Source organism: Gavia stellata, unplaced genomic scaffold (assembly GCF_030936135.1).
Source record: "Gavia stellata isolate bGavSte3 unplaced genomic scaffold, bGavSte3.hap2 HAP2_SCAFFOLD_44, whole genome shotgun sequence".
Classification (NCBI taxonomy): Eukaryota; Metazoa; Chordata; class Aves; order Gaviiformes; family Gaviidae; genus Gavia; species Gavia stellata.
Window position 1 is genome coordinate 196,149 of NW_026777121.1, and position 72,089 is coordinate 268,237.

General features: G+C 48.4%; 1 protein-coding gene across 1 annotated transcript; it reads right to left on the reverse strand.

Annotated features, from left to right (window-relative positions):
- Positions 1 to 5,002: 5,002 nt before the first annotated feature.
- Positions 5,003 to 47,227, reverse strand: LOC132321747 (acrosin-like). The gene is given in 8 exon segments (XM_059835186.1): positions 5,003 to 5,260; positions 5,262 to 5,351; positions 6,200 to 6,345; positions 6,625 to 6,890; positions 44,389 to 44,393; positions 46,647 to 46,754; positions 46,756 to 46,846; positions 47,166 to 47,227. Coding segments are annotated over 8 exon segments (1,026 nt in total).
- Between the last annotated feature and the right edge of the window lie 24,862 nt (positions 47,228 to 72,089).

The following is a 72,089-nucleotide window of genomic DNA, read 5'->3' on the forward strand; positions in this document are numbered from 1 at the left end:
CGGAGGGCAGACTTTGCCCTGTTCAGGACACTGGTCGGGAGGGTCCCTTGGGAGACGGTCCTGAAGGGCAAAGGGGCCCAGGAAGGCTGGACCTTCTTCAAGAAGGAAATCTTGAAGGCGCAGGAGCAGGCAGTGCCCCTGTGCCGTAAGAAGAGCCGGCGGGGAAGACGGCCGGCCTGGCTGAACAAGGAGCTTATGCTGAGGCTCGGGGAAAAAAAGAGAACTTACCACCTCTGGAAAAAGGGGAAGGCAAGTGAAGAAGAATACAAGGACCTCGTTAGGTCATGCAGGGAGGGAATTAGGAAGGCGAAAGCCCAGCTAGAGCTCAACCTGGCCACGGTCGTGAGGGACAACAAAAAAAGCTTCTATAAATACATTAACAACAAAAAGGGGGCCAAGGAGGATCTCCATCCTCTACTGGATGCGGCGGGGAACATTGTCACGAAGGATGAGGAAAAGGCTGAGGTACTTAATGCCTTCTTCGCCTCAGTCTTTAACAGCCACACCAGGTATCCTCAGGGTATCCGTCTCCCTGAGCTGGATGACAGGGATGGAGAGCAAAATAGGCTCCCCATGATCCAGGAGGAAGGAGTTAACGACCTGCTATGCCACCTGGAGACTCATAAGTCTATGGGGCCTGATGGCATCCACCCAAGGGTGCTGAGGGAGCTGGCGGAGGAGCTTGCCAAGCCGCTCTCCATCATTTATCAACAGTCCTGGTCAACGGGGGAGGTCCCGGATGACTGGAGGCTTGCCAACGTGACGCCCATCTACAAGAAGGGTCGGAAGGAGGATCCGGGGAACTACAGGCCTGTCAGCCTGACCTCGGTGCCGGGGAAGGTTATGGAGAGGCTCATCTTGAGGGCGCTCACGGGACACGTGCAGAATACCCAAGGGATCAGGCCAAGCCAGCACGGGTTCATGAAAGGCAGGTCCTGCTTGACCAACCTGATCTCCTTCTATGACCAGGTGACCCGCCTAGTGGACGAGGGGAAGGCTGTTGATGTTGTCTACCTGGACTTCAGCAAAGCCTTTGACACTGTTCCCCACAGTATTCTCCTAGAGAAGCTGGCGGCCCGTGGTTTAGACAGGTACACTCTTCGCTGGGTAAAAAACTGGCTGGATGGCCGAGCCCAGAGAGTTGTAGTGAATGGGGTGAAATCCAGCTGGCGGCCGGTCACAAGCGGAGTCCCCCAGGGCTCAGTTTTGGGACCGGTCTTGTTTAATGTCTTCATTGATGATCTGGATGAGGGGATAGAGTGCTCCCTCAGCAAGTTTGCAGATGACACCAAGTTGGGAGGGAGTGTTGATCTGCTTGAGGGTAGGAAGGCTCTGCAGAGGGATCTGGACAGGCTGGATCGATGGGCTGAGACCAACCGGATGAAGTTCAATAAGGCCAAGTGCCGGGTTCTACACTTTGGCCACAACAACCCCAGGCAACGCTACAGACTTGGGGATGAGTGGCTGGAAAGCTCCCCCGCAGAAAAGGACCTGGGCGTGTTGATCGACACCCGGCTGAATATGAAATGAGCCAGCAGTGTGCCCAGGTGGCCAAGAAGGCCAACGGCATCCTGGCTTGTATCAGAAATGGTGCGGCCAGCAGGAGCAGGGAGGTGATCATGCCTCTGTACTCGGCTCTGGTAAGGCCGCACCTCGAATACTGTGTTCAGTTTTGGGCCCCTCACTACAAGAAAGACATGGAGGTGCTGGAGCGTGTCCAGAGAAGGGCGACGAAGCTGGTGAGGGGTCTGGAACACAAGTCTTATGAGGAGCGGCTGAGGGAGCTGGGGTTGTTTAGCCTGGAGAAGAGGAGGCTGAGGGGAGACCTTATCGCTCTCTACAACTACCTGAAGGGGGGTTGCAGAGAGGTGGGTGTTGGTCTCTTCTCCCAAGTGACTAGTGACAGGACTAGAGGAAATGGCCTCAAGTTGCACCAGGGGAGGTTCAGGCTGGATATTAGGAAAAATGTCTTTCCTGAGAGAGTGGTGAAACATTGGAATAGGCTGCCCAGGGAGGTGGTAGAGTCACCCTCCCTGGAGGTATTCAAGGAGCGTGTGGATGTGGCATTGTGGGATGTAGCTTGATGGACATGGTGCTGTGTGGTGTTGGGTGGGTTGGTTTTTGGTCTGTTGTGCCTTGTTGTTGTTGTGTGGTGGTTGGCTTGCGTGGGTTGTTTGTGTGGGTTTTTTTTTTGTTTTGTTTTTGGTTTGTTTTTTTTTTTTTCAGGTTGGACTTGATGATCTTACAGGTCTTTTCCAACCGTAGTGATTCTGTGATTCTGTGAGTACCGGACTACTGAGCGGCTTCTGCAAAAATACCCAACGGCAGAGACAGCACTACAGGATAGTTATTGTGTAGGGCACAAAGCATATGGAAAACCTGAGAGAGAGATACAGAGCAAAATATTTTAGAAGAGTTTAAAAGAGCTTGGTGAAGTTACCGAGAGGCGATTTTAGCAAACCCCAGGGGATGTTTAATTTCTGGCCAGATGCTACACGTCACTCAGCAAGTGCCTTCTTCCCCTTCCTGTTTTACAAACTTCATAACAAGATGCAGGATTGAAGTGGCATATTCTCTCAATTTCTTCTTCCCCGACTGTGCTGGTTTTGGCTGGGGTAGCGTTAGTTTTCTTCATAGTAGCTAGTATGGGGCTGTGTTTTGGATTTGTGCTGGAAACAGTGTTGATAAAGCAGGGATGTTTTCATTACTGCTGAGCAGTGCTTACACAGAGTCGAGGCCTTTTCTGCTTCTCACACCGCCCCACCAGCGAGTAGGCTGGGGGTGCACAAAAAGTTGGGAGGGGACATAGCTGGGACAGCTGACCCCAACTGACCAAAGGGATATGCCATACCATATGACGTCATGCTCAGCATATAAAGCTGGGGGAAGAAGAAGGAAGGGGGGGACATGCGGGGTGATGGCGTTTGTCTTCCCAAGTAACCGTTACGCGTGATGGAGCCCTGCTTTCCTGGAGATGGCTGAACACCTGCCTGCCGGTGGGAAGTAGTGAACGAATTCCTTGTTTTGCTTTGCTTGCCTGCGCAGCTTTTGCTTCACCTATTGAACTGTCTTTATCTCAAGCCGCGAGTTTTCTCACTTTACCCTTCCGATTCTCTCCCCCATCCCACCTGGGGGGAGTGAGCGAGTGGCTGGGTGGTGCTTAGTTGCCAGCTGGGGCTAAAGCACGACATCCATGGCTTTGGTAAATCCTGTATCAGCCTCATCTCCTCAGTCTACCTTCTAGAGCTGTATGGTGGAGCCTTGCTCCCATGCTGGAGGGCAGGGCAGTCACGGGAGGAAAGCAGGAGCCGGCCCCGTGCGTTGCATTTGCTGAGCGGGGCTAGGTCCCTGGAGGCTAGAGGGCATTGGCCGGTCCGGTTCCAGCAGGGCGATGTCGTTCCTCTGCGTGATGTTACTGTAGTGCTCGTGAACCAGTAGCCGCTTGATATTGCGCACTTGGGCCTCAGGGCCCAGCTGAGGCAACCGGGTGGCCCCGATCACCACGCGCCACATGGTGATGTGCCTGGAAGGCAGAGGGAGAGAGGGGTGAGAGGGAGCGGAGCCATGTGCTGCAGCAGCCCTGCAGTTCCCTGCCTTCTGCTCCACAAGGCAGAGAGGCAAGCAGCGCTAGGGAGGGGGCGAGTGCCCTGGCACGCCTTAGGCACAAGGAATGTCGAGCTGGAGGCTGCTAGGAAGCAGTGGCACAAGCCCAGCCTTCTCCCAGTGCCTTAAATATTAGCAAGGGAAGTTAAGTTCAACTAAAATCCGTGGCTGGATGTCAAACTACTTACCCAGTGGTTGGCACAGACCTTGGGGCTTTCCAGCTCTGTATCTCCTCTTGCTCGTGAACTAGTCCAGCTTCAAGCTCAAGAGCAACTTGCCCGCGCAGCCAGTGCTCCCACCAGTAGCTGGCCCTAGACACTTGGTGTCTCCAACCGCTGGGTCCCTGTGACCAGAGTTCCCTTCTGCCATTGCTAGCAGCCAGGCCCCCGGACCCACCCCCCGCACTGGGTACAGAGTGAGGCCACACAGAAAAGGATTTGGGAGCGCTCTCAGAAAGAAGGTAGGACGGACTGTGGGGATTAGGCGCTGGGCTGAGTCAAAGAAGCAAACAAGTTGGCTTAAGCGCGACTAGCTCCTGGATTCCCCACCCCCACCCCCTTCTCTCCATTTTCCGTGCTTATACAGCCCCCTCAGCTTCCTCAACTCCTCTTTCTCTGCCCTTGTCTCCTCCCAAACAAGGGACCTAGCCCCGCTTCTTTTCCCCCCCTTGCTCCCAGGTTTGCTACATCTGTGAATGGATTTGGTGTTGCAGGTGCTCTTAGCTAGGTCACCTTGGACTTCCACGCCATTACTGATGGGGTTTCCTGGGTACTGCTGGCCCTGCCAGATTCCTCTCCCCAAAATGAGCCCAACTCTCCCTTCAATTATCTGTGAAGTGGGGCCACCTCTCACATCAATCCCCCTCAACTACCCGTGAAATCTGGCTCTTCCTCATGGCACTGTAACTCCTGTCAGCTGCTCAGTCTGTTCTCTACGGTCAGCAATTTCTCTTGTCACGCTCAGGAGTTTTGCACAGGCCGTTCAGTGAGCTAAGGCTTACGCCAGGCCCTAATCGGCAGCTTGTGTGCCTTAATGCACACCCGCAAAGTCATCTGCATGTCCCATCATTTTTTCCCTATCCTCGTTCTAGCCACAGTGTGCCAGTCTTCTCCATCTCACGCTGGCTCTGAGAACCCTCCTCTCTGACCAGGCACGGTTTCAGCCCTTTTGAGTGGCTCTTTCCCTTTGTACCCTACTTGACTGCCTGCAGCCTCGTTTTGCAGGCGCCGGGCGTGGAAGTCCTTGCCTCGCACGGGAGACTGAATCGGACTGAAGCATGGTTAGCTGTGAAAATTGGCAATTTTATTGGAAGAACTGAGTCAGCTTCAGCCCTTCAGCACTGCCAAGGAAATGGCGGTGGTACGCTGCCGGCTGCACTGGATCCTGTCCATCCTGCTGCTCAGGCCTTTGTCCCCCTTAGGAACTGCAGGAGCTCCTGCAGCAGTTTAAAGAATTGCACCAGCCTCTGGAGTGGAAATGGGCAGGGTGTAAATGTGCCCGATTGAGTTGGTATCGGTCTTGGCCTCTGAAAGGGGCTTGAGGTGAAGCCTGGCTGTGGCGTTGGAGTAGCCGTTACTGCTGGGCGCAGTCCCATCTGTGCCATGATCCAGTCGTAAAAGTGCTGCGCGGAGGCGTAGACTCCGGGCCGTCTTGCTCTCGGCACAGCCTTTCCCCCAGCTGGTGACTCCAACGAGACAGAAGTAGTCTGCATCGTTATCTTTGCAGACGAGAGGACCACCGCCGTCGCCCTGCAGCGGAGGAGAGAGGACAAAGGTGTTGTTGGGTGGCCTCTGTCAGCACTACGGCTGGCTCCTTCTCTCTCACAGCACCGGCCAGAGCTGTGCTCTGAGGCACAGAAAGGCCCCGCTCAGGTGCCGGGGCCTACAGGAGCTTGTGGGAGGGGGTCGTGGGCCTGTAAGGTAGGGCTCTGTGGAGGAATGGCTTAGTAACAAGGGACACGATCTGATTCCCATGAGCAACCCAGTCTCTGATGAGGGGAAAGGCTCAGAGGAAACCGTTAACTGTCCTTGAAAGCCTGTTGTGATAAGAGACAGTGGAATGGTAAACAAGAAGGAGCTACATTCGCGAAGAGGAGAGGTAAGAGCACTGTACCAATCTCACTCGCCGCCTTGGCGCGTGAACAGAGGCTGTAAGCCAATCAGACAACTGTTGCGGACGCGTGTTCTTGGCATCTGTCTATATATACTCTGTAAGCTTGAATAAAGGGGAGAACGACTATACTCATATTGAGATTCCATCGTTACTCCGGGTCCGTCTCCCACTCCAACAGGGCTCTCTCTCATCTCTGCACAGCGATCCTGCGTGTGTGGAACGCACATGCTCCAGGCTTGGGATGTGGAGCTGCGTGCTGCCAAGAGCACTGGATGGGCTTTGTGGGCAGAGTCGCAGGCCTCTGGGGGAAGGGGGGCACTGGGCAAGGAGCTGCAGGTGGGGAAGGGGAGGTCAGCCCCAGCAGCGGTGGGGACCCAGCGGTGGGAGGGTGACTTGCCAGGCAAAGCACGCGCTGGGGTCTGCGTGGGACGGTTGTGAGAGGGCTGCCCATGCTGCTGGGGCTTGACTCGTAGCACGCTCCTACCTGGCAGGTGTCGATGCCACCCTGCGCATAGCCAGCACGCAGGTTGTGGGTGTGGATGGCCCCTCTGTACCACCCGCTGCTGTTACAGAGGTTGACATCAATGAGGCGGACCTTGGCCTCCTGCAGGACATCAGTTGATCCTCCAGCTGCGAGCACAGAAAGGAATTAACACCAGGCAGCTCGTTGCCATTTCTCCTCCCCTGTCTGGGTGAAGCCCTTCCCTAGGGCTTGGCTTTGCACCTTGAAGGCACTGTACCGGTGGTCCCCTTGTGCCTCCCTTTGGGGAATGGCTCAGGCCCATCTCTCTAGAGGCATGCGTCCCCGCAGCCTGACTCTGGCTTTCGCCTCTGCTCTCAGGAAGCCCAACCCGTCTCCCCTGCGTGCCAAGCTTGCGCTCAGGACACGAGTACTTTTTGGGAACTCACATCTTGCAGTCGTGGAACCCCAGCCGCTGGCGTAGCAGGTTGTCAGCTCTGACACTCTCAGCGAGGCGTCGGGCACACAGGCAAGCTGGATGGAGTAGCTGCACTGCACAGGCCGGTCCAGTTCCAGCAGGGCGATGTCGTTCCTCTGCGTGATGTTACTGTAGTGCTCGTGAACCAGTAGCCGCTTGATATTGCGCACTTGGGCCTCAGGGCCCAGCTGAGGCAACCGGGTGGCCCCGATCACCACGCGCCACATGGTGATGTGCCTGGAAGGCAGAGGGAGAGAGGGGTGAGAGGGAGCGGAGCCATGTGCTGCAGCAGCCCTGCAGTTGCCTGTCTTCTGCTTCATAATGGAAAGGGGAAAGCAGCGCTACGGAGGGCGTGACTGCCATAAAGGGCTCCTATAAAAAAAATGGTGAACCACTGCAAACAAGCCCAAGGGTGAAGAGCTCCGAAAGCCCCCCAGCGTGGAGCGCTCCCAAAATAATACCAAACACTGCAGGGATCCCCCACACACAAAAAAAAGAATGGTACAGGATTCCCCCAAAAAGGTAATGGTGACAAGCTCCCAAAAGCCACAATGGTGAGGCACTCCTGCGGGGCTGCACTCCAGAAATCCTAGGTATTGTAATGTTCCAAAAAACAGCAAAACCATAAAGAGCTCCCAAAAAGCAAGATCGTGAAGCCCTCCAGCAAGCCCCAGGGTGCTAAGTTCCAAAAAAGTACCAGGCTGCAGAGCTCCAAACAAGGCCCAGGATGCCCGACTCCCGAAAATACCAAACGCACACTGCAGAATCTCCCCCCAGAAAAACCCCAAATGGTGCAGGGACGCCTTCCAAAACACCACCAAACGGTGCAGGACTCCCCCCAAAAAACACCCAACAGCGAAGGACTCGCGCAAAAAAACACCCAAAGGTGCAGGACTCCCCCCCAAAAATTAACGGTGAACGGCTCCCAAAAATCCAAATGGTGCTGCACTCCCCCGGAGCAGTGACATGAAGGCCTCAAAAAATCCCGCGTTTTGTAATATTCCAAAACATAGCAAAACCATGAAGGCCTCCAAAACACACAATGGTGAAGCCCTCCAAACAAGCCCCAGGGTGCAGAGCTCAAAAAAAGTGCCGGGTTGGAGACTCCCAAACACCCCAAATGATGCAGGACTCCCCAGAAAAACATGCAAATGGTGCAGGAGTCCCCCCCCAAAAAAACCCTAAATGGTGCAAGACTTACCAGGAAAACAAAAAAGAAACGGTTTGCCCTCCTCTGGGGTGGAACAGTGAAGCACTCCAAGAATTCCCCGTTTTGTAATATTCCCCAAAATAGCAAAGCCATAAAGGGCTCCAAAAAACAAAATGGTGAACCACTGAAAACATGCCTGTCACGTTACAAGGACTGAGCAATTTGGCAGAAAATAAACCCCCGTGCGTTCCAGCTTGTCCTCAGATATCAGAGGGGCTGGGGGCGGCTAGGCTTAGATTCTGGGTGGTGCCCATTTCCTGTATTACAAGTCCGATCGTGTTCTATATAAACATATACACACACACACAGAGTCATGTATAGATAGATAGATATAATCTTAACGATTACGGATGCACTTGTAACTCCATACACTTTCAGTCTAGCCACGTTGCATGAACTAGCACGGCCACCCTTAAGGAATTTAACTGCGTTCAATGAGAACTCTTACTGCCCACAAAGGTGGTACAGATAGTTTGAATATGAGTAATACAGCCTGGCTACAAGCGCGCTAGATCACAAAACACGTGGTATAGCCAAGTGTTAGTATGCGAAAGATAGCCACCTACAAGCGCATTAAATCACAAAACAACTCTACAGAGGTTGCCAAATCTCCCGGGGGGGGACACACTTGGTATAGCCAAGTGTCCAAATCTTACTCAGAGGCATCCCTCTGGGGGGGAAGAGAGGTTCAGCCCGTCGACTGATCCCAGATGTCAGAGCAGGTCTGCGATGGTATCTTCCCTAACATCCCTCCTCTCTTAAGCTTTTATACTATTCTTACTTTACAGGTGGAGCTTGAGTGACTCTAGTCATATTTGTCTTTGTTGTAATTGGTGTAAAAGTTTCTCGCTTTGCTTTTAAAGGTAGAGACCAAGAAAAATTCAGAGCGCAGGCTCAGTGAGGGGTGGTCGCACCTTGGAGGTGGGTAGCTTTGGGATGGAGGTGCGTTTTTTAGTATTATAATGAGATTATAATGAGTATTTTGTCAAAAGGTGAGAGACTGTCGGCCCATTCCCAGGCACTCCGCTACACACCATTACACACACTAAATAGGTTATTGTATCTTTGTACAATAGCATTGTCTTTGACCAGGTACCTATCCTAGTTATCAGGGTGAGTCTCCATCGCATTGTTCCATAGCACCTTCCAGTTCCTGTCTTATCACAGAGCCTGGCCGCGGTGTCTCTACTCTGCTCCACCCTCTGTACAGTTTCTCTTAGAGTCAGCACACCAAGCTCCCCTGGCATTGCCAACACCTAAGGTTGCCTAGGGAACTTCTGCGGGATGGAACTCTTGCATGACCACCCCGAAAGTTTCTTCAGTGCTGTACCTTTCCTAAAAATGCAAATATAGATTTAATTTCCAAGTCACCTCCAGCAATAATTCCACAATGCCCAAGGGTGAAGAGCTCCGAAAACCCACCAGGGTGGAGTGCTCCTAAAACAATACCAAACACTGCAGGAGTCCCACCAAAAAAAAGATGCAGGAATCCCCCAAAAAGGTAACGGTGACCAGCTCCCAAAACCCAAAATGGTGAGGCACTCCTGCGGGGCAGCAGGCTGAGGCACTCCAGAAACCCCGGCTTTTGTAATGTTCCAAAAACCAGCAAAGCCCTAAAGGGCTCCAGAAAACAAAACAGTGAACCCTTCAAACAAGCCCCATGGTGCAGAGTCCCAAAAAAGTACCGGGCTGGAGAGCTTCAAAACAGACCCAGGGTGCAGGACTCCACAAAATACACCAAACAGTTCAGAAACTGCCCCCAAAGGGTGCAGGAGTCCCCCAGAAAAACACCAAACGGTGCAGGACTCCCCCAGAAAGATAAGTGAATGATTCCCAAAAAACAAATCGTCAGGCACTCCTGCCGGGTGGCGCGGTGAGGCACTCCAAACATCCCGGGTTTTGTAATATTCCAAAACATAGCAAAACCATAGAAGGCTCCAAAACCCAAAATGGTAAAGTCCTCCAAACAAGCCTCAGGGGGCAGAGCTCCAAAAAGGACCGGCTTGGAGAGCTCCAAAAAAGCCCCAGGTTGCAGGACTCCCAAAAAACCCACCAAACTGTGCAGAATTTCCCCCAAAATAACCTTAAAATGGTACAGTACTCCCTCCAAAAAAACACCAAACGCTGCAAGACTCCTCCAGAAAATACTAACTGGGAATGGCTCTGAAAGACCAAATGGTGAGGCACTCCTCCAGGGCGGCGTTGTGAAGGCCTTCAGAAATCTTGGGTCCTGCAATATTCCAAAAAATACCAAAACCACAAAAGGCCGCCGAAAAACAAAACTGTGAAGCACTCCAAACAAGCCCCAGGGTGCAGAGCCCCCAGACACACAGAGGGTGCAGGACTCCCCAAAAGAATACCAAATGGTGAACAGCTCCCAAAACACCAAATGGGGATGCACTCCTCCGGGGCAGCGCAGGGAGGTGAAGCACTCCAAAAAATCCCGGGTTTGGTAAAATTTCAAAAAATAGCAAAACTGTGAAGGGCTCCCTCCCAAAACAAATAAAATGGTGAAGCCCTTGAAAAAAGCCCCAGTGTGCAGGGCTCCCCCCTAAAAAAAACCCAAATTGTGAAGGACTCCCAAAAGCCCCAAACTGTGAAGGACGCCCAAAAAAACAAATGGTGATGCAGTCCTCCAGGACGGCGCGGTGAAGCACTCCAAAAAATGCCAGGTCTCCTACTATTCCACAGAATAGCAAAACTGTAAAGGGTTCCCAAAATACAAAATGGTGAAGCCCTCCAAACAAGCCACAGGGCGCAGAGCTCCAAAAAACCACCGGGTTGGACTGCTCCCAAAAAGCCCCAGGGTGGAGAGCTCCAAACACCACTACGAGGGAGGACTCTGAAAAAGCCCAGGATGGAGCACTCTTAAAAAGCACCGGGGTTAAGCGCTCCAAAATATCCAACTGGTGAAGCAAACCAAAAAAGCCCCGCAAAGAGGGCTCCCAAAAAGCCAAACAGTGACAGACTCCCAGAAAAACCAAATGGTGAAGCACTCCTCTGGGGTGGCGCAGTGATGCACTCCAGAAATGCCGGGTCCTGTAGCATTCCAGAAAATAGTGAAACCATGAAGGGCTTCCAAAAAAACGAAATGGTGAAGCATTCCAAAAAAGCCCCGGGGTGCAGAGCTCCAAAACACCCAAGTGATGGAGCGCTCCCAAAAAGCCCCATGGTGAAGCGCTCCCAAAAAGCCCCCGACAGAAAGCTCCAAAAGCGCCACACAGTGCAGGACTGCGAGAAAAGCCCCACGGTGCAGTAAAGCACTCCTCCAGAGCCATATGCTGATGTGCTCCTCACATGCTTCAAAACTAGCGTGGGCAATCCTAGATTGGGGGCAATCCTAGAAAACAGCAGTGGAATAGGTATTTTTATTCCCTTTCGGAAATTCCCAGCCAACAACTCTACAATGCTCCTGCCAATCTCCTAAAGACAGTCATTCCTAGCAAGTCCTGTCAAAGTCCTTGAATGCATCCCAATTCTTCATCTCCTAGGGGTTCCTGGGAAATTCCTCATTTCTCCCTCCTTTTGCTGTGCCAGAGAGCCACACTACACATTTCCACAACGGAAAGGCTGCCTGCGCAGAGCCAGACTGCACCTGATGGGGACACAAATGCCACACCTCTTCCCAGACCCCTGCTATTTATTGCACAGGGATTAGTCCATTCTGTGGCCAACTGCTCTTCATGCTTCCTAGAGAGCTTTCACCCTTCACAGGTGGCACCTCCACAGGGGCACAACCCACTTCTCTGCCTTTGAGGAAACCCGCAACCCACAGGCGGCCCTTTCTCGCTGAGATACAAGGTGGCCCCCAAAACATTCCCCTCAGCCCCTTCAAATGACCACCTGCAGAGCTCCCAGTTCACCTGGGAGCCACCTCTCTGCTCCTCTGGTCACTCTCACCTCGCCCTCGCTGTTCACCTGCTACCCAAGCAGCACAAAGTCCACGTCCGTGGCAATGCAGAAGGCTCAGCCGAGCTCCCCAGGCTGAAGCTAGAAGACATGCAGACAGCAGAGCCTCGGCGGATGGACAAAAGGGTTGGGACTATGTCCCTGCTTGCCATCTATAGCTTGACTAGAACTTGACAGTATGTTACCTGCCTACACTCAGAAGAGTCTGGCTCGACAGACTCTGTCGCCTACCTCGACATCGAATACCAACCATCTGCGTACACGCAACATACCTGCAACAAGGGGAAGCTTTTCTGTTGCTATACAGACTACATACTGTCTTCCTCACCACTGCGCATGGACAGGCAAAGCCAGGCTTGCTTTCTCAGCATGTATCAGGCTATACTCTGCCTATCAGAAAAGAGACAGGGAGGCTTTTCTCTCCAGATACAGACTGTATTTTGTCTGTAGATAGACTGTATGCAGGCAAAGCATGTCTAGTCATAGACTAGATACTGCCAAGGCAGGGCTTTTTGGTCTGCTTATACAGTGTACGCCGGCCGTATAGAGGACAGAAACCAACAGAAGGGTGAGGTGGGGCGATAGCTTTCTCTCACCGTACAGACTGTAAAAATGGCTGTACGGAGAATACACATGGAGAGCACCGCACTCCACTGCCCTGTCAGGACACAGACCGTATGCCGGTTACGGAGCAGAGACGGGCCAGGTGAGGCAGGGCTTGCCCACCCACCCGCACATGAAATCTGGGGAGGCTGGGGGTGGAGGGGGAGCGTCTCTGTACATCAGGCACGCTCTGCCTACAGAAGCACACAAACAGGGGAGGTGAGGCTTTTCTCTTTGCAGAGCAAACACTCGGTGCACACCGGTAGTAAGTACGGGTGCTCAGGGCCATGCTGCTCCAGGGAGGCTGATGAAGCTCATCAGGCCCTCATCCCCACAACATCCAGGGGGAAGAGCCCCTCACCCTGGCAGGGCTGTCCTCAGGAAGGCTCAAGTAGGAGCAAACACATCCTGCTGCTTAGCACCATCGGGCTGGTGGCACAGTCAGGACTTCGGCTCCTATGACCACAGGACCCTTCTTTGAGGAGCACAAGGAATAAGGACTGCTGGCCCAGGGACAGGGCTTCCTTGACTGAGCAGGCAAGAGAGTCTCTGCTAGCATATGCTTTGCCCAGCAATACCTCAGCGCAAAAGGCAGAGCTGACAGCCTTGACGAAGGCGTTAGAACTGAGCGAAGGAAAGAGAGTAAACATTTGGACTGACTCAAAGGATGCTTTTGGTGTAGTACGTGTCCATGGGATATTATGGAAAGAAAGAGGACTATTATCCTCTCAAAGGGGCAAACATCAAATACAAAGAGGAAATACTGGAATTGTTCCAAGCAGTCCAGAGACCGATCAAAGCGGCAATCGTGCACTGTAAAGCACATCAATCAGGAAACAGGAAAGAAGCTATAGGGAACAATTAGCTGATAGAACAGCTAAAGGAATAGCACAAAGGAATGCCTTACAAATGGCATTAATTCCTACAAAGAACATTACATTACCAAAAGAGAAACCTCAATATTCGGAGGAAGATGAGAAACTAGGGAAGTTATTAGACGCAAAAAGGAATTTAGCAGGATGGTGGGTCACAGTTCAGGGACAGGTAGTAATTCCCCCACTTCCGATGAGAGAAATATTATAAACAAAACATAAAGAGTGCCATTGGGGTCCAGAAGCATTAGTCACCTTTTTAAAGAGATATGTGGTGTCTCTAAGAATGTTAGAAGTGGCTCAAATGATTTCTGCCAAGTGTGAGATTTGTTTGCGAAACAATCCGGTGGTAAAGAGAAGACTTCCAATGGGAACCTTGAAATCGGGAGTACAACCTGGAGATTATTGGCAACTTGATTTTTCAAAATTACCCAGACAAAAAGGGTATCGATACATTCTGGTGGGGGTTGATACTTTTACAGAATGGCCTCAAGCTTTTCCTTGTCAGACCAATCAAGCAAAGAAAATCATTAAATGGTTGTTACAAAAAATAATTCCAAGATTTGGAGCACCTATTGGAATATCTTCTGATAGAGGCCCACATTTTGTTGCAGATGTAGTACAAAATCTTAGCAAAGTTCTGGGAATTACCTGAAATTTACGTACCCCCTGGAGGCCTCAATCGAGTGGAAAAGCAGAAAGAATGAATCAGACATTAAAAAGGCAAATTAGCAAAATACATCGGGAGACAAATTGGCTACTACAACTAGTGAACTGGCTAAATTGCAACAGCCTTTGCAATCTTCCCTATTGGCTTTAGAAACTAATCAGTGGCTGTTGTCAAACATAGTACCAAAATGGGAAAAGGTGAATGGAGACGACCATGAAATGATTGTAGATGGACTCGGGTGGTCCAAGATAACCTATCTTTGGCTCCCAGTTGTATCCAGGCTCAACTGTGGGCGCAATCAGTAGCTGCTTCAATCATAAGAGAGGGTGAAGAAGGCACTCTCCCCACCAAGATTCGAAAAATAATCTGCGAGAGTGCCACTAATTTAGAGAAAAAACTCCAGTCCTGGTGGAATTTGGTAAACTTTACCTACGATCCCGTCACAAGTACAGCCACAACTTTTGTATGAACTATGCACAATGCTTCAATATATTCGACTTACCCTGTTATTGCATTAGGATTGAATCACAATGGAACCATACTCTATCCATTTGAGCACAGAATATGAGCCCAAAAAGTGGGACAGAAATGACAAACTCTAGATTTTGAACAACAAGGGTTGTTGTACGAGAACAACAAGGGTTCATCTGTGAAGGTAATGCAATCACAGGTCGGGATATCTGTTTAGATACTGAACAAAATGTTTGCCATTTTGAGACTCGCCCTGACGAAAACCCTGAAACACTGCTTATATATATATATTGGTAAGGGCTGTGTATGTTTGAGAACAGCTTGTGATTTTATATCCGTAGATGATGTAGTTATAGATACTAGGAATCACTCAGATTTTTGCGTTTGTAATTTCACTGAAATCATGGGACGTGATTTTTTTTTCTTATTTGACTCCAGTCACACCTCACCAGCTCTTGCAATCTAATTATACATCAATTCAGGAACTGTTGCCTACACCCATTGGATTGAATCTCACTTTAGTGAAACAATTGCTACAACACCAGGATTTAATCAAAATTTTGAAAAAGGTCAAGGAAAATGGACAAAGAACTTGAATAACTCTTCATCACAATGTAGAAGAAATACACCGTGTTTTAGGGAGGGTGGAAAAGGATGCGGAACATAAATGGCGGGACACTCTTTTCGGGTGGTCACCTACTGCTACAGGCATCCTAAATAAGTTATGCCACCCTATCGTTGTTCTCCTGATATTGATTTTTAATCAGTCTTGTTTTATCAAGAATATATTATAAACTGGAGGATGATGAATCAATTAACTCGTTTGGCATCTATACTTGATGCACATAATCTACTTAACTGATTAAAATCAAACTATTGAAATCATTTTCAAAACTTTCAAAGGGGGGAATTGTTGTAAATACTCTGATTTTTAAAAAAATAATCACAATATGATCATATAGAAAGGTTAAATTTGATTAATAAATAAAATAAATAAAATAATAAAATACAAATGCATAAGTTAGGATTCTTAAGTTAGAAACAATAACCATAGGAACCTCACCAGGGAGTCGCTGTTCTGTACTAAGGAACCAACAGTGACGAGATGGAACGATGAAGAATCAAATAGAAAAGTCTTGTTTGAGTCCTGTGACAATGTGACCTGATACGCACCAGTGATGCGGCTTGGAAAATTCCTTACCTTTCCCATCTTGATTCGAATATCAAGAATGCCAATCAATAAATATTAATAGAAATAACCACTGATTAATTTAAGTATGGATATTGAGAGAATAGTATAATCCAGAGAGCGATTAATAAAAATTAAATTATATATATTCTGTATGAAGGTAACCAGGTATGATTTATCTGTGATTCAATCATAAACTAACTGTTGAACAATGTAGCATTGTGAATAGGTAGAATTTGCCTGTCAAGAGAACGATAAGTTACAGGCCTGGCCCCTAAACCGAGGAAAACTTAAGAAGATTCCAAGAATGGGATTTAGCATGCGCAAAGATGGGGTTCAACTAGAGGACACCATGAGGAAGACTATGGACGACCACCAGAGGACCTTAGACGACCACCTGCGTACCTGAAGGCGCATGCGTCACGAGCATTTACATAGACTAACGAGTTCTCGGAAACTCCATGAATATGTTAACTGTTTCTTGGAAATATGATGAATATGTATCCTTTGATTGTCTATAACTTTTGTAGCAGAGAAACTAAACATGCACGCTAGGTGGAGTGATGCCCTGTGCGTCCAGCGCTGCACTAAAGAAGTGCCTGCTCACCTACATACATTGTGTAGATGAGTTTTTATATTACAGATTTGTAACAGGCTGGCTAACCCAGGGAGGAACTGCAACCACATACACCAGCATAGGCTTCTCAGACTCTGCAGGCAGGGTGCCGGGGGCAGTGAGGAGGCGTCCAGGGGACAGCAGCATGGAGCAACATCATCTCACACCCCGTGTGTGAAAGCAGAATGACGGGGCACCCGTCTCCACCCTCCGCTGGACTCCTTGCCCACAGACATGGAAAAAACTGATCGAGGACGCAAAGTTCAAGGGCACGCTGGGCTGCAGCCACCATTCGGTCGTAGAATTTAAAAACCAGAGAGAAGCGAGCAAACCAGCAGAATCACAATGCTGGACTTCAGCAGAGCAGACTGCTGCTTCCTGAAGAGCTTCTAGGCAGGAGCCAACAGGAGACTGGCCTGGAGGGCAAAGGGGAGCAGGGCAACGGGTTGAACTTCAAGGACAACAGCCCCCACCTCCCCAGACACCAGAAGGGTCCATGCCAAGACACAGAGTTGGTCACAAGTAGCAGAAGGCCAGCACTGACAGACAGGAAACTCCTGACCCAGCTCAAACACCAAAAAGGAAGAACACCCAAGGCGCACGCAGAGATGGGACACCCAGGACGAACAGAGAGACACTGCGCAAGCATGCAGGGATGGACTGTGGAAAGCCACAGCTTAGCTGGAGACAAACCAGGAAGAGAGGAAGGACAACAGGAAGGGCTTCTGGAAGCAGAAGGAAGCCTAAGGGAAATGCAAGCCACTGCTCAACAGGAAGGGAACTTACTGGCAAAGGACAGGGGAAAAGCTAGAAAAGATGCTACCCGGGGCAGGGATGTGTGGGCAGGGGGGGTGTGGGGGTGTTTCTGGGTGGGATTCTGACTCAAGACAAGGAAAGGTGCTCACCACGAGGGTGCCCAAGCACTGGAACAAGTTGCCAGAGACGATGCTGAATCTGCCTCCTTGGAGATACCCCAAACAGGACTGCACGCAGCACGGAGCAACATGATCTGACTGGACCTGCTCTGAGCAGGAAATCAGACCAGATGGCAGCGGGAGGACCCCCCCAGCCTACCCCAGTCTATGAATCCCCAGTGATTTCTCATGTCACTCCAGTATTCCCCAAATTCATCACCAGCAACTGCTCATGTTAAGAGCTCTACAAAAGCGTTTGCAGAGCACTATACTTGCTCCTAGGACACCCGGGGACTTGCTGAAGACAGCAACCCTTGCCTTCCATCGCTTCTAGAGAACCAAAGCACAGCAAGCCTAGGGCACACTAAAGCCATTGCAGACAGGCAACAGAAACGAAGGCAGAGTTTAAAGGCTAGGTCTTCCCATCTGAAGCCATCTGAGGCCACACGGGGGCAAGTAAAACAGTTCTAGAAAGCACAGGGCTGGCAGGCACATGAGAAGACACAGCAGAGTTCCTCCTGGGGAAAGCTGGCCATGTTCAGCTCAAGTTCCTCCCCCCACCTTTCTCTCCCTGGGGAGGAAGAAGAAACCACATTCAGCTAACCTTGCTTTCACCCTGTTGTGGAGGGCACCCAGTAACTCAATGAACTGGTCAGACTCTTGGGCGGTATCTGATACAGAGACATCCCCCTTCGGGCTCAATAGAAAAGTCTTTATAGCTAGACAATAGAAATCTACATACAGGTATCAGTATTTACAGACTTCTAAACTATCAGTACTTTTACAGAAATAGCATCCATAAAAACATTCCCATTTAAGTACAACTGCGGGCAGGACTACGCTTCAAGCACAGAGAACCACACAGAGCAAAGGGAAAGCACGTTGACCCACGACAGCTATCTCAGGATGGCTCAGGAGCGATATTACTCTGCAAGGGTCCACAACAACTAGAAACCTTGCTACTGGCCTCCCCACAGGGAACAAGTGTTCCACGCTTGCTTTTCCCAAATGCAAGATGCTACCACAAGTGCCAGCCATGACGCCGTCTTTACCAAGCAGAAAGGGGAATCCCTCCACCCTACTAAGTGAATTCCCCTTGGGAAGGCAGAGAGGAAGGAACCAAGGAGATTGCCCTTCAGGAATGCAATAAGCCTTGGACAGAACAGGCTGATCTAAGAACAGACAGGAATTTTTATGAAATACGTCAAGTGGAAGGTGGTTTGGCCTTGGCCTTTTCCCACTTGCTAGCAAGAAGTAATGCATTTCAAAGCAAAGGCTATTCTAGAATAACCTGAGGTGCTGCTGCTAAACGTCCCCATTTCGCGTGGCTGGGTGCAAGCGGACCTGTCAGACAGACAGACAGGAGCTGTCAGGTACCGGTACTTGGAGGATACGCATATAGGAAAAGCTAGGAGAAGGCAGAACAGGCTACACGTGGCTTTCAGTCGGGTCAAAGCATTCCGCACCATCACTAAGCACGAGTGGGAACACGAGCTACCGCTACACTAGCTTGTGAAATCTGGATTAGGTGTCAGCTAAACAAGGCATTCCTTTCTACCAGGTTTTGCTTCCATTCAACTTCTCACCTCCAGAATACTCTTTCTTTGCAACTCGTGTTTCTTACCATCAAGCTTGAAAGACATCTAAGAGCGGATCCCTGCCCTGTATCGCAGAGAAGCCGACTTGGTGACCAGTCTGCTCTAGTCTCCTCACCTTAGTTTCAAGCTTGTCAGAAGATCCTGCAAGAGACGAGCGGCATTACTACACTGTGATACAGAAGAACAATAACACAGAGCGACTCACTTCTGGGTTGCCAAACGTAACGGTTCTTTGAATTAGAGGTGGATTTTTCTTTTTTAAAAGTACAGATACTCCTGCGACAGCTCTTTAGAATACAATACATCATCAACTAGCTGTCCCTACCTGTATTTCCTTGTTGTTAGTTTAGACAAGATCTTTCAAAACTCAGAGAAAAAAAAGGAAGATGAAAAAAACCAAACCCCAAACCCTAAAAAAACTCTCAAAATCCCAAACTACAAGCCCAAAGAATCTGTTTCTTCAAGTCATAATAAAGTATTGAAACAAAATGTTATCTTACCTTCCAAAGTCCTACTACGAGTCCTGGATTCAGACTGAAGAGCTGGACAAGCTCATCAGCACCAACGGCTACACTACTTTCAGTCAGGTTAGCAAGATGGTATTCAGCAATTAAGGAACGTCGACGAGGTCTTTGAAAAGAAGAGACAGAATGTAGCAACAAGACTATGTCTCCTTATTTATGTAAAAGTTCAGCCCAATTTCATTTTTCACTCTGAAGTCTGACCAACAGCACATGATGGAAACAGTTTGGAAAGCATTCAGCATGCACAGCCATAAAATCACTTTTAAACAACTGCAGCATACGAGCAGGATCTCAACACCTAACAACTGAAATGCACAACGGTGAACAACATTTCACAAAGGTGAACAACAATTCTCTCTTTTCAGAGCTCTACTGCTAGGGGTTTTGTGTAAGCAGCATGTAGCCAATACTGTATGTATTAAAATGACACGTAAGACAGAGACAAGTGGAAAACTCCTTGACAGCAACCTAATACGTACATACCTCAAATACACACTTTTAATTTAAACATCTTTGCTCAGAATATAATGCCAAAAGAATATAGTACACACTTAAGTTACAAAACAACAGCTATCCCACATTGTGCTGTGGGCTATTTTTTTTATATGCATATACTTATATTGTACACGCAGCCAAACACCAAGTTCCCTACATTCACATACACACCTCTCCAACAGAAAAAAATAAACCTTAGTAACAGAGATCACCCCATTGTAGCCATCAACAGTTCCACTCTCAATGTCTCACATTAAATTCTCCTAGATTTACATGTTTGTTTCATGCTCATTTCGAGCTATGCCTTAGATTCAGCTTGCCAAGGCAGGACCTATCAGTCTGTATCTTGCATGCCAGTAGCTACATTAACCTATGAATTCATGTCAGAGCTTGCTGCATTATACCTATCTCTTGCTAAAAAGCCCGAGCAATGAAGAGAAGGACACAGGCTTTGGAAGAAATATTACAGAGAAGCTTTCTAAGAAACAGTTAACTTGTTAAGTCAAACCAAGGCCAGATAGCTCCTACAGACACATTATCAACCAGTTACACCAAAACCCCCTCAAAAATCCTCTATTAACACTCGCCCATTCTTGCTGGGAGCTCTGCTTTGGTTCTGAGAACCCTCCTCTCTGACCAGGCACGGTTTCAGCCCTTTTGAGTGGCTCTTTCCCTTTGTACCCTACTTGACTGCCTGCAGCCTCGTTTTGCAGGCGCCGGGCGTGGAAGTCCTTGCCTCGCACGGGAGACTGAATTGGACTGAAGCATGGTTAGCTGTGAAAATTGGCAAGTTTATTGGAAGAACTGAGTCAGCTTCAGCCCTTCAGCACTGCCAAGGAAATGGCGGTGGTACGCTGCCGGCTGCACTGGATCCTCTCCATCCTGCTGCTCAGGCCTTTGTCCCCCTTAGGAACTGCAGGAGCTCCTGCAGCAGTTTAAAGAATTGCACCAGCCTCTGGAGTGGAAATGGGCAGGGTGTAAATGTGCCCGATTGAGTTGGTATCGGTCTTGGCCTCTGAAAGGGGCTTGAGGTGAAGCCTGGCTGTGGCGTTGGAGTAGCCGTTACTGCTGGGCGCAGTCCCATCTGTGCCAGGATCCAGTCGTAAAAGTGCTGCGCGGAGGCGTAGACTCCGGGCCGTCTTGCTCTCGGCACAGCCTTTCCCCCAGCTGGTGACTCCAACGAGACAGAAGTAGTCTGCATCGTTATCTTTGCAGACGAGAGGACCACCGCTGTCACCCTGCAGCGGAGGAGAGAGGACAAAGGTGGTGTTGGGTGGCCTCTGTCAGCACTACGGCTGGCTCCTTCTCTCTCACAGCACCGGCCAGAGCTGTGCTCTGAGGCACAGAAAGGCCCCGCTCGGGTGCCGGGGCCTACAGGAGCTTGTGTGGGAGGGGGTCGTGGGCCTGTAAGGTAGGGCTCTGTGGAGGAATGGCTTAGTAACAAGGGACACGATCTGATTCCCATGAGCAACCCAGTCTCTGATGAGGGGAAAGGCTCAGAGGAAACCGTTAACTGTCCTTGAAAGCCTGTTCTGATAAGAGACAGCGGAATGGTAAACAAGAAGAAGGAGCTACATTCGCGAAGAGGAGAGGTAAGAGCACTGTACCAATCTCACTCGCCGCCTTGGCGCGTGAACAGAGGCTGTAAGCCAATCAGACAACTGTTGCGGACGCGTGTTCTTGGCATCTGTCTATATATACTCTGTAAGCTTGAATAAAGGGGAGAACGACTATACTCATATTGAGATTCCATCGTTACTCCGGGTCCGTCTCCCACTCCAACAGGGCTCTCTCTCATCTCTGCACAGCGATCCTGCGTGTGTGGAACGCACATGCTCCAGGCTTGGGATGTGGAGCTGCGTGCTGCCAAGAGCACTGGATGGGCTTTGTGGGCAGAGTCGCAGGCCTCTGGGGCAAGGGGGGCACTGGGCAAGGAGCTGCAGGTGGGGAAGGGGAGGTCAGCCCCAGCAGCGGTGGGGACCCAGCGGTGGGAGGGTGACTTGCCAGGCAAAGCACGCGCTGGGGTCTGCGTGGGACGGTTGTGAGAGGGCTGCCTGTGCTGCTGGGGCTTGACTCGTAGCACGCTCCTACCTGGCAGGTGTCGATGCCACCCTGCGCATAGCCAGCACGCAGGTTGTGGGTGTGGATGGCCCCTCTGTACCACCCGCTGCTGTTACAGAGGTTGACATCAATGAGGCGGACCTTGGCCTCCTGCAGGACATCAGTTGATCCTCCAGCTGCGAGCACAGAAAGGAATTAACACCAGGCAGCTCGTTGCCATTTCTCCTCCCCTGTCTGGGTGAAGCCCTTCCCTAGGGCTTGGCTTTGCACCTTGAAGGCACTGTACCGGTGGTCCCCTTGTGCCTCCCTTTGGGGAATGGCTCAGGCCCATCTCTCTAGAGGCATGCGGCCCCGCAGCCTGACTCTGGCTTTCGCCTCTGCTCTCAGGAAGGCCAACCCGTCTCCCCTGCGTGCCAAGCTTGCGCTCAGGACACGAGTACTTTTTGGGAACTCACATCTTGCAGTCGTGGAACCCCAGCCGCTGGCGTAGCAGGCTGTCAGCTCCGACACTCTCAGCGAGGCGTCGGGCACACAGGCAAGCTGGATGGAGTAGCTGCACTGCACAGGCTGGTCCGGTTCCAGCAGGGCGATGTTGTTCCTCTGCGTGATGTTACTGTAGTGCTCGTGAACCAGTAGCCGCTTGATATTGCGCACTTGGGCCTCAGGGCCCAGCTGAGGCAACCGGGTGGCCCCGATCACCACGCGCCACATGGTGATGTGCCTGGAAGGCAGAGGGAGAGAGGGGTCAGAGGGAGCGGAGCCATGTGCTGCAGCAGCCCTGCAGTTGCCTGTCTTCTGCTTCATAATGGAAAGGGGAAAGCAGCGCTACGGAGGGCGTGACTGCCATAAAGGGCTCCTATAAAAAAAATGGTGAACCACTGCAAACAAGCCCAAGGGTGAAGCGCTCCAAAAGCCCCCCAGCGTGGAGCGCTCCCAAAATAATACCAAACACTGCAGGGATCCCCCACACACAAAAAAAAGAATGGTACAGGATTCCCCCAAAAAGGTAATGGTGACAAGCTCCCAAAAGCCACAATGGTGAGGCACTCCTGCGGGGCTGCACTCCAGAAATCCTAGGTATTGTAATGTTCCAAAAAACAGCAAAACCATAAAGAGCTCCCAAAAAGCAAGATCGTGAAGCCCTCCAGCAAGCCCCAGGGTGCTAAGTTCCAAAAAAGTACCAGGCTGCAGAGCTCCAAACAAGGCCCAGGATGCCCGACTCCCGAAAATACCAAACGCACACTGCAGAATCTCCCCCCAGAAAAACCCCAAATGGTGCAGGGACGCCTTCCAAAACACCACCAAACGGTGCAGGACTCCCCCCAAAAAACACCCAACAGTGAAGGACTCCCGCAAAAAAACACCCAAAGGTGCAGGACTCCCCCCCAAAAATTAACGGTGAACGGCTCCCAAAAATCCAAATGGTGCTGCACTCCCCCGGAGCAGTGACATGAAGGCCTCAAAAAATCCCGCGTTTTGTAATATTCCAAAACATAGCAAAACCATGAAGGCCTCCAAAACACACAATGGTGAAGCCCTCCAAACAAGCCCCAGGGTGCAGAGCTCAAAAAAAGTGCCGGGTTGGAGACTCCCAAACACCCCAAATGATGCAGGACTCCCTGAAAAACATGCAAATGGTGCAGGAGTCCCCCCCAAAAAAACCCTAAATGGTGCAAGACTTACCAGGAAAACAAAAAAGAAACGGTTTGCCCTCCTCTGGGGTGGAACAGTGAAGCACTCCAAGAATTCCCCGTTTTGTAATATTCCCCAAAATAGCAAAGCCATAAAGGGCTCCAAAAAACAAAATGGTGAACCACTGAAAACATGCCTGTCACGTTACAAGGACTGAGCAATTTGGCAGAAAATAAACCCCCGTGCGTTCCAGCTTGTCCTCAGATATCAGAGGGGCTGGGGGCGGCTAGGCTTAGATTCTGGGTGGTGCCCATTTCCTGTATTACAAGTCCGATCGTGTTCTATATAAACATATATACACACACAGTCATATATAGATAGATAGATATAATCTTAACGATTACGGATGCACTTGTAACTCCATACACTTTCAGTCTAGCCACGTTGCATGAACTAGCACGGCCACCCTTAAGGAATTTAACTGCGTTCAATGAGAACTCTTACTGCCCACAAAGGTGGTACAGATAGTTTGAATATGAGTAATACAGCCTGGCTACAAGCGCGCTAGATCACAAAACACGTGGTATAGCCAAGTGTTAGTATGCGAAAGATAGCCACCTACAAGCGCATTAAATCACAAAACAACTCTACAGAGGTTGCCAAATCTCCCGGGGGGGGACACACTTGGTATAGCCAAGTGTCCAAATCTTACTCAGAGGCATCCCTCTGGGGGGGAAGAGAGGTTCAGCCCGTCGACTGATCCCAGATGTCAGAGCAGGTCTGCGATGGTATCTTCCCTAACATCCCTCCTCTCTTAAGCTTAAGCACCAGGGTGGAGCGCTCCCAAAACAATACCAAACACTGCAGGAGTCCCACCAAAAAAAAGATGCAGGAATCCCCCAAAAAGGTAACGGTGACCAGCTCCCAAAACCCAAAATGGTGAGGCACTCCTGCGGGGCAGCAGGCTGAGGCACTCCAGAAACCCCGGCTTTTGTAATGTTCCAAAAACCAGCAAAGCCCTAAAGGGCTCCAGAAAACAAAACAGTGAACCCTTCAAACAAGCCCCATGGTGCAGAGTCCCAAAAAAGTACCGGGCTGGAGAGCTTCAAAACAGACCCAGGGTGCAGGACTCCACAAAATACACCAAACAGTTCGGAAACTGCCCCCAAAGGGTGCAGGAGTCCCCCAGAAAAACACCAAACGGTGCAGGACTCCCCCAGAAAGATAAGTGAATGATTCCCAAAAAACAAATCGTCAGGCACTCCTGCCGGGTGGCGCGGTGAGGCACTCCAAACATCCCGGGTTTTGTAATATTCCAAAACATAGCAAAACCATAGAAGGCTCCAAAACCCAAAATGGTAAAGTCCTCCAAACAAGCCTCAGGGGGCAGAGCTCCAAAAAGGACCGGCTTGGAGAGCTCCAAAAAAGCCCCAGGCTGCAGGACTCCCAAAAAACCCACCAAACTGTGCAGAATTTCCCCCAAAATAACCTTAAAATGGTACACTACTCCCTCCAAAAAAACACCAAACGCTGCAAGACTCCTCCAGAAAATACTAACTGGGAATGGCTCTGAAAAACCAAATGGCGAGGCACTCCTCCAGGGCGGCGTTGTGAAGGCCTTCAGAAATCTTGGGTCCTGCAATATTCCAAAAAATAACAAAACCGCAAAAGGCCGCCGAAAAACAAAACTGTGAAGCACTCCAAACAAGCCCCAGGGTGCAGAGCCCCCAGACACACAGAGGGTGCAGGACTCCCCAAAAGAATACCAAATGGTGAACAGCTCCCAAAACACCAAATGGGGATGCACTCCTCCGGGGCAGCGCAGGGAGGTGAAGCACTCCAAAAAATCCCGGGTTTGGTAAAATTTCAAAAAATAGCAAAACTGTAAAGGGCTCCCCCCAAAACAAATAAAATGGTGAAGCCCTTGAAAAAAGCCCCAGTGTGCAGGGCTCCCCCCTAAAAAAAACCCAAATTGTGAAGGACTCCCAAAAGCCCCAAACTGTGAAGGACGCCCAAAAAAACAAATGGTGATGCAGTCCTCCAGGACGGCGCGGTGAAGCACTCCAAAAAATGCCAGGTCTCCTACTATTCCATAGAATAGCAAAACTGTAAAGGGTTCCCAAAATACAAAATGGTGAAGCCCTCCAAACAAGCCACAGGGCGCAGAGCTCCAAAAAACCACCGGGTTGGACTGCTCCCAAAAAGCCCCAGGGTGGAGAGCTCCAAACACCACTACGAGGGAGGACTCTGAAAAAGCCCAGGATGGAGCACTCTTAAAAAGCACCGGGGTTAAGCGCTCCAAAATATCCAACTGGTGAAGCAAACCAAAAAAGCCCCGCAAAGAGGGCTCCCAAAAAGCCAAACAGTGACAGACTCCCAGAAAAACCAAATGGTGAAGCACTCCTCTGGGGTGGCGCAGTGATGCACTCCAGAAATGCCGGGTCCTGTAGCATTCCAGAAAATAGTGAAACCATAAAGGGCTTCCAAAAAAACGAAATGGTGAAGCATTCCAAAAAAGCCCCGGGGTGCAGAGCTCCAAAACACCCAAGTGATGGAGCGCTCCCAAAAAGCCCCATGGTGAAGCGCTCCCAAAAAGCCCCCAACAGAAAGCTCCAAAAGCGCCACACAGTGCAGGACTGCGAGAAAAGCCCCACGGTGCAGTAAAGCACTCCTCCAGAGCCATATGCTGATGTGCTCCTCACATGCTTCAAAACTAGCGTGGGCAATCCTAGATTGGGGGCAATCCTAGAAAACAGCAGTGGAATAGGTATTTTTATTCCCTTTCAGAAACTCCTAGCCAACAACTCTACAATGCTCCTGCCAATCTCCTAAAGACAGTCATTCCTAGCAAGTCCTGTCAAAAGTCCTTGAATGCATCCCAATTCTTCATCTCCTAGGGGTTCCTGGGAAATTCCTCATTTCTCCCTCCTTTTGCTGTGCCAGAGAGCCACACTACACATTTCCACAACGGAAAGGCTGCCTGCGCAGAGCCAGACTGCACCTGAGGGGGACACAAATGCCACACCTCTTCCCAGACCCCTGCTATTTATTGCACAGGGATTAGTCCATTCTGTGGCCAACTGCTCTTCATGCTTCCTAGAGAGCTTTCACCCTTCACAGGTGGCACCTCCGCAGGGGCACAACCCACTTCTCTGCCTTTGAGGAAACCCGCAACCCACAGGCGGCCCTTTCTCGCTGAGATACAAGGTGGCCCCCAAAACATTCCCCTCAGCCCCTTCAAATGACCACCTGCAGAGCTCCCAGTTCACCTGGGAGCCACCTCTCTGCTCCTCTGGTCACTCTCACCTCGCCCTCGCTGTTCACCTGCTACCCAAGCAGCACAAAGTCCACGTCCGTGGCAATGCAGAAGGCTCAGCCGAGCTCCCCAGGCTGAAGCTAGAAGACATGCAGACAGCAGAGCCTCGGCGGATGGACAAAAGCGTTTGGACTATGTCCCTGCTTGCCATCTATAGCTTGACTAGAACTTGACAGTATGTTACCTGCCTACACTCAGAAGAGTCTGGCTGAGGGGTTTGCATCTGTGAACGGGGCATAAACAAGACAGTGTGTGTTTTACACGGAAACAAAATAGCCTCACCTTGCTTAGCTGAAGCTTGCTTCATTTCCTTTACATTGTCTGTACATTGCATATATTCTACATATGGAACAAGTCCTGCATTGCCCAAGCGAGGCAACTTCTGCCTGCATGTAAAATACACACAGCTAGGACACCATCTAGGTACCTTCATACGCATAGAATATACACAGAAAACATGCAGCAAGTATAAACAGAATATAGACGGAGAGACACAGAGAGATGCATCCAAATACATGTCTTTCGTCAACATAGAGAAACACCCCCACCCCCAACCCCACCCCGCACGGTCTATACAGAACATCCACAGACATGATACACTATCTGCAGGAAGAGAAGCCTCAGCTGACCTCATCTCACTGAGGCTTTTTTCCTCTCTCTATTCAGAAGACAGAGTATCTACACATAAAAATAGTATACAGACACAGGAAGCACAACCATGTAGATGCACTCTCTGCACAGAACACACACATAGAACGTGCAGAATAGACGTACAGTGTGTCAGCTGCATACGGACTGCACAAAGCAGACAGACAGGTGAGGGGAAGTTACGCTTTATGTCCAGCATGAATGTTGATGTCTTTATGTGGAGTCAATACTGTCTCTACATGGAACGCAGCCATTTTCAAGGCCAACGGAGGAAGGGCATTTCTCTCTGTGTGTGGAGCGTATGCTGTCCTGACTTGGAACACATGCACATGGATACACATACTTTACGCATACACGGAATATACGCACACAAGGTGATGAGAGGCTTTTCTGTCTGCACAGAGACTATATGGGCTAAATGTAATACACGTACATAGAAAAGCAGTGCCTCGCCTACCTCGACATCGAATACCAACCATCTGCGTACACGCAACATACCTGCAACAAGGGGAAGCTTTTCTGTTGCTATACAGACTACATACTGTCTTCCTCACCACTGCGCATGGACAGGCAAAGCCAGGCTTGCTTTCTCAGCATGTATCAGGCTATACTCTGCCTATCAGAAAAGAGACAGGGAGGCTTTTCTCTCCAGATACAGACTGTATTTTGTCTGTAGATAGACTGTATGCAGGCAAAGCATGTCTAGTCATAGACTAGATACTGCCAAGGCAGGGCTTTTTGGTCTGCTTATACAGTGTACGCCGGCCGTATAGAGGACAGAAACCAACAGAAGGGTGAGGTGGGGCGATAGCTTTCTCTCACCGTACAGACTGTAAAAATGGCTGTACGGAGAATACACATGGAGAGCACCGCACTCCACTGCCCTGTCAGGACACAGACCGTATGCCGGTTACGGAGCAGAGACGGGCCAGGTGAGGCAGGGCTTGCCCACCCACCCGCACAGGAAATCTGGGGAGGCTGGGGGTGGAGGGGGAGCGTCTCTGTACATCAGGCACGCTCTGCCTACAGAAGCACACAAACAGGGGAGGTGAGGCTTTTCTCTTTGCAGAGCAAACACTCGGTGCACACCGGTAGTAAGTACGGGGCTCTCTGCCTGTATGGGGAATAGAGGCTGTTTATGGAGTAGAGACGCCTCTGTACTTAGAACATGCACTGCTCATCTGCACAACAGACCCAGAGAGGGAGGGGAAGGTGGGGGGCTCCTGCCCCTACACAGGTGATGCCCTCTTTGTAGAGCACAGGCAGAAGGGTGAGGCAAGGCGAGGCTGCAAGAGGGCTGTCAGTTATCAGAGCCCTCCTCTTGCAGCTACGGAGAGGCATCCTTCTGCCAACCTGACCTGAAGTCTCAAGTGGCTGCAGCTCACTGGGTGCTCAGGGCCATGCTGCTCCAGGGAGGCTGATGAAGCTCATCAGGCCCTCATCCCCACAACATCCAGGGGGAAGAGCCCCTCACCCTGGCAGGGCTGTCCTCAGGAAGGCTCAAGTAGGAGCAAACACATCCTGCTGCTTAGCACCATCGGGCTGGTGGCACAGTCAGGACTTCGGCTCCTATGACCACAGGACCCTTCTTTGAGGAGCACAAGGAATAAGGACTGCTGGCCCAGGGACAGGGCTTCCTTGACTGAGCAGGCAAGAGAGTCTCTGCTAGCATATGCTTTGCCCAGCAATACCTCAGCGCAAAAGGCAGAGCTGACAGCCTTGACGAAGGCGTTAGAACTGAGCGAAGGAAAGAGAGTAAACATTTGGACTGACTCAAAGGATGCTTTTGGTGTAGTACGTGTCCATGGGATATTATGGAAAGAAAGAGGACTATTATCCTCTCAAAGGGGCAAACATCAAATACAAAGAGGAAATACTGGAATTGTTCCAAGCAGTCCAGAGACCGATCAAAGCGGCAATCGTGCACTGTAAAGCACATCAATCAGGAAACAGGAAAGAAGCTACAGGGAACAATTAGCTGATAGAACAGCTAAAGGAATAGCACAAAGGAATGCCTTACAAATGGCATTAATTCCTACAAAGAACATTACATTACCAAAAGAGAAACCTCAATATTCGGAGGAAGATGAGAAACTAGGGAAGTTATTAGACGCAAAAAGGAATTTAGCAGGATGGTGGGTCACAGTTCAGGGACAGGTAGTAATTCCCCCACTTCCGATGAGAGAAATATTACAAACAAAACATAAAGAGTGCCATTGGGGTCCAGAAGCATTAGTCACCTTTTTAAAGAGATATGTGGTGTCTCTAAGAATGTTAGAAGTGGCTCAAATGATTTCTGCCAAGTGTGAGATTTGTTTGCGAAACAATCCGGTGGTAAAGAGAAGACTTCCAATGGGAACCTTGAAATCGGGAGTACAACCTGGAGATTATTGGCAACTTGATTTTTCAAAATTACCCAGACAAAAAGGGTATCGATACATTCTGGTGGGGGTTGATACTTTTACAGAATGGCCTCAAGCTTTTCCTTGTCAGACCAATCAAGCAAAGAAAATCATTAAATGGTTGTTACAAAAAATAATTCCAAGATTTGGAGCACCTATTGGAATATCTTCTGATAGAGGCCCACATTTTGTTGCAGATGTAGTACAAAATCTTAGCAAAGTTCTGGGAATTACCTGAAATTTACGTACCCCCTGGAGGCCTCAATCGAGTGGAAAAGCAGAAAGAATGAATCAGACATTAAAAAGGCAAATTAGCAAAATACATCGGGAGACAAATTGGCTACTACAACTAGTGAACTGGCTAAATTGCAACAGCCTTTGCAATCTTCCCTATTGGCTTTAGAAACTAATCAGTGGCTGTTGTCAAACATAGTACCAAAATGGGAAAAGGTGAATGGAGACGACCAGGAAATGATTGTAGATGGACTCGGTGTGGTCCAAGATAACCTATCTTTGGCTCCCAGTTGTATCCAGGCTCAACTGTGGGCGCAATCAGTAGCTGCTTCAATCATAAGAGAGGGTGAAGAAGGCACTCTCCCCACCAAGATTCGAAAAATAATCTGCGAGAGTGCCACTAATTTAGAGAAAAAACTCCAGTCCTGGTGGAATTTGGTAAACTTTACCTACGATCCCGTCACAAGTACAGCCACAACTTTTGTATGAACTATGCACAATGCTTCAATATATTCGACTTACCCTGTTATTGCATTAGGATTGAATCACAATGGAACCATACTCTATCCATTTGAGCACAGAATATGAGCCCAAAAAGTGGGACAGAAATGACAAACTCTAGATTTTGAACAACAAGGGTTGTTGTACGAGAACAACAAGGGTTCATCTGTGAAGGTAATGCAATCACAGGTCGGGATATCTGTTTAGATACTGAACAAAATGTTTGCCATTTTGAGACTCGCCCTGACGAAAACCCTGAAACACTGCTTATATATATATATTGGTAAGGGCTGTGTATGTTTGAGAACAGCTTGTGATTTTATATCCGTAGATGATGTAGTTATAGATACTAGGAATCACTCAGATTTTTGCGTTTGTAATTTCACTGAAATCATGGGACGTGATTTTTTTTTCTTATTTGACTCCAGTCACACCTCACCAGCTCTTGCAATCTAATTATACATCAATTCAGGAACTGTTGCCTACACCCATTGGATTGAATCTCACTTTAGTGAAACAATTGCTACAACACCAGGATTTAATCAAAATTTTGAAAAAGGTCAAGGAAAATGGACAAAGAACTTTAATAACTCTTCATCACAACGTAGAAGAAATACACCGTGTTTTAGGGAGGGTGGAAAAGGATGCGGAACATAAATGGCGGGACACTCTTTTCGGGTGGTCACCTACTGCTACAGGCATCCTAAATAAGTTATGCCACCCTATCGTTGTTCTCCTGATATTGATTTTTAATCAGTCTTGTTTTATCAAGAATATATTATAAACTGGAGGATGATGAATCGATTAACTCGTTTGGCATCTATACTTGATGCACATAATCTACTTAACTGATTAAAATCAAACTATTGAAATCATTTTCAAAACTTTCAAAGGGGGGAATTGTTGTAAATACTCTGATTTTTAAAAAAATAATCACAATATGATCATATAGAAAGGTTAAATTTGATTAATAAATAAAATAAATAAAATAATAAAATACAAATGCATAAGTTAGGATTCTTAAGTTAGAAACAATAACCATAGGAACCTCACCAGGGAGTCGCTGTTCTGTACTAAGGAACCAACAGTGACGAGATGGAACGATGAAGAATCGAATAGAAAAGTCTTGTTTGAGTCCTGTGACAATGTGACCTGATATGCACCAGTGATGCGGCTTGGAAAATTCCTTACCTTTCCCATCTTGATTCGAATATCAAGAATGCCAATCAATAAATATTAATAGAAATAACCATTGATTAATTTAAGTACGGATAGTGATAGAATAGTATAATCCAGAGAGCGATTACTAAAAAATTAAATTATATAGTCTGTATGAAGGTAACTAGGTACGATTTAGCTGTGATTTGATCATAAACTAACCGTTGAACAATGTAGCATTGCGAATAGGTAGAATTGGCTTGTCAAGAGAATGATAAGCTGTAGGCCTGGTCAGTAAACCAAGGAAAACTTAAGAAGATTCCAAGAATGGAATTTTGCAACCAAGCTGAGCATGCGCAAAGACGGGGTTCAACTAGAGGACACCATGAGGAAGACTATGGACGACCACCAGAGGACCTTAGACGACCACCTGCGTACCTGAAGGCGCATGCGTCACGAGCATTTACATAGACTGACGAGTTCTCAGAAACTCTATGAATATGTTAACTGTTTCTTGGAAATATGATGAATATGTATCCTTTGATTGTACACAACTTCTGTAGCAGAGAAACTAAACACGCACACTAGGTGGTGCAATCCCCTGTGCGTCCAGCGCTGCACTAAAGAAGTGCCTGCTCACCTACATACACTGTGTAGATGAGTTTTTATATTACAGATTTGTATCAGTTATCACAAAAAACCAAGCATACTTAACTGCTTCATCCATCAAAATACATTCAAGAAGCTTGGGCCAAATCCCATCCACTCCACAGAACCAGAAACCTATAGATGCCAACAAATGCTGATATGACTACCCGCTTCACAAGTCAATTCCTTCTATGTCTGACTATACACGTTCGGTTCCATTTTTTGGAGAGAAAGTACTGTTAGGTGGCACACATACTGAATTCCCTTCCCAAACAAACATTTGGCTCGCGGTATTTGAGAGCTCCCAGCTCGCCTGATTCCTCTTTTTCACAGGAGGCATTACTTGTCTGTACCATGGGAGTTGCTTCCTCCAGGGTGTATCTGAAAGGGAGCACTCTAGCAGGTCTGCAGGCATATCTAAACTATACAGGGAGTCACGCTGCCAAGAAACCAAAACCAGTTTTAGAACCAATAAAGCCACCATCAGCTATCTAGTTTTCAGAACATGAACAAGTGCCATGGTACAGCCCTAGGCTGATTGCATCTGGTCCACACATTTCTGCATGGCTCACACTAACAAAGGAGCTTTGTGTTCCCACAGGATGGTATGCAAGATTTGTTGAGAACACTGCCTACCTTCACACTGTAAAAGCAGATACAAAAATAGGTTCAGCTCTTCTGCTGGTTTCCCTTTGCCTCTTTTTAAGCTGATGCAGTTCCTGATTTTTAATCAGCACCGCTGTTACCGCACGCTCTGTATATTGCAGATTCACGCTGCGCTCTCCCCCCAGACAGAGGTAGTCTTTGCTGTGAAAAACTGTAGCACAGCCCTCAGTTTTCACCTTTGGATAGAGCCACTCTTGAAAGCAACAAAGGGTTCTTGTACAGAAAGAACATTTTTGAAACAGGTGAAAGAAAGGCAAGGAAAAAAAGAAAAGAAAAAAGACTTCCGCGTCTCTTGAACAGAGTTCAAATCAAGAACAGGGTAGAAAATCCGCCCAATAAACAGCGATAAGGAATAATATTAGAATAAGATTTTTGCAACAAGTCACAAAAACTTATTTCTATCATTAGAAGACATCATTATACCTATGCCCAGTTTCAGCTAAGCCAACTTACAAGGCAGGTTGCATTGTTACAACTTCTAGTTCGCAATAAAAGACTATCCGATGTGTCTTTTCTACCCTCTTTTTTTCTTCAATCTTGCAGTTAGATAGAAGACACTAGAAACAGTGCTTGACCATTTCCCTTATAGTGAAGCAGTAACTGCAAGTAAAGGTCACATTTTATTTACTAGAACCAGAACTTCACTCCAGCATCTCTTCAACAAGTGTTGTTGACTCTAAAGCTTAGGAACATACAGGAAACAGGCTAATCAAAACACTTACTTAGGTAATAGCTGTCCAAGATGCTGTGACAACAGACAGTCTTTCACCTTAGTGAGTATTTCTATCTTTTCCTCAAGTTTATAACAGTTTTACATTAAACTAACAAATTCTAGCAACAGAGAGAGGCATCGATTTAGGAAATAGCTCTTGCAAAACTTTTTTTTTTGTTATTTTGTGCATAGTGCAAACAACGTTAATTTCAAGAAATGGTTGAAATTTGGATTACGTAAGCAATACCTACTGAGTAACTACTTCACTGTATAGTACAAAAAAGATTAAATCCCTTCTTGACATTCTAGCTGGACTTCCCAGATGACTCACTGTAAAAAAAATAACATGCTTCCTTAAAAAGGGACTGATGAGAGATACTCGAGAAATGTTGGAAAACTTTCTATATTGGCATTTCCTCTATCAAAGGCTGGACAGCATGAGCAATAAGTTACGCACTGGATGCTAAAAATCTTAACTGCCACTTTGTCAAGGGCAAGACTCTGCTGTCCTTTGTTTCACTGCACACCTTTGACAAGTGATTGACTCCATTTTCTCTGTACCTTCCTACTGGCTATTGCTATCTGCAACTAGGATCTTCCATGAGCTCTCTCTTCTTAAGGCTGAAGAAACCCGGTCTCTCCTCATACATCGTGTGCTCCCAAACCATCTTGGTGGCCCTCCGTCGGACTCGCTCCACTACATCAACCTCTCTCGTTTTGGGGAGCCCAAAACTGGGCGCAAGCTGGCTCACTGGACACAGCACTCCAAACGCTGTCTCACAAGTACCACTAGAGCTGAAGGATCACTTTCCCAGACCTGCTGGCTACACTCTTGCTAGCACAGCCCAGGATGCAGTGTGCCTTTTTTTGCCTCAAGAATACATTGCTGACTCATGTTCAATTCTTGGCTACCTGAATCCCAAAATCTTTTTCTGTAAGTTACACAAAAGCATTCAGACAATAATTCTCCACTGAAACACAACATCAATCTGTGTTTTCAGCTTTCGGCAAGCTTTTCTTTCAACACATTTTTCATTAAGGAGATGAAACGTGGCCAGCACAACCACAAGTTTGGGGGGTTTTTTTAGGGTTGGGGAGGTGGAACAAGACGACAGGGAGTGTTTTAAAGTATTTGGAAGGAAAGGAAAAATAGCATCTTCAGCCCTTTCAAATGTACAAGATACAATCCTAGATCATCCCGCCTCCATCATACTGATCATCCCTCCCAAAACAAAGGATCGTTCACATGGAGTAGTTCACCTCTGCTCCAGCAGCAAACACACTCATCACTAAGTGACAACACTTCTCCTTCCTCTCTCTCTCTCTCTCTCTCGCACTTGGGTTCCACCAGTTACAATCAGACAACCAGCTAGATTCTGCCCAAGAATTAAGATCTTTCCCTTCCACTCCTACGGAAACTTTTCAATTCAGTTTAGCAAGCAAAATGCCCACAAAAGGCACTGCATGACATCTATCAGATGGCTGCCCTGTCAGGAAAACCTAACCATTCTGAAAGCCCTCATCTTGTAATCATTCTCCTTAATGCCAGGAAAACACTTTACCTCCTCACCTTCAAATCAGAAAGGGATCAAAGGGGCATTTTAAAAAAGTGTAATTAAGACTAAAAACATTCAACAACAGCTTGACAGCTCTGAACATTCACCCCAAAAAACTGAATTATGCGACTTGTCCCATATTGTTACCTGTAATTTCGTATCCATATGCAGCCAGCTGTCCAGCCATATATGCACCATCTGAATGACTGTGAGAACATCCCCATGTACGAATCCACATTTTCTGAGCACCAGGAATAACGCTGTTAAGGAAAAATTAACGAAGAAGTTAAAAGATGAACAAGCTTCCCCATCAGGCCCACTGAACAGACTCAATTAATTGTAGTTCTTCAACTATAAAATAAGCAACACAAACAGTAACAACTCCAAAACAGGCAGGGAAAAACATTATAATTATGCGAGTTTAGTGGAGCGGGTAATAGATCTGGCTGGGATAGAGTTAACTTTCTCCACAGCAACCCGTATGATGCTGTGTTTTGTATTTATGACTCAAACAGTGGTGATAACACACCTGTGGTTTAGCTATTGTGGAACAGTGCTTGCACAGCATCAAAACCTCCTGTTGCCCACCGTGCTCCACCCCGCCACAAGCAGGCTGGAGATGGACAAGAGGCTGGGAGGGAACATGGACAGAATAGCTGACCCAAACTGACCAAAAGGATAATCCACACCAGATGACATCATGCTCAGCAATAAAAACTGGTAGTTTGGTCTTCCCAAACTAACCATTGTTCTGAGACTGATTGGGCATCAGTCTGCTTGTGGGAGGTGGTGAGCAATTGCTTTTGCATCCCTTGAAGTTTATCCTTACTCTTGCCTTCACTTAAACTGCCTTTACCTCAACCCACAAGTTTTCTCGCTTTTGCTCTTCCAGTTAGCTCCCTCAGCCTACTGAGAGGAGGGCTGAGCAAGTGGCTGGGTGGCTGCTCAGTTGTTGGCCAGGGTCAAGCCACCACAAGTGGCAAGAAAAGAGTTTTAGAACGGAGAATGTACAAGAGCTGTAGGATAAGAAGAGATTCAGTACGCTGCAGTTGTATTTGAAAAAACAAACCAAACAACTCACTTTCTGAAAATTATCATTTAACAAGGGACCTTCAAGTGACTGCACTGAAATGAGGCCACCAGCAAACGAACTGTTAGAGCTAAACTGCGGCCTTTTGATATTATGGCACCCATTGACTGTAGTTCCCTCCATACAAGGCATCTTTATAAATTCTTAACTTAAGCCTGCCACCAGCCACACTAACGTCTGAAAGCTCATATCCCAACCTTTCTGGGCTACAGAAGCAGCATGGCAGATGTGCACCATGGAGCTGGCACACACAATGGTTTAAGAACCAACAAAAAATTCTGCAAGAAGCTCTCACTGAAACTCCTGGGATAAATGTGCCAATGAGCTAAAGATGCCAGTACAAGAACAACAGACATCCTGCAACACCATCCTTTGCCCTGCCCACATTTTTTTTTTTCCTCCCCCACGCTTCTTTTTTTAAAGCTACTTCCCCTAGCTAGAAAACACAAATTGTTGATGGCACATTAATGATCATTAGACGTGTGCAACACGTGTTGCACATATACAATGTATTTAGCATTCCTACTGTCTAAACAACGTACATTCAATGTGCATTCTTGGGTCAAAAACACTAAAATACAGCCTGTTAAATAACATACAGTATTCTCCTGAATACTTAGGAGAATGGAGTGCTAGTGTCAAGTACGTATAGGCCACCGGTTCAGCTGTACACACACTCCTGGCAGAATGGGCCTTCACATAAAGGTGGACTGTTATGCTTATAAAAATCTCTTTTGAACACTAATGAGAAACCAAAATCGAATTTCCTGCACATTCTAGACATACTTTATTTCCATCTTTATAATGCAGGGAAATTTCATCCACCAGCTCGAAATTAAGGGGGGGCAGGGGGAGGAGGAGCAGGGGGTGGCACCAACCAAAATCCAGATCTCTGAAATGCAGTAGAAACTAGAATCGATAACTGAGTTCATTTATACTTTGATCAATTCCACTGCAGCAGAAAGTTGATTCGGCTCCCAGGGGAATCACAAGAAGGAAAAACACAAAAGATACGTTCCATAGTTATTGCATACGATTTCCACTGAAATAAAACAGTAAGTTCAAAAGAAGTCTCACTGTATCACTTGCAGGAGGATGTACAAACAACAAGTACAGCCTTTGGAAATCCCAGGTTCCAGAAACCAGCTGGAAAGACTGAAGCAAGGAAGATGTACCCTTGGTGGAAGAGGGGCAGGTCAGGGAATACTTCAGCAAACTGGACATACCTAAGTCCCTGGGCCCTGATGGGATGCACCCACAAGAGAGAGATGGACATACTGGAGACAGTCCAACAAAGGGCCATGAAGATGGTTAAGGGACTGGAGCATCTCTCCTAAGAGGAGAGGCTGAGAGAGCTGGCACTGTTCAGCCTGCAAGAGAAAGGCTCGGGGGAAGCTCATCAATGGATATTAAATACCTGAAGGGAGGGTCCAAAGAGGACAGACACAGGCTCTTTTCAGCGGTGCCCAGTGACAGGCCAGGAGGCAACGGGCACAAACTGAAACACAGGGTCCCTCTGAACATCACGAAACACTTTTTGACTGTGAGGCTGACTGAGCGCTGGCACAGGTTGCCCAAGGAGGTGGTGGAATCTCCCTCTTTAGAGCTATTCAAAAACTAGCTAGGCACGGTCCTGGCCACCTGGCTGTAGGTGGCCCTGCTGAAGCAGGGGGTTTGGAGAAGATGACCTCCAGAGGTCCCCTCCAGCCTCAATCCTTTCGTGATTCTCAGAATTTTATTCTTATTTCTCATTCCAGATGGCACAAGGCTACTCCAGGACTGCATTTTGAAGAGCTCAGCTTCTATTTAGGTAATTAAGGCGAAGCAGACAATTTTTCAGAAATGTTTTACACATACAAGCTGAAGTAACAGGAACCATTTTTCCAGTCTGATTACTCCATTAATCAATATCTCAGTCATAACTGATTTCTAGAGAAAGTTTGTCTAGGGCAAGAAATCTGCCCAGGATTTATTGTTCATTATCACTACATTTTATCAACACTATTTTACTCATTTTTATCTTGTATTCAAATTTTACACTATGAGACAATGAGAACTTCCACCTTATTTTTAGAAGCTGACAGTGCACACAAGATACGAGCAAAGCAACAAGATAGGGTTGATGGAAGAATTTACCTGTCACTTGGGGGATCATCGTCTGCCTGAGTATTTTTTTGTGAATTGCGTTTTCGCACTTTTGGAAAAACATTCTTTCTTACAAACTGCCGATCACGTGGCTTCAAGTCTTCTGCTGACACAGTGTCTTCAATAGCTTCAAGCACTGGTTCACAGGCAGCAGGCATCTTCAAGAAGCATTAGAGAAGACTGGTATTAGCAAGCATTTGAATACAAAGCCAAGGCCTAGTATCTACTGCATATGTTCTCATAAAGAAAAGTCAGATGTATTTCTACATATACCTGCGACAGATCATATAGATGAGGGAAGGTGAGCACATAAAAACAATCAACTACCCAGAGATATTTCCTGAGGCCCTCTTCCCCCGAGATCTCAAACACAGCCAGGGAGAAAGCCACAAACCAGAGAGAGTTTTTTAATTTTTTTTTTAATAATCTGTACCTTGCCATCTTCTAACTCAAAAACCCTGCAGCTCCTCTGACGTGACATATCCAAGATACAAGTATTCTTAACCATGTCAGGCAGCACAGTGGAATACTGAGTTCATGTTATGCGATAGATATGCTTCCACTCACATCACAGAAGAATGAAAGACACAGCATTCAAGCGCCTCCTTCAGAGGTTGTTCTGGCTCTTTTATTTGTGTGCTGAAAACAGGTGCACAGTATTTCAATGTCTTCATAGTCCTTTTGAAAAGAAACCAAACTATTCCTAGAATTCCCGATCCCACAGGACTTTCATCTGAATTACTTCATCCATTAGGACAGCAAAAGAAAAATTCCTGTCCTCAGGTACAAGGTGTTAAACAACTACACCTAGCTAACATCAAATAGCCAATTACCATCTGGCTCATATAATACACGAGAAAATCATTACAATCTATTTATATTTTCCACAAGAAAATAAATATACACGCATCTATAGCTCCCAGCAGATCTCAAGATCCAGATCAGTTGTCAGGAAAGGAAAAAAAAGTTATTTACTAAAGGAGCCTGTGAAAAACAAAACAAAGCTATGCATTAATTACACGCCTCACACTGTGCTGTGTGTAATTCTTCATCAGAATAATGTCTGATTTAGCATTGGAAACTTGGTTTTGTACATGTCTCAACAGTTTACTAAGGAAATCACACAGGGGCATTTCACACAGTTTACAGGGAAAACACAACACTTTCCTAACTGGCAGTGAAGAACAAAAGAAACAAGGCTTTCATTTCTTTAAAACCAGATTTCAGGAACAGAAATCTCAGGCTACTGGCAACACCTCAAAGTATTTTGTACACAACTGAATTACTCAAGGACATAAGAAGTTAAACACCTGTGCATTTTCCCCCGGTGTGAGTCCTTCAGTCCATCTTGCAAAGTACACTTCAAAATCAAACTTCATATAACTTTTATAACATTTAACTTAAAAAGGAATATGATGATGTCACAAAGAGGATGCATCTGACAAAGATATAGAAGCGTTTAGCATTCTTCTAGATCAAAAATCCCAGGATCGCTAAAAATGCCACAAAGGATGAACAAAAATAAAAAGCTGTGGAAAGTCTAGCAATAAAGAATACTGGGGGGGGTGGGTGAGGCGACATCTCTTACACCACTTTATACTGTTGTAAATATTCTGATTTTTTACATCAAAATATGATTATATACTTTATACCACTAACAGTATGTACAAATAGGTAAAGTTATCTACTCAATACAGGGAAGGAAAAAAGGTTTTGATTTGTTGTTTTTTCTCTCTTCCAGAAAAATACCTGCTATAATGGAGCAGCTGCAAAACAAAGCAGCTTAGTTTATTTCCGTGGCCCCCAAAAGAACGAATACAGCCAAAAGAAAAGTCATACCTTCTGAAGCAAGGTCTAAATCCTCTTGGAGAATAATCCTGGGGAAAAAAAAGAACACAAAGCCATGGCAGGAACGAGCAGAACTAGCGGACAGAGAACCATGAGTTCGTGTTCTTGTCCAACAAGCATTCATGCCCCCTTTGCAGAAACGCGTTTCTTGCTCACTCTGACCTCCTTCAGACCGGGTACACACGCTGACTCGCTGACGGCACCCGACCCCCGGGCAGCAACCCGGCCGCCAGAACCTCTGGAGGCTCCCGCCAAAGGGGCCACCCCCCCCCGGCTTTAACGCGCAGCCCAGAGGAGGCCCCGCAGAGGACGGGAGCATCGCGCGGGGGGGGGTGGGGAGAAGGAGCGGGGGAGGGAGTGGGGGAGGGAGAGGGGGGAGAGAGTGGGGGGAGAGAGAGGGGGGAGAGAGTGGGGGGAGGGAGTGGGGGGAGGGAGGGGGGGAGAGAGTGGGGGGAGGGAGTGGGGGGAGGGAGAGGGGGGAGGGAGAGGGGAGGGAGAGGGGGGAGAGAGTGGGGGGAGAGAGTGGGGGGAGAGAGAGGGGGGAGAGAGTGGGGGGAGGGAGAGGGGGGAGGGAGAGGGGAGGGAGAGGGGGGAGGGAGAGGGGGGAGGGAGAGGGGAGGGAGAGGGGGGAGAGAGTGGGGGGAGAGAGTGGGGGGAGAGAGTGGGGGGAGAGAGTGGGGAAGGGGAGAGAGTGGGGAAGGGGAGGGAGTGGGGAAGGGGAGGGAGTGGGGAAGGGGAAGGGACCTCCACGGCGAGCCCCGGCTCTCACCCCGCCGGGCCCCGCACGCCCTCAGCAGGGCTCCGCCATCGCGGCCGCCGCGCCCCGCCTCAAGCCCCCGCGCGCGCGCAGCAGCGCCGCGACGGCGGTCGGCAGCGGCCAAACCGGTGCACGCGCTCTGGGACGCAGCCTCGCGAGAGAGAGCGCGGCTGCGCCGCCCGGCGGGGTGGGCAGCGGCAGCGGCGCGGCAGCGCGGGCCTGCCCGTCCCGCTGCGCGACCGCCGAGGGGTTTGTCCGCATGGTTAGCTGTGAAAATTGGCCATTTTATTGGAAGAACTGTCAGTTTTAGCACTTGCGTGCACTCGGAGGCTGCTAGGAAGCAGTGGCACAAGCCCAGCCTTCTCCTGAGCAGTCTGTCAGCTGGGCCCTGGAGTGCCCAGGCACGGGGCGTGCTGCAAGGGAACGGGACGGGACGGGAGTAGCACATGGTGCCGTGCACAGGGCACCTGCTAGTGCTGTGGGGATACCCCCATTCCCTGCTCCTCCTTATCTGGCCTCAGTGAAGAGGTGGGCTGCCGCGAGGACCCACTGTGGGCTGATGAGGGACCCTCCGCACAGATGCCCTGTGCCCGTTTTCCAGGGATGCTGGATGCCGATGATCCAGGAGGGGCCAGGTCGCTGGCTGGGCATCTGTGCCACCCACGACGCGTGACATGCCGTAGTGAGAAGCCATGGGCCGGAGCGCACAGGTCCCTCTGGAAACAGAAACTCCTTACTGTCCTGCTCGAGGGCTTGCTGCTCTTCAGGCTACGAGTCAGCCGTCTTCCCGCTCCACATGCCGTTGCGTGGACAGCAAGGCCAGGGAACCCCGTGGGGCGTGCGTGCATCCACCCCTGTTTCTGCTTTGTCCCCGCAGGCCAGTTGTGCCAGCAGCATGGGTGCTGGCAAGGAACTGAGGTTCCCAGGTGGGGTTCAGGAAGCTGTGGCGAGGCTCAAGGGAACGAGCAGGCACCCTCCAGTGACCCCCATAAGGGTTGCCCAAGTTCCCAGTCAGAGCCTCGGGCCACTTACCCACATGTGCTGTGTGCAGGCCAGCACAGGGCCAGCAGGACGAGGAGGGGGAGCAAATTCATCGCTGCCAGCAACACGTGGCAGCTGCAAGAACGGAGAGCTCGTCGCCACCAGTGCGGCAACCTTGGTTCCGGGGCTGATGTCACAGAGTCGCTGGTTCCGGGTGCTGGGCGTGGTGGCCTCCAAGCATGAGGGGAGGCAGAAGCTGGCATCGGACACCCCCGACAGACCCTCCCCCTGCCAAATGCTGTGCTTGTGGGATGAGGGCGTGCAGGCCCCGTGGCAGGCAGCAGCGCCTGGGTCCAAGCACTGCCTGCTAGTAGCTGGCAGGAAATAAGTGGGGCATCATAGCCTCTTTGGGAAGTTCACTGCCACCCTGCTCCCTGCAGCCGTTTGCCACCAGCTCCTTCCCAAAAAGCATACGCCAGAGAACAGAACTGCTCCAGGCAGTAGGCACATGTCTGGACATTGAAGAGCCGGTCTGGTTACAGCCCCGGCACGCAAGCAGAGATGTGCAAGCCAACTAAGGCAGGCGTACCCAAGCAGTGTCAGCCTTCCGGCACAAAGCCCAGTGAAACGCAGACGCAGCACAGGCCACCCTGAAGATTTCTTCAGTGCTGTACCTTCAATATAAATTTAATTTCTAAGTTACCTCCAGCAATTATTCCACAAGTGGTAGTGATGTTTTACAGGAATAATATATGGAAGTGGTAAGAAAATCTGACTACTTCAAAAGAGGGGATTGATACCAAAGATTTAAACAATTTAGCTGTAAGACAAACCCTTTTGGATAAACCTTATCAGAGAGGGAAGTTACCAAACCTTAAACGGTGATCATCTATGCCCTAACTACATTGCTGAATTGTTATAATGAACACAGACTGAACTCATGTCTCAACTACCGGAAAGGTCCTGGATCTACTATGCATGAGTTAACCAACTCCTCCGTCAGAGTTTGACAACAACAAGAAGAGAACCATTTCAACAGGACTCTTAAAGGCTGTATTATTGCATAATCAAGTTAAATTTGAAATATTATCTATTTCTGTTTCTTTTCCAGGTTGTAAGAAGATGGGATAGATTTGAGGCCTAATTAGAAAAGTGACAAATGCCACCACCTTCTGTCTAAGTGGTGGAACCTAAGTAAAGGGAGATTGAGACTTATGGTGTCGCGTTAAAGGAATGCAGTTTCGAAATTTGTCTGTCAGAGTCCCAGGGCTTTCACTGACCCATTTATCAGAGCCCCAGCAAGAGGACTTGCACTGAGCAGATGCACAAAAATTGAAATGAGTTATTTTATTGAAAGCGACAGAAACAGATTCGAGATTGCCGTTGATAAATTCACTAACTACAACAGAGCTACTAATTAAGGGTAATATTGCTAGCAGACTTGATAGTAATACAAGAACCCGGGGATAACTGTCACCCAGAGGGTGAGAGGCGCAGCGCTTACCCAGAGAGGCGTCCCTGCCTGGGGTGGAGGAAGAGAACACAGCCCGTCGACTGGTCCGTCAGGTATCGAGGTTCTTCTCTCCCACCTTAACAATCATTTTCTCTTGACTGTTATCCCCAAAACGACGAGGTGTCCCCCCCATGTGTGACGTGTAGCATGATTTGGGTGGAGAGACGAGTGCTATAGTCATATATGTTTAGCATGACCTCTATAATCTTCATTAGCATATGCAGGGGTGTGAGTTGTAATGTGCATTTCACAGGTAATGAGGCAAAGGTCAGTTATCGGACACGAAGCCTTTTCAAAGAACAAAGGACCTCTCACATTCCTGTTATCTTACTGTCTTTGCTGACCATAAGCAGGGCTGTCCTGCCTCCACAGGACCCCCTCCTTATCTGCATCCTGTGTTAGCCAGGCAAGTCTCCATTCCCCCGGGTCGCACAAGAGAGAGCAAGGGCAGTCTTAACAGCTCTTTGTGCCCAGGAATCCCACCTCATTATCCAAATTCCACATATGGGAATTATAAAATATATCCAGAAGTCTCCAGGGGGGAAATGTTAGAGAACAGCTTGAAACACAAGGTCAAAAACAAGTGAAAAAGAATGGAAAGAGTGGAAGGAAGATACTTCCTAACGAATGCACCTGGTATTTAGACATGTTAAAGATACAAACTGTCTCCACTAACTTTCCACTAACTAGCAGTAACGATTAACACAAGGACCAATTTGAGAAAAATAGAACAGAGTGCCAAAATAGTGCCCTGAAGTTAACTTGCCTCATTATAATCTCACGCTCATGTGAAAACCACACCTCCTAGCTAGAAAAAGCCCCCAACCCAAAGAAGGCCGCTACTCTCTGAGCATGCGTAGAGAATTCAAAGAGAACTGTAGCTCTAAGATGAAGGAAGAAAAGTAGTAACCAATAGTTAATTAAGGGGTAGCACCAGGAAGCGTGACTAACGTTGTTAACTGTTTTAAATACCTGTTACGATTTTAAGCCAGTGTGCATGTTAGGAGGAGAAATGCCTCATGCACCCACCGCTGCAATGAACCAATGTCAGCTTTCTAAACTATCATTTGGTCTGGAGAGTTTTCTTCGTTACAGTTTTGGGTAACAGTTGGCTTATGTGTGACTAGCTCCTCGATCCCCTTGATCCAGTGTTTCCCCGGGAGATTTAGGAACCTTTGTGATCTAACGCATTTGTATCCAGGCTACATTACTCATATTCTTGCTATTTGTACCACCTTTGTGGGCAGTAGTTCTATCACCGGCAATCCAAAAGAGCTTCTGCATCTGTTCCTTTAATAAACTACACTATTCATTAATCTAGCCATAAGAGTTCTCATTACACACAACCAAATTCCTTAAGGGTGGCCGTGATAGTTCAGGCAACGTGGTTAGACTGAAAGTGTATGGAGTTACAAGTGCATCTGTAATTGTTGGCATTATATATATATGTGTGTGTGTGTCTGTGTATGTATGTGTGTATATATATATTTTGAACACGATCGGTCTTGTAATAGAGGAAATTGGGCATCACTCAGAATCTAAGCCTAGCTGCCCCCAGCCCCTCTGATATCTGAGGACAAGCTGGAAGCTTTAACGTGACAAACATACACACACATCACTGCCCAGATTCGCAAGCACAGCATGTTCATGGATCCCTTAAATATTAGCATGGGAATTAAGTCCAATTAAAATCCGTGGCTGGCTGTCACACTACTTACCCCGTAATTGGCACAGACCTTGGGTCTTTCCAGAGCTGTATCTCCTCTTGCTCGTGAAGTAGTGCAGCTTCAAGTTCCCAAGTGAATTGCACACGCACACAGCGCTCCCACCAGTAGCTGGCCCTCGACACTCGGTGTCTCCAGCTGCTGGGTCCCTAGGACCTGTGTTCCCTTCTGCCATGGCTAGCAGGCAGGCCTCGGGACCCACCTCCCCACCCGGTACAGAGTGGGGCCACACAGAAAAGGATTTGGGAGCGCTCTCAGAAAGAAGGTAGGACAGACGGCGGGGATTAGGTGCAGGGCTCAGGCAAACAAGCAAATCAACCAGCGGTTGGCTTATGTGTGACTAGCTCCTTCATCCCTGTCTTCTCTCCATTTTCCATGCTTATACATCCCCCTCATCTTCCTCAACTCCTCTCTTTCTCTGCCCTTGGCTGCTCCCAAGCAAGGGACCTACCCCCCGTTATTTTTCCCCCCTTGCTCCCAGGTTTGCTACATCCGTAAACAGATTTGGTGTTGCAGGTGCTCTTAGCTAGGTCACCCTGGACTTCCATGGCATTACTGATGCGGTTTCCTGGGCACTGCTGGCCCTGGCAGATCCCTCTCCCCAGGATGACGCCAACTCTTTGTTCAACTACCTGTGAAGTGTAGCATCTCTCCCATCAAGCCCCCTCAACTACCTGTGAAATGTGGCTCTTCCTCATGGCCCTGTAACTGCTGTCAGCTTCTCAGTCTGTTTGCTCTGCTCAGCAATTTCTCTTGCCATGCTCAGGCGTTTCCCACAGGCTGTTCAGGGAGCTAAGGCTTACGCCAGGCCCTAGGCATCAGCCTGTGTGCCTTAATGCCTACCCCCAAAGTTGGCTGCATGTCCCATCATTTTTTCCTCTCCCTGTTCTAACTTCAACGTGCCAGTCTTCTCCACCCCATGGTGGCTCTGAGCACCCTCCTCTCTGACCAGGCACGGTTTCAGCCCTTTTGAGTGGCTCTTTCCCTTTGTGCCCTACTTGACCGCCTGCAGCCTCGTTTTGCAGGCGCCGGGCGTGGAAGTCCTTGCCTCGCACGGGAGACTGAATTGGACTGAAGCATGGTTAGCTGTGAAAATTGGCCATTTTATTGGAAGAACTGTCAGTTTTAGCACTTGCGTGAACTCGGAGGCTGCTAGGAAGCAGTGGCACAAGCCCAGCCTTCTCCTGAGCAGTCTGTCAGCTGGGCCCTGGAGTGCCCAGGCACGGGGCGTGCTGCAAGGGAACGGGACGGGAGTAGCACATGGTGCCGTGCACAGGGCACCTGCTAGTGCTGTGGGGATACCCCCATTCCCTGGTCCTCCTTATCTGGCCTCAGTGAAGAGGTGGGCTGCCGTGAGGACCCACTGTGGGCTGATGAGGGACCCTCCGCACAGATGCCCTGTGCCCGTTTTCCAGGGATGCTGGATGCCGATGATCCAGGAGGGGCCAGGTCGCTGGCTGGGCATCTGTGCCACCCACGACGCGTGACATGCCGTAGTGAGAAGCCATGGGCCGGAGCGCACAGGTCCCTCTGGAAACAGAAACTCCTCATTACTGTCCTGCTCGAGGGCTTGCTGCTCTTCAGGCTACGAGTCAGCCGTCTTCCCGCTCCACATGCCGTTGCGTGGACAGCAAGGCCAGGGAACCCCGTGGGGCGTGCGTGCATCCACCCCTGTTTCTGCTTTGTCCCCGCAGGCCAGTTGTGCCAGCAGCATGGGTGCTGGCAAGGAACTGAGGTTCCCAGGTGGGGTTCAGGAAGCTGTGGCGAGGCTCAAGGGAACGAGCAGGCACCCTCCAGTGACCCCCATAAGGGTTGCCCAAGTTCCCAGTCAGAGCCTCGGGCCACTTACCCACATGTGCTGTGTGCAGGCCAGCACAGGGCCAGCAGGACGAGGAGGGGGAGCAAATTCATCGCTGCCAGCAACACGTGGCAGCTGCAAGAACGGAGAGCTCGTCGCCACCAGTGCGGCAACCTTGGTTCCGGGGCTGATGTCACAGAGTCGCTGGTTCCGGGTGCTGGGCGTGGTGGCCTCCAAGCATGAGGGGAGGCAGAAGCTGGCATCGGACACCCCCGACAGACCCTCCCCCTGCCAAATGCTGTGCTTGTGGGATGAGGGCGTGCAGGCCCCGTGGCAGGCAGCAGCGCCTGGGTCCAAGCACTGCCTGCTAGTAGCTGGCAGGAAATAAGTGGGGCATCATAGCCTCTTTGGGAAGTTCACTGCCACCCTGCTCTCTGCAGCCGTTTGCCACCAGCTCCTTCCCAAAAAGCATACGCCAGAGAACAGAACTACTCCAGGCAGTAGGCATATCTCTGGGTGTTGAAGAGCCGGTCTGGTTACAGCCACGGCACGCAAGCAGAGATGTGCAAGCCAACTAAGGCAGGCGTACCCAAGCAGTGTCAGCCTTCCGGCACAAAGCCCCGTGAAACGCAGACGCAGCACAGTCCACACTGGCTACGTCAGCCACAGCAACACCCTCTGGCAGGCTTCCTGTCCTTGCTGTCTGTGAGTTACGTTGCTGTTCTGGGCCAACACCGACAAGGGCAGTTGTGGCCCCTGGTACGCGTGGCCAAGGACATGCAATTTTTGGCTCTAGCCAGAGAAGGATGCTCCTGCTCTCAGCCCCACATGCCATTCTCCACGGCTTTGGTAAATCCTGTGTCAGCCTCATCTCCTCAGTCTACCTTCTAGAGCTGTATGGTGGAGCCTTGCTCCCATGCTGGAGTGCGGGGCAGTCATGGGAGGAAAGAAGGAACCAGCCCCGTGCATTGCATTTGCTGAGCAGGGCTAGGTCCATGCAGGCTAGAGAGCATTGGCTTGAAGAATGACAGTCTCAAAGCTCATGATAGGTGCGGGGGCTTCCCGCTGCCATTCTCTGGAACAGCCTTTCCCCCAGCTGGTGATTCTAACGAGCCAGAAGTAGTCTGCCTTGTTGTCTTTGCAGACGAGAGGACCACCGCTGTCACCCTGCAGCGGAGGAGAAAGGACAAAGGTGGTGTTGTTGGGTGGCCTCTGTCAGCACTACGGCTGGCTCCTTCTCTCCCACAGCACCTGCCAGAGCTGTACTCTGCGGCACAGAAAAGCCCCGCTTAGGTGCCAGGGCGTACAGAAGCTTGTGTGGGAGGGGGTCATGGGCCTGTAAGGTAGGGTTCTCTCTCATCTCTGCAGAGTGACCCTGCACGTGTGGAACGCAGATGTTCCAGGCTTGGGCTGTGGACCTGTGGGCTGCCAAGAGCACTGGATGGGCTTTGTGGGCAGAGTCGCAGGCCTCTAGGGCAAGGGGGGCACTGGGCAAGGAGCTGCAGGTGGGGAAGGGGAGGTCAGCCCCAGCAGCGGTGGGAGGGTGACTTGCCAGGCAAAGCACGCGCTGGGGTCTGCGTGGGACGGTTGTGAGAGGGCTGCCCGTGCTGCTGGGGCTTGACTCGTAGCACGCTCCTACCTGGCAGGTGTCGATGCCACCCTGCGCATAGCCAGCACACAGGTTGTGGGTGTGGATGGCCCCTCTGTACCACCCGCTGCTGTTACAGAGGTTGACATCAATGAGGCGGACCTTGGCCTCCTGCAGGACATCAGTTGATCCTCCAGCTGCGAGCACAGAGAGGAATTAACACCAGGCAGCTCGTTGCCATTTCTCCTCCCCTGTCTGGGTGAAGCCCTTCCCTAGGGCTTGGCTTTGCACCTTGAAGGCACTGTACCGGTGGTCCCCTTGTGCCTCCCTTTGGGGAATGGCTCAGGCCCATCTCTCTAGAGGCATGCGGCCCCGCAGCCTGACTCTGGCTTTCGCCTCTGCTCTCAGGAAGGCCAACCCGTCTCCCCTGCGTGCCAAGCTTGCGCTCAGGACACGAGTACTTTTTGGGAACTCACATCTTGCAGTCGTGGAACCCCAGCCGCTGGCGTAGCAGGCTGTCAGCTCCGACACTCTCAGCGAGGCGTCGGGCACACAGGCAAGCTGGATGGAGTAGCTGCACTGCACAGGCTGGTCCGGTTCCAGCAGGGCGATGTTGTTCCTCTGCGTGATGTTACTGTAGTGCTCGTGAACCAGTAGCCGCTTGATATTGCGCACTTGGGCCTCAGGGCCCAGCTGAGGCAACCGGGTGGCCCCGATCACCACGCGCCACATGGTGATGTGCCTGGAAGGCAGAGGGAGAGAGGGGTCAGAGGGAGCGGAGCCATGTGCTGCAGCAGCCCTGCAGTTCCCTGCCTTCTGCTCCACAAGGCAGAGAGGCAAGCAGCGCTACGGAGGGCGTGACTGCCATAAAGGGCTCCTATAAAAAAAATGGTGAACCACTGCAAACAAGCCCAAGGGTGAAGCGCTCCAAAAGCCCCCCAGCGTGGAGCGCTCCCAAAATAATACCAAACACTGCAGGGATCCCACACACACAAAAAAAAGAATGGTACAGGATTCCCCCAAAAAGGTAATGGTGACAAGCTCCCAAAAGCCACAATGGTGAGGCACTCCTGCGCGGCTGCACTCCAGAAATCCTAGGTATTGTAATGTTCCAAAAAACAGCAAAACCATAAAGAGCTCCCAAAAAGCAAGATCGTGAAGCCCTCCAGCAAGCCCCAGGGTGCTAAGTTCCAAAAAAGTACCAGGCTGCAGAGCTCCAAACAAGGCCCAGGATGCCCGACTCCCGAAAATACCAAACGCACACTGCAGAATCTCCCCCCAGAAAAACCCCAAATGGTGCAGGGACGCCTTCCAAAACACCACCAAACGGTGCAGGACTCCCCCCAAAAAACACCCAACAGTGAAGGACTCCCGCAAAAAAACACCCAAAGGTGCAGGACTCCCCCCCAAAAATTAACGGTGAACGGCTCCCAAAAATCCAAATGGTGCTGCACTCCCCCGGAGCAGTGACATGAAGGCCTCAAAAAATCCCGCGTTTTGTAATATTCCAAAACATAGCAAAACCATGAAGGCCTCCAAAACACACAATGGTGAAGCCCTCCAAACAAGCCCCAGGGTGCAGAGCTCAAAAAAAGTGCCGGGTTGGAGACTCCCAAACACCCCAAATGATGCAGGACTCCCTGAAAAAAACCCCAAATGGTGCAGGAGTCCCTCCCAAAAAATCCAAATGGTGCAAGACTCGCCAGAAAAAAAAAAAAAACCCTAAACGGTTTGCACTCCTCCGGGGCAGCACAGTGAAGCACTCCAAGGATCCTGGGTTTTGTAATATTCCAGAAAATAGCAAAGCCATAAAGGGCTCCAAACAACAGAATGGTGAAGCCCTCCAACAAGCCCCAGGGTGCTGAGTTCCAAGTAAGTACCAGGCTGCAGAGCTTCTAAAAAGCCCCAGGGTGCAGTAGTCCTAAAAAAACCAACAAACACTGCAGAATCTCTCCCAAAAACAACTCCAAACAGTACAGTACTCCTTCCAAAACTACACCAAACACTGCATGATTCCCCAAAGAAACACCCAACGGTGCAGGACTCCCCCCAGAAAACACACCCAAAGGTGCAGGACTCCCCCCAGAAAACACACCCAAAGGTGCAGGACTCCCCCCAGAAAACACACCCAAAGGTGCAGGACTCCCCCCAGAAAACACACCCAACGGTGCAGGACTCCCCCCCAAAAAATTAGTGGTGAACGGCTCCCAAAAATCCAAATGGTGCTGCACTCCCCCGGAGCAGTGACATGAAGGCCTCAAAAAATCCCGCGTTTTGTAATATTCCAAAACATAGCAAAACCATGAAGGCCTCCAAAACACACAATGGTGAAGCCCTCCAAAGAAGCCCCAGGGTGCAGAGCTCAAAAAAAGTGCCGGGTTGGAGACTCCCAAACACCCCAAATGATGCAGGACTCCCCAGAAAAACATGCAAATGGTGCAGGAGTCCCCCCCAAAAAAACCCTAAATGGTGCAAGACTTACCAGGAAAACAAAAAAGAAACGGTTTGCCCTCCTCTGGGGTGGAACAGTGAAGCACTCCAAGAATTCCCCGTTTTGTAATATTCCCCAAAATAGCAAAGCCATAAAGGGCTCCAAAAAACAAAATGGTGAGCCACTGAAAACATGCCTGTCACGTTACAAGGACTGAGCAATTTGGCAGAAAATAAACCCCCGTGCGTTCCAGCTTGTCCTCAGATATCAGAGGGGCTGGGGGCGGCTAGGCTTAGATTCTGGGTGGTGCCCATTTCCTGTATTACAAGTCCGATCGTGTTCTATATAAACATATACACACACACACACACAGTCATATATAGATAGATAGATATAATCTTAACGATTACGGATGCACTTGTAACTCCATACACTTTCAGTCTAGCCACGTTGCATGAACTAGCACGGCCACCCTTAAGGAATTTAACTGCGTTCAATGAGAACTCTTACTGCCCACAAAGGTGGTACAGATAGTTTGAATATGAGTAATACAGCCTGGCTACAAGCGCGCTAGATCACAAAACACGTGGTATAGCCAAGTGTTAGTATGCGAAAGATAGCCACCTACAAGCGCATTAAATCACAAAACAACTCTACAGAGGTTGCCAAATCTCCCGGGGGGGGACACACTTGGTATAGCCAAGTGTCCAAATCTTACTCAGAGGCATCCCTCTGGGGGGGAAGAGAGGTTCAGCCCGTCGACTGATCCCAGATGTCAGAGCAGGTCTGCGATGGTATCTTCCCTAACATCCCTCCTCTCTTAAGCTTAAGCACCAGGGTGGAGCGCTCCCAAAACAATACCAAACACTGCAGGAGTCCCACCAAAAAAAAGATGCAGGAATCCCCCAAAAAGGTAACGGTGACCAGCTCCCAAAACCCAAAATGGTGAGGCACTCCTGCGGGGCAGCAGGCTGAGGCACTCCAGAAACCCCGGCTTTTGTAATGTTCCAAAAACCAGCAAAGCCCTAAAGGGCTCCAGAAAACAAAACAGTGAACCCTTCAAACAAGCCCCATGGTGCAGAGTCCCAAAAAAGTACCGGGCTGGAGAGCTTCAAAACAGACCCAGGGTGCAGGACTCCACAAAATACACCAAACAGTTCGGAAACTGCCCCCAAAGGGTGCAGGAGTCCCCCAGAAAAACACCAAACGGTGCAGGACTCCCCCAGAAAGATAAGTGAATGATTCCCAAAAAACAAATCGTCAGGCACTCCTGCCGGGTGGCGCGGTGAGGCACTCCAAACATCCCGGGTTTTGTAATATTCCAAAACATAGCAAAACCATAGAAGGCTCCAAAACCCAAAATGGTAAAGTCCTCCAAACAAGCCTCAGGGGGCAGAGCTCCAAAAAGGACCGGCTTGGAGAGCTCCAAAAAAGCCCCAGGCTGCAGGACTCCCAAAAAACCCACCAAACTGTGCAGAATTTCCCCCAAAATAACCTTAAAATGGTACACTACTCCCTCCAAAAAAACACCAAACGCTGCAAGACTCCTCCAGAAAATACTAACTGGGAATGGCTCTGAAAAACCAAATGGCGAGGCACTCCTCCAGGGCGGCGTTGTGAAGGCCTTCAGAAATCTTGGGTCCTGCAATATTCCAAAAAATAACAAAACCGCAAAAGGCCGCCGAAAAACAAAACTGTGAAGCACTCCAAACAAGCCCCAGGGTGCAGAGCCCCCAGACACACAGAGGGTGCAGGACTCCCCAAAAGAATACCAAATGGTGAACAGCTCCCAAAACACCAAATGGGGATGCACTCCTCCGGGGCAGCGCAGGGAGGTGAAGCACTCCAAAAAATCCCGGGTTTGGTAAAATTTCAAAAAATAGCAAAACTGTAAAGGGCTCCCCCCAAAACAAATAAAATGGTGAAGCCCTTGAAAAAAGCCCCAGTGTGCAGGGCTCCCCCCTAAAAAAAACCCAAATTGTGAAGGACTCCCAAAAGCCCCAAACTGTGAAGGACGCCCAAAAAAACAAATGGTGATGCAGTCCTCCAGGACGGCGCGGTGAAGCACTCCAAAAAATGCCAGGTCTCCTACTATTCCATAGAATAGCAAAACTGTAAAGGGTTCCCAAAATACAAAATGGTGAAGCCCTCCAAACAAGCCACAGGGCGCAGAGCTCCAAAAAACCACCGGGTTGGACTGCTCCCAAAAAGCCCCAGGGTGGAGAGCTCCAAACACCACTACGAGGGAGGACTCTGAAAAAGCCCAGGATGGAGCACTCTTAAAAAGCACCGGGGTTAAGCGCTCCAAAATATCCAACTGGTGAAGCAAACCAAAAAAGCCCCGCAAAGAGGGCTCCCAAAAAGCCAAACAGTGACAGACTCCCAGAAAAACCAAATGGTGAAGCACTCCTCTGGGGTGGCGCAGTGATGCACTCCAGAAATGCCGGGTCCTGTAGCATTCCAGAAAATAGTGAAACCATAAAGGGCTTCCAAAAAAACGAAATGGTGAAGCATTCCAAAAAAGCCCCGGGGTGCAGAGCTCCAAAACACCCAAGTGATGGAGCGCTCCCAAAAAGCCCCATGGTGAAGCGCTCCCAAAAAGCCCCCAACAGAAAGCTCCAAAAGCGCCACACAGTGCAGGACTGCGAGAAAAGCCCCACGGTGCAGTAAAGCACTCCTCCAGAGCCATATGCTGATGTGCTCCTCACATGCTTCAAAACTAGCGTGGGCAATCCTAGATTGGGGGCAATCCTAGAAAACAGCAGTGGAATAGGTATTTTTATTCCCTTTCAGAAACTCCTAGCCAACAACTCTACAATGCTCCTGCCAATCTCCTAAAGACAGTCATTCCTAGCAAGTCCTGTCAAAAGTCCTTGAATGCATCCCAATTCTTCATCTCCTAGGGGTTCCTGGGAAATTCCTCATTTCTCCCTCCTTTTGCTGTGCCAGAGAGCCACACTACACATTTCCACAACGGAAAGGCTGCCTGCGCAGAGCCAGACTGCACCTGAGGGGGACACAAATGCCACACCTCTTCCCAGACCCCTGCTATTTACTGCACAGGGATTAGTCCATTCTGTGGCCAACTGCTCTTCATGCTTCCTAGAGAGCTTTCACCCTTCACAGGTGGCACCTCCGCAGGGGCACAACCCACTTCTCTGCCTTTGAGGAAACCCGCAACCCACAGGCGGCCCTTTCTCGCTGAGATACAAGGTGGCCCCCAAAACATTCCCCTCAGCCCCTTCAAATGACCACCTGCAGAGCTCCCAGTTCACCTGGGAGCCACCTCTCTGCTCCTCTGGTCACTCTCACCTCGCCCTCGCTGTTCACCTGCTACCCAAGCAGCACAAAGTCCACGTCCGTGGCAATGCAGAAGGCTCAGCCGAGCTCCCCAGGCTGAAGCTAGAAGACATGCAGACAGCAGAGCCTTGGCGGATGGACAAAAGGGTTGGGACTATGTCCCTGCTTGCCATCTATAGCTTGACTAGAACTTGACAGTATGTTACCTGCCTACACTCAGAAGAGTCTGGCTGAGGGGTTTGCATCTGTGAATGGGGCATAAACAAGACAGTATGTATTTTACACGGAAACAAAAGAGCCTCACCTTGCTTAGCTGAAGCTTGCTTCATTTCCTTTACATTGTCTGTACATTGCATATATTCTACATACGGAACAAGTCCTGCATTGCCCAAGCGAGGCAACTTCTGCCTGCATGTAAAATACACACAGCTAGGACACCATCTAGGTACCTTCATACGCATAGAATATACACAGAAAACATGCAGCAAGTATAAACAGAATATAGACGGAGAGACACAGAGAGATGCATCCAAATACATGTCTTTCGTCAACATAGAGAAACACCCCCGCCCCCCCGCACGGTCTATACAGAACATCCACAGACATGATACACTATCTGCAGGAGGAGAAGCCTCAGCTGACCTCATCTCACTGAGGCTTTTTTCCTCTCTCTATACAGAAGACAGAGTATCTACACATAAAAATAGTATACAGACACAGGAAGCACAACCATGTAGATGCACTCTCTGCACAGAACACACACATAGAACGTGCAGAATAGACGTACAGTGTGTCAGCTGCATACGGACTGCACAAAGCAGACAGACAGGTGAGGGGAAGTTACGCTTTATGTCCAGCATGAATGTTGATGTCTTTATGTGGAGTCAATACTGTCTCTACATGGAACGCAGCCATTTTCAAGGCCAACGGAGGAAGGGCATTTCTCTCTGTGTGTGGAGCGTATGCTGTCCTGACTTGGAACACATGCACATGGATACACATACTTTACGCATACACGGAATATACGCACACAAGGTGATGAGAGGCTTTTCTGTCTGCACAGAGACTATATGGGCTAAATGTAATACACGTACATAGAAAAGCAGTGCCTCGCCTACCTCGACATCGAATACCAACCATCTGCGTACACGCAACATACCTGCAACAAGGGGAAGCTTTTCTGTTGCTATACAGACTACATACTGTCTTCCTCACCACTGCGCATGGACAGGCAAAGCCAGGCTTGCTTTCTCAGCATGTATCAGGCTATACTCTGCCTATCAGAAAAGAGACAGGGAGGCTTTTCTCTCCAGATACAGACTGTATTTTGTCTGTAGATAGACTGTATGCAGGCAAAGCATGTCTAGTCATAGACTAGATACTGCCAAGGCAGGGCTTTTTGGTCTGCTTATACAGTGTACGCCGGCCGTATAGAGGACAGAAACCAACAGAAGGGTGAGGTGGGGCGATAGCTTTCTCTCACCGTACAGACTGTAAAAATGGCTGTACGGAGAATACACATGGAGAGCACCGCACTCCACTGCCCTGTCAGGACACAGACCGTATGCCGGTTACGGAGCAGAGACGGGCCAGGTGAGGCAGGGCTTGCCCACCCACCCGCACATGAAATCTGGGGAGGCTGGGGGTGGAGGGGGAGCGTCTCTGTACATCAGGCACGCTCTGCCTACAGAAGCACACAAACAGGGGAGGTGAGGCTTTTCTCTTTGCAGAGCAAACACTCGGTGCACACCGGTAGTAAGTACGGGGCTCTCTGCCTATATGGGGAATAGAGGCTGTTTATGGAGTAGAGACGCCTCTGTACTTAGAACATGCACTGCTCATCTGCACAACAGACCCAGAGAGGCAGGGGAAGGTGGGGGGCTCCTGCCCCTACACAGGTGATGCCCTCTTTGTAGAGCACAGGCAGAAGGGTGAGGCAAGGCGAGGCTGCAAGAGGGCTGTCAGTTATCAGAGCCCTCCTCTTGCAGCTACGGAGAGGCATCCTTCTGCCAACCTGACCTGAAGTCTCAAGTGGCTGCAGCTCACTGGGTGCTCAGGGCCATGCTGCTCCAGGGAGGCTGATGAAGCTCATCAGGCCCTCATCCCCACAACATCCAGGGGGAAGAGCCCCTCACCCTGGCAGGGCTGTCCTCAGGAAGGCTCAAGTAGGAGCAAACACATCCTGCTGCTTAGCACCATCGGGCTGGTGGCACAGTCAGGACTTCGGCTCCTATGACCACAGGACCCTTCTTTGAGGAGCACAAGGAATAAGGACTGCTGGCCCAGGGACAGGGCTTCCTTGACTGAGCAGGCAAGAGAGTCTCTGCTAGCATATGCTTTGCCCAGCAATACCTCAGCGCAAAAGGCAGAGCTGACAGCCTTGACGAAGGCGTTAGAACTGAGCGAAGGAAAGAGAGTAAACATTTGGACTGACTCAAAGGATGCTTTTGGTGTAGTACGTGTCCATGGGATATTATGGAAAGAAAGAGGACTATTATCCTCTCAAAGGGGCAAACATCAAATACAAAGAGGAAATACTGGAATTGTTCCAAGCAGTCCAGAGACCGATCAAAGTGGCAATCGTGCACTGTAAAGCACATCAATCAGGAAACAGGAAAGAAGCTATAGGGAACAATTAGCTGATAGAACAGCTAAAGGAATAGCACAAAGGAATGCCTTACAAATGGCATTAATTCCTACAAAGAACATTACATTACCAAAAGAGAAACCTCAATATTCGGAGGAAGATGAGAAACTAGGGAAGTTATTAGACGCAAAAAGGAATTTAGCAGGATGGTGGGTCACAGTTCAGGGACAGGTAGTAATTCCCCCACTTCCGATGAGAGAAATATTACAAACAAAACATAAAGAGTGCCATTGGGGTCCAGAAGCATTAGTCACCTTTTTAAAGAGATATGTGGTGTCTATAAGAATGTTAGAAGTGGCTCAAATGATTTCTGCCAAGTGTGAGATTTGTTTGCGAAACAATCCGGTGGTAAAGAGAAGACTTCCAATGGGAACCTTGAAATCGGGAGTACAACCTGGAGATTATTGGCAAATTGATTTTTCAAAATTACCCAGACAAAAAGGGTATCGATACATTCTGGTGGGGGTTGATACTTTTACAGAATGGCCTCAAGCTTTTCCTTGTCAGACCAATCAAGCAAAGAAAATGGTTGTTACAAAAAATAATTCCAAGATTTGGAGCACCTATTGGAATATCTTCTGATAGAGGCCCACATTTTGTTGCAGATGTAGTACAAAATCTTAGCAAAGTTCTGGGAATTACCTGAAATTTACGTACCCCCTGGAGGCCTCAATCGAGTGGAAAAGCAGAAAGAATGAATCAGACATTAAAAAGGCAAATTAGCAAAATACATCGGGAGACAAATTGGCTACTACAACTAGTGAACTGGCTAAATTGCAACAGCCTTTGCAATCTTCCCTATTGGCTTTAGAAACTAATCAGTGGCTGTTGTCAAACATAGTACCAAAATGGGAAAAGGTGAATGGAGACGACCAGGAAATGATTGTAGATGGACTCGGTGTGGTCCAAGATAACCTATCTTTGGCTCCCAGTTGTATCCAGGCTCAACTGTGGGCGCAATCAGTAGCTGCTTCAATCATAAGAGAGGGTGAAGAAGGCACTCTCCCCACCAAGATTCGAAAAATAATCTGGGAGAGTGCCACTAATTTAGAGAAAAAACTCCAGTCCTGGTGGAATTTGGTAAACTTTACCTACGATCCCGTCACAAGTACAGCCACAACTTTTGTATGAACTATACACAATGCTTCAATATATTCGACTTACCCTGTTATTGCATTAGGATTGAATCACAATGGAACCATACTCTATCCATTTGAGCACAGAATATGAGCCCAAAAAGTGGGACAGAAATGACAAACTCTAGATTTTGAACAACAAGGGTTGTTGTACGAGAACAACAAGGGTTCATCTGTGAAGGTAATGCAATCACAGGTCGGGATATCTGTTTAGATACTGAACAAAATGTTTGCCATTTTGAGACTCGCCCTGACGAAAACCCTGAAACACTGCTTATATATATATATAGGTAAGGGCTGTGTATGTTTGAGAACAGCTTGTGATTTTATATCCGTAGATGATGTAGTTATAGATACTAGGAATCACTCAGATTTTTGCGTTTGTAATTTCACTGAAATCATGGGACGTGATTTTTTTTTCTTATTTGACTCCAGTCACACCTCACCAGCTCTTGCAATCTAATTATACATCAATTTAGGAACTGTTGCCTACACCCATTGGATTGAATCTCACTTTAGTGAAACAATTGCTACAACACCAGGATTTAATCAAAATTTTGAAAAAGGTCAAGGAAAATGGACAAAGAACTTGAATAACTCTTCATCACAGTGTAGAAGAAATACACCGTGTTTTAGGGAGGGTGGAAAAGGATGCGGAACATAAATGGCGGGACACTCTTTTCGGGTGGTCACCTACTGCTACAGGCATCCTAAATAAGTTATGCCACCCTATCGTTGTTCTCCTGATATTGATTTTTAATCAGTCTGGTTTTATCAAGAATATATTATAAACTGGAGGATGATGAATCGATTAACTCGTTTGGCATCTATACTTGATGCACATAATCTACTTAACTGATTAAAATGAAAGTACTGAAATCATTTTCAAAACTTTCAAAGGGGGGAATTGTTGTAAATACTCTGATTTTTAAAAAAATAATCACAATATGATCATGTAGAAAGTTTAAATTTGATTAATAAATAAAATAAATAAAATAATAAAATACAAATGCATAAGTTAGGATTCTTAAGTTAGAAACAATAACCATAGGAACCTCACCAGGGAGTCGCTGTTCTGTACTAAGGAACCAACAGTGACGAGATGGAACGATGAAGAATCGAATAGAAAAGTCTTGTTTGAGTCCTGTGACAATGTGACCTGATACGCACCAGTGATGCGGCTTGGAAAATTCCTTACCTTTCCCATCTTGATTCGAATATCAAGAATGCCAATCAATAAATATTAATAGAAATAACCATTGATTAATTTAAGTACGGATAGTGATAGAATAGTATAATCCAGAGAGCGATTACTAAAAAATTAAATTATATAGTCTGTATGAAGGTAACTAGGTACGATTTAGCTGTGATTTGATCATAAACTAACCGTTGAACAATGTAGCATTGCGAATAGGTAGAATTTGCCTGTCAAGAGAATGATAAGCTGTAGGCCTGGTCAGTAAACCAAGGAAAACTTAAGAAGATTCCAAGAATGGAATTTTGCAACCAAGCTGAGCATGCGCAAAGATGGGGTTCAACTAGAGGACACCATGAGGAAGACTATGGACGACCACCAGAGGACCTTAGACGACCACCTGCGTACCTGAAGGCGCATGCGTCACGAGCATTTACATTGACTGACGAGTTCTCGGAAACTCTATGAATATGTTAACTGTTTCTTGGAAATATGATGAATATGTATCCTTTGATTGTACACAACTTCTGTAGCAGAGAAACTAAACACGCACACTAGGTGGTGCGATCCCCTGTGCGTCCAGCGCTGCACTAAAGAAGTGCCTGCTCACCTACATACATTGTGTAGATGAGTTTTTATATTACAGATTTGTAACAGTTATCACAAAAAACCAAGCATACTTAACTGCTTCATCCATCAAAATACATTCAAGAAGCTTGGGCCAAATCCCATCCACTCCACAGAACCAGAAACCTATAGATGCCAACAAATGCTGATATGACTACCCGCTTCACAAGTCAATTCCTTCTATGTCTGACTATACACGTTCGGTTCCATTTTTTGGAGAGAAAGTACTGTTAGGTGGCACACATACTGAATTCCCTTCCCAAACAAACATTTGGCTCGCGGTATTTGAGAGCTCCCAGCTCGCCTGATTCCTCTTTTTCACAGGAGGCATTACTTGTCTGTACCATGGGAGTTGCTTCCTCCAGGGTGTATCTGAAAGGGAGCACTCTAGCAGGTCTGCAGGCATATCTAAACTATACAGGGAGTCACGCTGCCAAGAAACCAAAACCAGTTTTAGAACCAATAAAGCCACCATCAGCTATCTAGTTTTCAGAACATGAACAAGTGCCATGGTACAGCCCTAGGCTGATTGCATCTGGTCCACACATTTCTGCATGGCTCACACTAACAAAGGAGCTTTGTGTTCCCACAGGATGGTATGCAAGATTTGTTGAGAACACTGCCTACCTTCACACTGTAAAAGCAGATACAAAAATAGGTTCAGCTCTTCTGCTGGTTTCCCTTTGCCTCTTTTTAAGCTGATGCAGTTCCTGATTTTTAATCAGCACCGCTGTTACCGCACGCTCTGTATATTGCAGATTCACGCTGCGCTCTCCCCCCAGACAGAGGTAGTCTTTGCTGTGAAAAACTGTAGCACAGCCCTCAGTTTTCACCTTTGGATAGAGCCACTCTTGAAAGCAACAAAGGGTTCTTGTACAGAAAGAACATTTTTGAAACAGGTGAAAGAAAGGCAAGGAAAAAAAGAAAAGAAAAAAGACTTCCGCGTCTCTTGAACACAGTTCAAATCAAGAACAGGGTAGAAAATCCGCCCAATAAACAGCGATAAGGAATAATATTAGAATAAGATTTTTGCAACAAGTCACAAAAACTTATTTCTATCATTAGAAGACATCATTATACCTATGCCCAGTTTCAGCTAAGCCAACTTACAAGGCAGGTTGCATTGTTACAACTTCTAGTTCGCAATAAAAGACTATCCGATGTGTCTTTTCTACCCTCTTTTTTTCTTCAATCTTGCAGTTAGATAGAAGACACTAGAAACAGTGCTTGACCATTTCCCTTATAGTGAAGCAGTAACTGCAAGTAAAGGTCACATTTTATTTACTAGAACCAGAACTTCACTCCAGCATCTCTTCAACAAGTGTTGTTGACTCTAAAGCTTAGGAACATACAGGAAACAGGCTAATCAAAACACTTACTTAGGTAATAGCTGTCCAAGATGCTGTGACAACAGACAGTCTTTCACCTTAGTGAGTATTTCTATCTTTTCCTCAAGTTTATAACAGTTTTACATTAAACTAACAAATTCTAGCAACAGAGAGAGGCATCGATTTAGGAAATAGCTCTTGCAAAACTTTTTTTTTGGTTATTTTGTGCATAGTGCAAACAACGTTAATTTCAAGAAATGGTTGAAATTTGGATTACGTAAGCAATACCTACTGAGTAACTACTTCACTGTATAGTACAAAAAAGATTAAATCCCTTCTTGACATTCTAGCTGAACTTCCCAGATGACTCACTGTAAAAAAAATAACATGCTTCCTTAAAAAGGGATTGATGAGAGATACTCGAGAAATGTTGGAAAACTTTCTATATTGGCATTTCCTCTATCAAAGGCTGGACAGCATGAGCAATAAGTTACGCACTGGATGCTAAAAATCTTAACTGCCACTTTGTCAAGGGCAAGACTCTGCTGTCCTTTGTTTCACTGCACACCTTTGACAAGTGATTGACTCCATTTTCTCTGTACCTTCCTACTGGCTATTCCTATCTGCAACTAGGATCTTCCATGAGCTCTCTCTTCTTAAGGCTGAAGAAACCCGGTCTTTCCTCATACATCGTGTGCTCCCAAACCATCTTGGTGGCCCTCCGTCGGACTCGCTCCACTACATCAACCTCTCTCGTTTTGGGGAGCCCAAAACTGGGCGCAAGCTGGCTCACTGGACACAGCACTCCAAACGCTGTCTCACAAGTACCACTAGAGCTGAAGGATCACTTTCCCAGACCTGCTGGCTACACTCTTGCTAGCACAGCCCAGGATGCAGTTTGCCTTTTTTTGCCTCAAGAATACATTGCTGACTCATGTTCAATTCTTGGCTACCTGAATCCCAAAATCTTTTTCTGTAAGTTACACAAAAGCATTCAGACAATAATTCTCCACTGAAACACAACATCAATCTGTGTTTTCAGCTTTCGGCAAGCTTTTCTTTCAACACATTTTTCATTAAGGAGATGAAACGTGGCCAGCACAACCACAAGTTTGGGGGGTTTTTTTAGGGTTGGGGAGGTGGAACAAGACGACAGGGAGTGTTTTAAAGTATTTGGAAGGAAAGGAAAAATAGCATCTTCAGCCCTTTCAAATGTACAAGATACAATCCTAGATCATCCCGCCTCCATCATACTGATCATCCCTCCCAAAACAAAGGATCGTTCACATGGAGTAGTTCACCTCTGCTCCAGCAGCAAACACACTCATCACTAAGTGACAACACTTCTCCTTCCTCTCTCTCTCTCTCTCTCTCTCGCACTTGGGTTCCACCAGTTACAATCAGACAACCAGCTAGATTCTGCCCAAGAATTAAGATCTTTCCCTTCCACTCCTACGGAAACTTTTCAATTCAGTTTAGCAAGCAAAATGCCCACAAAAGGCACTGCATGACATCTATCAGATGGCTGCCCTGTCAGGAAAACCTAACCATTCTGAAAGCCCTCATCTTGTAATCATTCTCCTTAATGCCAGGAAAACACTTTACCTCCTCACCTTCAAATCAGAAAGGGATCAAAGGGGCATTTTAAAAAAGTGTAATTAAGACTAAAAACATTCAACAACAGCTTGACAGCTCTGAACATTCACCCCAAAAAACTGAATTATGCGACTTGTCCCATATTGTTACCTGTAATTTCGTATCCATATGCAGCCAGCTGTCCAGCCATATATGCACCATCTGAATGACTGTGAGAACATCCCCATGTACGAATCCACATTTTCTGAGCACCAGGAATAACGCTGTTAAGGAAAAATTAACGAAGAAGTTAAAAGATGAACAAGCTTCCCCATCAGGCCCACTGAACAGACTCAATTAATTGTAGTTCTTCAACTATAAAATAAGCAACACAAACAGTAACAACTCCAAAACAGGCAGGGAAAAACATTATAATTATGCGAGTTTAGTGGAGCGGGTAATAGATCTGGCTGGGATAGAGTTAACTTTCTCCACAGCAACCCGTATGATGCTGTGTTGTGTATTTATGACTCAAACAGTGGTGATAACACACCTGTGGTTTAGCTATTGTGGAACAGTGCTTGCACAGCATCACAACCTCCTGTTGCCCACCGTGCTCCACCCCGCCACAAGCAGGCTGGAGATGGAACATGGACAGAATAGCTGACCCAAACTGACCAAAAGGATAATCCACACCAGATGACATCATGCTCAGCAATAAAAACTGGTGGTTTGGTCTTCCCAAACTAACCACTGATTGGGCATCAGTCTGCTTGTGGGAGGTGGTGAGCAATTGCTTTTGCATCCCTTGAAGTTTATCCTTACTCTTGCCTTCACTTAAACTGTCTTTACCTCAACCCACAAGTTTTCTCGCTTTTGCTCTTCCAGTTAGCTCCCTCAGCCTACTGAGAGGAGGGCTGAGCAAGTGGCTGGGTGGCTGCTCAGTTGTTGGCCAGGGTCAAGCCACCACAAGTGGCAAGAAAAGAGTTTTAGAACGGAGAATGTACAAGAGCTGTAGGATAAGAAGAGATTCAGTACGCTGCAGTTGTATTTAAAAAAAACAAACCAAACAACTCACTTTCTGAAAATTATCATTTAACAAGGGACCTTCAAGTGACTGCACTGAAATGAGGCCACCAGCAAACAAACTGTTAGAGCTAAACTGCGGCCTTTTGATATTACGGCACCCATTGACTGTAGTTCCCTCCATACAAGGCATCTTTATAAATTCTTAACTTAAGCCTGCCACCAGCCACACTAACGTCTGAAAGCTCATATCCCAACCTTTCTGGGCTACAGAAGCAGCATGGCAGATGTGCACCATGGAGCTGGCACACACAATGGTTTAAGAACCAACAAAAAATTCTGCAAGAAGCTCTCACTGAAACTCCTGGGATAAATGTGCCAATGAGCTAAAGATGCCAGTACAAGAACAACAGACATCCTGCAACACCATCCTTTGCCCTGCCCACATTTTTTTTTTTCCTCCCCCACGCTTCTTTTTTTAAAGCTACTTCCCCTAGCTAGAAACAAAAAATTGTTGATGGCACATTAATGATCATTAGACGTGTGCAACACGTGTTGCACATATACAATGTATTTAGCATTCCTACTGTCTAAACAACGTACATTCAATGTGCATTCTTGGGTCAAAAACACTAAAATACAGCCTGTTAAATAACATACAGTATTCTCCTGAATACTTAGGAGAATGGAGTGCTAGCGTCAAGTACGTATAGGCCACCGGTTCAGCTGTACACACACTCCTGGCAGAATGGGCCTTCACATAAAGGTGGACTGTTATGCTTATAAAAATCTCTTTTGAACACTAATGAGAAACCAAAATCGAATTTCCTGCACATTCTAGACATACTTTATTTCCATCTTTATAATGCAGGGAAATTTCATCCACCAGCTCGAAATTAAGGGGGGGCAGGGGGAGGAGGAGCAGGGGGTGGCACCAACCAAAATCCAGATCTCTGAAATGCAGTAGAAACTAGAATCGATAACTGAGTTCATTTATACTTTGATCAATTCCACTGCAGCAGAAAGTTGATTCGGCTCCCAGGGGAATCACAAGAAGGAAAAACACAAAAGATACGTTCCATAGTTATTGCATACGATTTCCACTGAAATAAAACAGTAAGTTCAAAAGAAGTCTCACTGTATCACTTGCAGGAGGATGTACAAACAACAAGTACAGCCTTTGGAAATCCCAGGTTCCAGAAACCAGCTGGAAAGACTGAAGCAAGGAAGATGTACCCTTGGTGGAAGAGGGGCAGGTCAGGGAATACTTCAGCAAACTGGACATACCTAAGTCCCTGGGCCCTGATGGGATGCACCCACAAGAGAGAGATGGACATACTGGAGACAGTCCAACAAAGGGCCATGAAGATGGTTAAGGGACTGGAGCATCTCTCCTAAGAGGAGAGGCTGAGAGAGCTGGCACTGTTCAGCCTGCAAGAGAAAGGCTCGGGGGAAGCTCATCAATGGATATTAAATACCTGAAGGGAGGGTCCAAAGAGGACAGACACAGGCTCTTTTCAGCGGTGCCCAGTGACAGGCCAGGAGGCAACGGGCACAAACTGAAACACAGGGTCCCTCTGAACATCACGAAACACTTTTTGACTGTGAGGCTGACTGAGCGCTGGCACAGGTTGCCCAAGGAGGTGGTGGAATCTCCCTCTTTAGAGCTATTCAAAAACTAGCTAGGCACGGTCCTGGCCACCTGGCTGTAGGTGGCCCTGCTGAAGCAGGGGGTTTGGAGAAGATGACCTCCAGAGGTCCCCTCCAGCCTCAATCCTTTCGTGATTCTCAGAATTTTATTCTTATTTCTCATTCCAGATGGCACAAGGCTACTCCAGGACTGCATTTTGAAGAGCTCAGCTTCTATTTAGGTAATTAAGGCGAAGCAGACAATTTTTCAGAAATGTTTTACACATACAAGCTGAAGTAACAGGAACCATTTTTCCAGTCTGATTACTCCATTAATCAATATCTCAGTCATAACTGATTTCTAGAGAAAGTTTGTCTAGGGCAAGAAATCTGCCCAGGATTTATTGTTCATTATCACTACATTTTATCAACACTATTTTACTCATTTTTATCTTGTATTCAAATTTTACACTATGAGACAATGAGAACTTCCACCTTATTTTTAGAAGCTGACAGTGCACACAAGATACGAGCAAAGCAACAAGATAGGGTTGATGGAAGAATTTACCTGTCACTTGGGGGATCATCGTCTGCCTGAGTATTTTTTTGTGAATTGCGTTTTCGCACTTTTGGAAAAACATTCTTTCTTACAAACTGCCGATCACGTGGCTTCAAGTCTTCTGCTGACACAGTGTCTTCAATAGCTTCAAGCACTGGTTCACAGGCAGCAGGCATCTTCAAGAAGCATTAGAGAAGACTGGTATTAGCAAGCATTTGAATACAAAGCCAAGGCCTAGTATCTACTGCATATGTTCTCATAAAGAAAAGTCAGATGTATTTCTACATATACCTGCGACAGATCATATAGATGAGGGAAGGTGAGCACATAAAAACAATCAACTACCCAGAGATATTTCCTGAGGCCCTCTTCCCCCGAGATCTCAAACACAGCCAGGGAGAAAGCCACAAACCAGAGAGAGTTTTTTAATTTTTTTTTTAATAATCTGTACCTTGCCATCTTCTAACTCAAAAACCCTGCAGCTCCTCTGACGTGACATATCCAAGATACAAGTATTCTTAACCATGTCAGGCAGCACAGTGGAATACTGAGTTCATGTTATGCGATAGATATGCTTCCACTCACATCACAGAAGAATGAAAGACACAGCATTCAAGCGCCTCCTTCAGAGGTTGTTCTGGCTCTTTTATTTGTGTGCTGAAAACAGGTGCACAGTATTTCAATGTCTTCATAGTCCTTTTGAAAAGAAACCAAACTATTCCTAGAATTCCCGATCCCACAGGACTTTCATCTGAATTACTTCATCCATTAGGACAGCAAAAGAAAAATTCCTGTCCTCAGGTACAAGGTGTTAAACAACTACACCTAGCTAACATCAAATAGCCAATTACCATCTGGCTCATATAATACACGAGAAAATCATTAAAATCTATTTATATTTTCCACAAGAAAATAAATATACACGCATCTATAGCTCCCAGCAGATCTCAAGATCCAGATCAGTTGTCAGGAAAGGAAAAAAAAGTTATTTACTAAAGGAGCCTGTGAAAAACAAAACAAAGCTATGCATTAATTACACGCCTCACACTGTGCTGTGTGTAATTCTTCATCAGAATAATGTCTGATTTAGCATTGGAAACTTGGTTTTGTACATGTCTCAACAGTTTACTAAGGAAATCACACAGGGGCATTTCACACAGTTTACAGGGAAAACACAACACTTTCCTAACTGGCAGTGAAGAACAAAAGAAACAAGGCTTTCATTTCTTTAAAACCAGATTTCAGGAACAGAAATCTCAGGCTACTGGCAACACCTCAAAGTATTTTGTACACAACTGAATTACTCAAGGACATAAGAAGTTAAACACCTGTGCATTTTCCCCCGGTGTGAGTCCTTCAGTCCATCTTGCAAAGTACACTTCAAAATCAAACTTCATATAACTTTTATAACATTTAACTTAAAAAGGAATATGATGATGTCACAAAGAGGATGCATCTGACAAAGATATAGAAGCGTTTAGCATTCTTCTAGATCAAAAATCCCAGGATCGCTAAAAATGCCACAAAGGATGAACCAAAATAAAAAGCTGTGGAAAGTCTAGCAATAAAGAATACTGGGGGGGGGGGGGGGTGAGGCGACATCTCTTACACCACTTTATACTGTTGTAAATATTCTGATTTTTTACATCAAAATATGATTATATACTTTATACCACTAACAGTATGTACAAATAGGTAAAGTTATCTACTCAATACAGGGAAGGAAAAAAGGTTTTGATTTGTTGTTTTTTCTCTCTTCCAGAAAAATACCTGCTATAATGGAGCAGCTGCAAAACAAAGCAGCTTAGTTTATTTCCGTGGCCCCCAAAAGAACGAATACAGCCAAAAGAAAAGTCATACCTTCTGAAGCAAGGTCTAAATCCTCTTGGAGAATAATCCTGGGGAAAAAAAAGAACACAAAGCCATGGCAGGAACGAGCAGAACTAGCGGACAGAGAACCATGAGTTCGTGTTCTTGTCCAACAAGCATTCATGCCCCCTTTGCAGAAACGCGTTTCTTGCTCACTCTGACCTCCTTCAGACCGGGTACACACGCTGACTCGCTGACGGCACCCGACCCCCGGGCAGCAACCCGGCCGCCAGAACCTCTGGAGGCTCCCGCCAAAGGGGCCACCCCCCCCCGGCTTTAACGCGCAGCCCAGAGGAGGCCCCGCAGAGGACGGGAGCATCGCGCGGGGGGGGGTGGGGAGAAGGAGCGGGGGAGGGAGTGGGGGAGGGAGAGGGGGGAGAGAGTGGGGGGAGAGAGAGGGGGGAGAGAGTGGGGGGAGGGAGTGGGGGGAGGGAGGGGGGGAGAGAGTGGGGGGAGGGAGTGGGGGGAGGGAGAGGGGGGAGGGAGAGGGGAGGGAGAGGGGGGAGAGAGTGGGGGGAGAGAGTGGGGGGAGAGAGAGGGGGGAGAGAGTGGGGGGAGGGAGAGGGGGGAGGGAGAGGGGAGGGAGAGGGGGGAGGGAGAGGGGGGAGGGAGAGGGGAGGGAGAGGGGGGAGAGAGTGGGGGGAGAGAGTGGGGGGAGAGAGTGGGGGGAGAGAGTGGGGAAGGGGAGAGAGTGGGGAAGGGGAGGGAGTGGGGAAGGGGAGGGAGTGGGGAAGGGGAAGGGACCTCCACGGCGAGCCCCGGCTCTCACCCCGCCGGGCCCCGCACGCCCTCAGCAGGGCTCCGCCATCGCGGCCGCCGCGCCCCGCCTCAAGCCCCCGCGCGCGCGCAGCAGCGCCGCGACGGCGGTCGGCAGCGGCCAAACCGGTGCACGCGCTCTGGGACGCAGCCTCGCGAGAGAGAGCGCGGCTGCGCCGCCCGGCGGGGTGGGCAGCGGCAGCGGCGCGGCAGCGCGGGCCTGCCCGTCCCGCTGCGCGACCGGCGAGGGGTTTGTCCGCATGGTTAGCTGTGAAAATTGGCCATTTTATTGGAAGAACTGTCAGTTTTAGCACTTGCGTGCACTCGGAGGCTGCTAGGAAGCAGTGGCACAAGCCCAGCCTTCTCCTGAGCAGTCTGTCAGCTGGGCCCTGGAGTGCCCAGGCACGGGGCGTGCTGCAAGGGAACGGGACGGGACGGGAGTAGCACATGGTGCCGTGCACAGGGCACCTGCTAGTGCTGTGGGGATACCCCCATTCCCTGCTCCTCCTTATCTGGCCTCAGTGAAGAGGTGGGCTGCCGCGAGGACCCACTGTGGGCTGATGAGGGACCCTCCGCACAGATGCCCTGTGCCCGTTTTCCAGGGATGCTGGATGCCGATGATCCAGGAGGGGCCAGGTCGCTGGCTGGGCATCTGTGCCACCCACGACGCGTGACATGCCGTAGTGAGAAGCCATGGGCCGGAGCGCACAGGTCCCTCTGGAAACAGAAACTCCTTACTGTCCTGCTCGAGGGCTTGCTGCTCTTCAGGCTACGAGTCAGCCGTCTTCCCGCTCCACATGCCGTTGCGTGGACAGCAAGGCCAGGGAACCCCGTGGGGCGTGCGTGCATCCACCCCTGTTTCTGCTTTGTCCCCGCAGGCCAGTTGTGCCAGCAGCATGGGTGCTGGCAAGGAACTGAGGTTCCCAGGTGGGGTTCAGGAAGCTGTGGCGAGGCTCAAGGGAACGAGCAGGCACCCTCCAGTGACCCCCATAAGGGTTGCCCAAGTTCCCAGTCAGAGCCTCGGGCCACTTACCCACATGTGCTGTGTGCAGGCCAGCACAGGGCCAGCAGGACGAGGAGGGGGAGCAAATTCATCGCTGCCAGCAACACGTGGCAGCTGCAAGAACGGAGAGCTCGTCGCCACCAGTGCGGCAACCTTGGTTCCGGGGCTGATGTCACAGAGTCGCTGGTTCCGGGTGCTGGGCGTGGTGGCCTCCAAGCATGAGGGGAGGCAGAAGCTGGCATCGGACACCCCCGACAGACCCTCCCCCTGCCAAATGCTGTGCTTGTGGGATGAGGGCGTGCAGGCCCCGTGGCAGGCAGCAGCGCCTGGGTCCAAGCACTGCCTGCTAGTAGCTGGCAGGAAATAAGTGGGGCATCATAGCCTCTTTGGGAAGTTCACTGCCACCCTGCTCCCTGCAGCCGTTTGCCACCAGCTCCTTCCCAAAAAGCATACGCCAGAGAACAGAACTGCTCCAGGCAGTAGGCACATGTCTGGACATTGAAGAGCCGGTCTGGTTACAGCCCCGGCACGCAAGCAGAGATGTGCAAGCCAACTAAGGCAGGCGTACCCAAGCAGTGTCAGCCTTCCGGCACAAAGCCCAGTGAAACGCAGACGCAGCACAGGCCACCCTGAAGATTTCTTCAGTGCTGTACCTTCAATATAAATTTAATTTCTAAGTTACCTCCAGCAATTATTCCACAAGTGGTAGTGATGTTTTACAGGAATAATATATGGAAGTGGTAAGAAAATCTGACTACTTCAAAAGAGGGGATTGATACCAAAGATTTAAACAATTTAGCTGTAAGACAAACCCTTTTGGATAAACCTTATCAGAGAGGGAAGTTACCAAACCTTAAACGGTGATCATCTATGCCCTAACTACATTGCTGAATTGTTATAATGAACACAGACTGAACTCATGTCTCAACTACCGGAAAGGTCCTGGATCTACTATGCATGAGTTAACCAACTCCTCCGTCAGAGTTTGACAACAACAAGAAGAGAACCATTTCAACAGGACTCTTAAAGGCTGTATTATTGCATAATCAAGTTAAATTTGAAATATTATCTATTTCTGTTTCTTTTCCAGGTTGTAAGAAGATGGGATAGATTTGAGGCCTAATTAGAAAAGTGACAAATGCCACCACCTTCTGTCTAAGTGGTGGAACCTAAGTAAAGGGAGATTGAGACTTATGGTGTCGCGTTAAAGGAATGCAGTTTCGAAATTTGTCTGTCAGAGTCCCAGGGCTTTCACTGACCCATTTATCAGAGCCCCAGCAAGAGGACTTGCACTGAGCAGATGCACAAAAATTGAAATGAGTTATTTTATTGAAAGCGACAGAAACAGATTCGAGATTGCCGTTGATAAATTCACTAACTACAACAGAGCTACTAATTAAGGGTAATATTGCTAGCAGACTTGATAGTAATACAAGAACCCGGGGATAACTGTCACCCAGAGGGTGAGAGGCGCAGCGCTTACCCAGAGAGGCGTCCCTGCCTGGGGTGGAGGAAGAGAACACAGCCCGTCGACTGGTCCGTCAGGTATCGAGGTTCTTCTCTCCCACCTTAACAATCATTTTCTCTTGACTGTTATCCCCAAAACGACGAGGTGTCCCCCCCATGTGTGACGTGTAGCATGATTTGGGTGGAGAGACGAGTGCTATAGTCATATATGTTTAGCATGACCTCTATAATCTTCATTAGCATATGCAGGGTGTGAGTTGTAATATGCATTTCACAGGTAATGAGGCAAAGGTCAGTTATCGGACACGAAGCCTTTTCAAAGAACAAAGGACCTCTCACATTCCTGTTATCTTACTGTCTTTGCTGACCATAAGCAGGGCTGTCCTGCCTCCACAGGACCCCCTCCTTATCTGCATCCTGTGTTAGCCAGGCAAGTCTCCATTCCCCCGGGTCGCACAAGAGAGAGCAAGGGCAGTCTTAACAGCTCTTTGTGCCCAGGAATCCCACCTCATTATCCAAATTCCACATATGGGAATTATAAAATATATCCAGAAGTCTCCAGGGGGGAAATGTTAGAGAACAGCTTGAAACACAAGGTCAAAAACAAGTGAAAAAGAATGGAAAGAGTGGAAGGAAGATACTTCCTAACGAATGCACCTGGTATTTAGACATGTTAAAGATACAAACTGTCTCCACTAACTTTCCACTAACTAGCAGTAACGATTAACACAAGGACCAATTTGAGAAAAATAGAACAGAGTGCCAAAATAGTGCCCTGAAGTTAACTTGCCTCATTATAATCTCACGCTCATGTGAAAACCACACCTCCTAGCTAGAAA